General features: G+C 39.9%; 3 protein-coding genes across 6 annotated transcripts; 2 read left to right on the forward strand and 1 right to left on the reverse strand.

The window, feature by feature from the left end:
• The first annotated feature begins 5,235 nt into the window (after positions 1-5,235).
• On the forward strand, positions 5,236-18,241 carry LOC308103447 (uncharacterized protein). Its single transcript, XM_080453414.1, has 3 exons — positions 5,236-5,420; positions 13,669-14,213; positions 16,712-18,241. Exons 2-3 carry the CDS (start codon positions 13,675-13,677, stop codon positions 16,848-16,850), a joined length of 678 nt encoding a protein of 225 aa, XP_080309540.1. The 5' UTR covers positions 5,236-5,420; positions 13,669-13,674; the 3' UTR covers positions 16,851-18,241.
• Positions 18,242-21,169: 2,928 nt separating this feature from the next.
• Positions 21,170-29,626, forward strand: chrna2b (cholinergic receptor, nicotinic, alpha 2b (neuronal)). Its single transcript, XM_080452937.1, has 6 exons — positions 21,170-21,254; positions 24,937-25,088; positions 26,234-26,278; positions 26,667-26,776; positions 27,740-28,907; positions 29,298-29,626. The coding sequence occupies exons 1-6, from the start codon at positions 21,182-21,184 to the stop codon at positions 29,421-29,423; spliced, it is 1,674 nt and encodes a 557-aa protein (XP_080309063.1). The 5' UTR covers positions 21,170-21,181; the 3' UTR covers positions 29,424-29,626.
• Positions 29,627-32,501: 2,875 nt separating this feature from the next.
• Positions 32,502-60,315, reverse strand: ptk2bb (protein tyrosine kinase 2 beta, b). 4 transcript variants are annotated; one of them, XM_080452479.1, is made up of 31 exons: positions 60,137-60,313; positions 54,311-54,546; positions 53,753-53,931; positions 51,793-51,880; positions 51,175-51,254; positions 50,419-50,481; positions 50,235-50,289; positions 49,452-49,592; positions 48,056-48,130; positions 47,271-47,372; positions 46,763-46,880; positions 46,471-46,510; positions 44,877-44,917; positions 44,736-44,780; positions 44,553-44,647; positions 44,383-44,464; positions 44,079-44,179; positions 43,406-43,521; positions 41,414-41,514; positions 41,069-41,158; positions 39,224-39,428; positions 38,509-38,617; positions 37,877-37,936; positions 37,630-37,752; positions 36,478-36,630; positions 36,202-36,237; positions 35,904-35,928; positions 35,744-35,778; positions 34,407-34,541; positions 34,081-34,164; positions 32,502-33,546 (listed from the first exon to the last, which is right to left on the reverse strand). In XM_080452479.1, the coding sequence occupies exons 2-31, from the start codon at positions 54,506-54,508 to the stop codon at positions 33,325-33,327; spliced, it is 2,997 nt and encodes a 998-aa protein (XP_080308605.1). In that variant the 5' UTR covers positions 54,509-54,546; positions 60,137-60,313; the 3' UTR covers positions 32,502-33,324. The 4 variants fall into 4 exon arrangements, with proteins under 4 accessions (XP_080308605.1, XP_080308603.1, XP_080308606.1 ...); XM_080452477.1 differs by having other exon boundaries at positions 36,202-36,630; positions 60,137-60,315; XM_080452480.1 differs by lacking the exon at positions 35,904-35,928 and having other exon boundaries at positions 36,177-36,237.
• Between the last annotated feature and the right edge of the window lie 5,656 nt (positions 60,316-65,971).

The following is a 65,971-nucleotide window of genomic DNA, read 5'->3' on the forward strand; positions in this document are numbered from 1 at the left end:
ATGAGCGAGTCAGGACTTCTGTACTTGTATGGGTCTTGTCTTTAAGATACTCAGAGGATCAGTGCCCAGTTACCTGTCAAACTACTTGTGCCCAGTTACCCGTCAAACTACTTCTCTAAAGTGAGTGATGCCCATGGGCATACAGTAACACCAGAGGGAGCTCATCTTACCTCGTTTCCTCAAACATGGGGGGAAATGCATTCTATGCTGCCACAAAAACTTGGACTGCCAAAAGCCATTAAAGATATCGACTCCCTACCCAAACTCAAAACTAACCTAAAAGAATGGTTGATCTTAAAATACAATTGAGCTTAGTAGAACACGTTTGAACACCTCATTCTCTGCCCCCCGCCCCCACCCCTCTTTTTTCTGTAAATATACCTTTTGCTGCTACTTAACTTTTACTGACAAGTATTGCATTGTATGCATCATATGTATTGCATGTCTTACTGATGAATAGAGTACAATGGACCACAATGGAAAAATCCAGTGCAGATTGACTTTTGTTGAACATAGAGTTATACGATATATCTAGAGAGGTAACCGGAAATCCCCGCCCATTCACTTGTATGGAGTTGCTAACCCAGCGCATACCATTAAAGTTATATATCTAGAGGGCGGATGGCCCCGCCCCCACCTATTAATTTCAATGAACATTGCTCACCAGCGCATGAGGCACCCGGAAGAACACTACTTCCACATTTTTCTTGATTTGCAGCAAACGGAAATGTTTCTAACTGTGATTTAAAAAAAAAACGAGTTGCAGCAGACCTGCAGTTTTTGGAGAGTTTGTCCCAGATATGTGGTACAGTACATAAAAACTGAACGCTGCTTCTCCATGTTTAGTTCTGATTCTAAGAACATAAAGCAAAGCTGTCCCAGATGACCTCATGATATCAGACATTTATTTTGGCCTTAAACCATACAATGCTTTATAACAGTAGCATTTTGAAATCAGTTATTTTTACAAAAAGGGCGTCAGTGTAACGATCCAAGAACTGGAGCGATATGCTCCACTTTCTTGGCATTAATAAGGACTCGAGCAGCAGTATTCTGAATCTACTGAGGTCCTGTAGACCTGTAAAGACACTCTTACAGTAGTCAAGTCTACTAAAGATGAACGCTGCACGGACACGTTTTTCTAAATCCTGCTGAGACATCAGTCCTGTAATCTGTGATATATTCTTAAAGTGATACTATATGCCGTGATTACATGCACTGATACACACAGTTATATTGTCAATTTACAAGTCATAAATCCACTGCAAGTTTCTCGCAAAACGCCTTCTGGGTGGAAAAAATACAAGGTGAGCAAAGTGTTGAAATGTATTACACAGCAAAATCCTGACTGTTGACTTAACTCTTTCGTCCGTTTTTACACTTCAAGTGTGTAGAGGTGAGCAATGAGAAAGTCGTTGTCGGGCATCTCGTTACGTTTTTTTCATAAATCAATGCCCTATTTTATAAACGTTCTGAAGAATGTATAACTAGAACGTATAACTAGAAAAAGTTATAATAGGCCAATGTGAAAAGGGTGCCTTCCACGGCAATCGGACACTGCATTCATGATTTGAGGCATTTTGTTCCAAAAATGTGCTTAGCAAACATTGACCTGCTGGTGGCGCTATAACAGGCCAATGTGAAAAGGGTGGCATTTATTTCTCTGCCTAGTTGGAATGTGTGAACGCACGTTCATGATTTGAGGCATTTTGTTCAAAACGGACCAATCCTGCAAACTTTGGAAGCCAATGTTAGCCAATTAGGATGGAATATGAAATATCGGACAGATCCGCATTGATCACATGACTATGGAGATACTGTGTACTAATTAGCGTGATGTTTGGACAAAATCTGTAGGAGTAATATCCAAAAAATTGTAAAACAAAAAAGACAGACACACGGACGGACACGCAGACGGACGGACGCAAAACATAGTCTCGGCCATGCCTTCGGCCTGGCGGAGACTACATACCAAGATTGGGATGCCAGGTTGAAAATCTCTCTGTGGGTTTTAAGCAATGGAAAGAATTAATAAGAGCTTGTGACTAAATACTGTAAGAACTACATTGGATCCTTTGGAACACATTACACAGGTTCTTTTGTCGATATCTTGAAAAGTAATGGATAATGGGTTTTGGACATACAAGGTTTCCGCCCGACTAGCGTCGATAAACAACTTGCTGGGTTAGAAAGGGTTGCTCAGGGGCGGATAAACAGAGTTTATCAGCACCAGTACACCCTGACACTCATTACTTGTGTGCTACTGTGGATAAGAGGCTACAGAGAAGACTGTGACCTTGTCATTGGCCAATAACAGCCCTGAGGGTACGCAAGCCTCGGGTCAATAAAAAAAAAAGCTGGACTCTTTTCCAGTAAATAATATTTACTGAATATATTATATTCAGTCTAATCGGCTATGCAGTTTGTAAATATGCCATAGGTTTGCTGTATGAATTGATGTTTCCTTTTTTATTGAAAATGAGATTCAACTTAGAATTTACATTCAATTAATAATATATGTACAGCAATTGAATTAAAAATGCCAAATAACTGGCCCTGCGCAGTAACTCTCATCATTCCTACAGCTATTTCCAAACCCCTCTGCTGTAGAAGAGCCATCGCATTTCGTTGGCCACATCATAACATTCATTTAAGATGTCGTAGCCTACTTACGACACTGTTTACATTGAGAATGTAAAAAACTACAGTGTCCATATGCTCTCCTCCTGTCGTTTGGTGCTTGACGGACATGCCTGCACACCTAACATGGCTGAGAGCTCTCGCCACTGTCATGTTTGACACAGACCATCTGGCCCCTACTGTGTACAATAAAGACGGTGTGTTTAGACCAAGAGAAGGCATTTCCTTTCAAGAACTTTTCTGTAATGTAACTGCATTCAAGCAAGATGGTTGCTTTGTACCAAATGTAGCTTCAGATGGATGTGCTATAGCCTACTTCTGCTGTGTTTTACGTGTTATGAATTTAGAATTAAAGCTACTGTACTCTTCATAACTTTTTTTCTCCACTTGCCAAGATAAAAGCTTTTGTCACCCCTCCCCCATCAGCTAACCTATTAGCCACTGGCACTGTTATACAGCCATTCTCAATGTGCAGATTGGTTCAGAAGATTAAAATATAGGTTCAAAGCAAAAAAAACGATAGCAGTGATTCTGTGGGTGTTATTCAACACTGATGTTCCATTTTTGGAAGTAAAAAAACGAAATGTTGAACTTGCAGATTCTAAATCAGAGTAACAAGTCAGGCCTCTCACTAAAAATTATAATTTGTAAAATACTATATCGATAGAGTACACATGGCATGTTTTCCACAGGGCCCATAACAGCTCAAACAGAGTAGAGTATTTAGCTAGCTTAACTTCAACTCAACTTCAACATTATTGTCACTCACATCACAGTGGGTGAAATTATTTTCCGTACAGGCTCCTATCATTGGTAGTCAGGAAAGGGAAGAAGAATAAAGATAGAAAGAAAGAACAAGGAAAACAGGTCAGATATTCCTGATATATTAGATATCATACATAAGCTGGCTGTTTGGCTTTTCTCTTCAACAAGTGCATATGCCCCAGAAAGTGTACATTTATACCTCAAGGCTGAAGATATTTGTACCGTAGTAGTGTCTGATATTTAAAGCACTTAACTCCTTCAATGGACAAGTCAAACACACCGCTAACTTCAAGATCACACATACACGGACAAATACTCTCTCTCTCTCAGCATTATGATAATAGCACATTTTCCAAAATGGCTACAAATCAAACCACTTTATGTATTTTGGATAAAATAAAGTCATTTTAGTAGATTCCTCCATGATTCTATGTTTATATTGGAAAATGAGCACAAAAGTAGGTCAAAAGTATGCCTAAGCAGCAGAAATACTGTGGTTTGGTAACAAAGCTTTCTGTATGAAATGTATCTATAATAAGCAGCCTTCCTTTTTTACTTCTGCTAAGCAAACTTCAACTACCGTAAATGAGTTGAAGCAGAGGCCAATGTCACTTGTCACAAGCTACACGGTAAAATGCTCCATGTTAAAGGTGCAGTTAGTGATATTGTTTTGTTAAAACAAGTGTTAAATAGATCTATATTCTGATAGTAATAATTGCTATAGAGGTTGTTCAGTGACAGGGGTCTCCCTGTTTCTCCAGCTCTTCAGTAAACAGAAAATACTGTACGTTTTCAGGTTGGGAGAGAGAACCCATGCAGAATACAGGATAAACAAGTACACAAAGAAGTGAGCAGACAAAATTGGAACGGGTACACTATAAAATTTAACCTGATAAATGAGCACTCTCTCCTTATTGGCTGAAATTGGCAACCCACCTGAAACTGTATTTTCTGTTTATTAAAGAGCTGGAGAGACAGGGAGACCCCTGTTACTGAACAAACACACTATAGCAGGCCCGGACGGCTGGCTTAGCAGTCCGGGTGATGCATCCGGACTGCTGATGTTTGAATCCCGATCTCGACGACCTTTGCTGCGTGTCACTGCCCATCTCTCTCTCCCCATGAACCAACACTCAGGTCCGTCAGACTACTGTATACTATCTAAAAAAGCCCCAAAAATATCTTTTAAAAAATGAAAAAACATACTATAACAATGATTACTAAAGCTTTATATATTTATATTTTAACAATACACTTTTTTTTTTAACAAAAAAATATCACTTACATTACCTTTAATTTATCTACCGTATTCATAACTCTGAGAATAGGCACTTGAACCCAAGCGTCCCTATTCTGGGGAGAATGTTCGCCAAGAATAACATCTACGGGCTCAATCCGCAATTTGATATAGCAAAAGATCGAAAAAGAAGTACAATGTCACTCAGATCCGTTTTACTAAGTATAGAGGGTTTAAGTGGTTAAATTAACAAGATCCTACAGTGTAAAATGTGAGTCTCAAAAACAAGTTTCACCTCTCCATGTCTAAGAAAATAGGAAGTGGATATCCGGCAGTCATAAAAGGGTTTCCCCGGGCCTCACTCGGAACCCTCATACCTCATCTGTCCCCTGTCTGAGTGCACAGATGTGAACTAGATTACGCCCCTCTTGTTACCCCTCCTTATTCTACCCCTCTTTTCACCGCAAAGAAAGAAATCATTGAGTTTCAGCCCTTTCTCCCAACCTCCCCTCCTTTCCTCTACCCTCCCCTACAGACTGCAGAAGGGGCACACAGGCGATCCTGCTCTCCAGCCAACCCCTGATTCCCCTGCTCATGAGTATGCGTCTGTATTTATTATAAATCCGTTTCTCAGAAATGAAAACAGAGCAAGTATTTTTCTCAGCGAGACTGAATTGTGGCCCTCAACCTTTTTATTAATATATTATTTTTACTTGGTGAGAAAAAAAAACACGGAAAGTGGCTGAGGATTTTATTGTGAAAGCTTACTGGAGTTTAGGTAAGTGTGTACATTCTGTCTTGGCCTTAAGAGTGACTGGAGGCTGGTGCTCACTGATCATGGGTTGTATTTGTAAAAGCAGAAAATTGGTAATTATGGTTTATAAGATCTGGTTACATAATTCTAATGGGATCTACAATGCCATACAGTATTTTAACTGTAGTGGCAAAGTATTAAAAAGTTTGTTCCTAAGATTTTGCAGATGTTAATGCTTGCCATCACATAATAGAAAGCAGATCTTTCTGTTTTCTCCAAATTGTCTGTGTGTGTGTGTGTGTGTGTGTGTGTGTGTGTGTGTGTGTGTGTGTGTGTGTGTGTGTGTGTGTGTGTGTGTGTGCACTCGTGCGCGCGTGGCCGTGCGTGCGTGTGTGCTCGCAGTTGTGTTGAGCGAAATGGTTGAGTGACATGTGCCTATGCCTGTGGACACACACTTGTTGAGCCTTTGAAAAGAGTGACAGGACCCACATCTGCTCTGACTGAAAGCCTCAACATAAATCAATGTAGATCAATGTCACTTTTAACTGAGGGGCCGCAGACAGCAATCAGTGGGCCCTCCATGATTCACAGTGGAGAGCAAAGCAGGGTCTACAGCTCAAACCGCGTCAGTGCAAAAGAACAAAGATAAGCATGGTATGCAAGTCAGTTGACCCTTTTCACAGCAAACATTTTGTCAACATGTCATACAGTAGATGGTAAACACATTTGAATGTATTGTAATAACATTCATTCTGGGCATGTTTCATTTAGACGTTTCTGTGTGGCAGAAGGAAGTTCAGTGTACAGGAGTTGGCACATGCTGGCACACAGAAACACCTACAGTACAGTAAATCAAACAGACCCAGAAATGTCAAAATGTCCACTGTGAAAAAGGTCCATAACATGCACATGAGGCTGGATATTCCTCCTAGCTTAGTGCACCATGTCTGCAGACATGTTTTCGTTAGAGTGACATAATGGTCATCCAATTTTGGCCACCCTAAAGTTGAAGTAATTCCCCAAGACATTATGTCACTCTGCAATGTCACCTACATAATGTGAAAACTATTCATTCTTATTATAAGGGTCCAGAAATCCAATCCCCAAATTCACCACAACAATGCAAGTCTGCAAATGACTTTATTATGCATCTTTGGCTATCTCGGCAGCATGAGCCATTAACTGCAACAAGATAACCAATGGCAAAGCAATAACAACTTCTCTAGACACTTGTTGGTTATAATAAATAAAATATGGATACAAGTTCAAATCCTTCTGAAATAACAAAAGTATCGCTCTTATTTAGATGGATTTAATAGATTGCATAGCAATGAATAAATCTACTGTTTTTATGAAAATGAAGTTGTATATTATTATTGGTACAGGACCGGTGTTCCTACAGTACATGGACATGTCCTTCATATGGCAGTTTAATCATTAGATTGTGTGGTATTATTATTTATATAAAATTATTGAGGTTATTACTCAGATATTGTATAATGCCATCAACAGTAGCTTTAGTGCTCAGATATGCTCAGATTATACAGCCATCACTCCCTAAAGTCAAATAAATCAATCATTCATGATTTTCTCATTAAATACATTTTGGCTGCACACACATTTAAAGGACCCCAGTGAGCACAAACACGCGCGCACGCACAAAGTCACGAATGCACACACACACACACACACACACACACACACGTAACAGAAACAAAGTCACTTCCAAGTTTTCCACATCAGCTGTCCTGGAACCCAGTAGAGCTGTATACATACAGTAATGCATCTTAAGTATGAAAGCTACACATTTTTAAAGAAAAGGCTTTATGTCCTGAACTCATCTCAGGATAATACTGTAATACTTCCAAGACGAACAAAGAGGAGTGAAGGACTCTTCACTCGTTATATATAGTTCAGGGTCATCGAGTGCCCTTGTCATTTCTAGCAAAGCATCCTTCTCACAACTTTTGAACATAAATCTCCTAGTCTTTACTTACATTATTGTTAATATGCATTTGTTTCTGGATCACGTATATGGCTGAATACTAGTGGAATTTTTAATCAGTCAATATATGATAATGAACAAAAGTGCATGGTCTGCAAAACCTTTTCAATTCAATTCAAATGAGCTTTATTGGCATGAGAAAACATAAGTTTACATTGCCAAAGCAAGTGTCAAAGTGACAAAAACATAAACCCTATCATTCCTATTCTGGGGCAAACAGTTGGCGAAAAGAGTAGGTCTACAAGCTCACAACGCATCGCAACTCGTTGTGAACTTGTAGATCGGCTATTTTTGGTGAAAAGACTTGGTGTAGAGGGGAAAAAGGAGTGGACCAAGTATAGAGCCCTGGAGGACCACAGTCAACTATGGATATACTGTAGGGTATAAGTGGTAACACTACAGTACACAGAGATGTGAGTAAGCTCTATATTCTACAGACAACAAGACTTTGCTGTCAGTAGAGCCAACAACAAGGAGTAATTTATGGGTTGAGTTGTCCAACCTTAGACAAGAACTGGAACCTTCCCCTAATGATGTTCAATAGACAGCCTCCCTCCCTCAGACAAGCTACAGCTATTTTAAGCCAAGAGAAGTTTCAGCCTATAAAAGCAGCTACACAATGACAGAACCTTTACAACAAAGCCATAAAAGGTCAAACACAGGCCAGAGAGACTGAAACACATAGACCATTTCAAATAAACCACACAAAGCACTAAGCAGCATGGAAAATATGAAGACATTTTTCCAAAGACAAAGGCTATAGCTCCTGCCAATCTGTGACAGAGAGGGGCCATGCTCTGCTAGTTAGTGTGCCGCTTATAGACTAGAGTAATGTCACTAAACTGTCCTTTGACTTGTGCCTTTTAAGAGGGCAACTGAACACAGACAAAATACAATGTACCTTTAAGAGGAATTTGTTTTATTCTTTCATTTGGCATACGTTTTTGTTATTTTAAGGCGGTTTAGTTTAAAGTGGAGTGCAAGAAATTGCAGTAAAAGGTCATAAGCCCATAAGTCATAAGTTGTCTGTTTTGTTCTTCAGTCAGCACAGATCTACAGTACAGTACTCCAAGAAAGTAACTTAAGTCATACTGTAGTTTTGAAACATTCACTAAATGCACTTTTTTATGTTCATTGAAGGGGAATTTCAATGTAATTAAAATTCTTACGTAACCTTATCTCTAGAGACACTTTTCCAGATGTGTTTACACACTGGAAACTGTCAACTCGAAATTAATCAAAACCCAGGTCAGCAGTTAAGAGATTCACGGTTTTATTCCTAGACATTCATATTGCACACTGGTACCGTTTCTGAATACATTGGAGCAAACAAGCAGGAACAAGTAAATAGAAGTATAAGATTATGTAAAACAAATAGCTTTTACCAAGACAAAGCTATTACATTTTTTTCTGAGATATAAGCGCATGAAGTCTTGCATCATGGCTTGCCTCACCACAGTTAAGAATCATTAAGTCTGGGCGACCCAGCCAAGTGGTTAGGAGGCATATGGGCTCTAATGCTTGATAGCGAGTCCCTGGTTCGACTCCCGGACGGAAGGATCATTTGCCGCAGGTGACGGTCACTCCCCTACTCTCTCTGCATGTTTCCTGTCTCTCTCCATTCTACCTGTCAAATGAAGGCTCAGAAAGCCAAAATAATTATAATAAATAGAACCATCAAGTCTGTATCAGTCTAATCAATGCCAAATTGATGTACTCTATCGTACAATGGTGCCCGAAAATAGCCAATCTACAAGCTCACAATGACCAAGTATAAATCAGGCTTAATGGGTGACAGACAGCATCAGCTCATCTTCTGCAAGACACATGTTAATATATGGAGTGAGCAAAACTAGACCCGGACACTATGCAGACTGTTGGCATAATGTGGTTGCAATCTGGTCTGGTTTACAGGTCTTCGTTTACTACTGTTCCCCCAGCCTCCATAATGTTTGTGAGGTCACCGTTTAAAATAATCCAAAACAGGGCGAGGGAGAGTGCAGCCAACAGTTGTGGTTGTTTTATGTTTTATGACTTCAGGCTGCACTGCAGCTCATCTTTGAAAATAGTCAGTTTTACAGTGACAGCCGCAGCAGGCATACCTACCGTACAGCAAGGTGTTCACTGTCAACTAAAACACATATTATTCTACGTTTCTTAAAGATACGAAGCGTTTGGTGGATATGTAGCCTTTCAAATTTTCATTTCAGCCACAAAAATGTGAAGTCCACCACAAAAACAAACTGTACTGGGGTACAGCAGAAACCAAATGTGCATGGACAGCAGAAAAAAACCTCTGCATGTCTTCTAGCCCGCACATTCCTGGGTCGTGTTTCAAAAAGGATTCCAGATGCAGAGGAGTGTTGATGAGGATGCGCAGTTGGATGACAACGTGTGAAGTGATAAAGTGAAGCTTTGCGATGTGTTTTTGTTTGACTGCTCACTGTTACACAGGCAGAAGAGACGGACTGAGAAAACAAAACCTGATAAAAATCCTTTTATGTTGAGCAAACAGAAATTCAACAATAGCAGCTCCTTCCCTGTACCCTCATATGTTGACTAGAGATATGAGGTAAATAGGTGTTATAAAAGATCTTTGAAAAAGCCTCTAATCTTTGAAAAATAAACAAGAAATGACAGTCATATTAAACCGGCTGGCTGCAAGCTTTTTTTTGCCCCGATCAAATCTTTTTTTTGTATCTGCAGCACAAAATGTAATGTAAACAAAATATTAAATTCAAATGCGCGGCCACATACATGGACCGCGCGTGTGTGTGTGTGTGTTGGTGTTCGCTGGGGCTCCACGGCCGTAAAAATGATGATGATGATGATGATGAAGGTGTGTGTGTGTGTGTTTGAGAAACAACGCAACCAGCTGCTTATCTCTGTGACCGAGTGTGTGTGTTTGTGTTTGCTGGGGCTCCACGGCGTGTATGAGCGGCCACGCACGTGCGCAAGCACGTTGGGGAGGCACGTGTCAGAAAGTACATTATTTCAAGTATTTTCATGTTGCGAGACCGAGCCGCCCGGGACAAAATTATGATGATGATGAAGGTGTGTGTGTGTGTGTGTGTGTGTGTGGCTGAGAACAACGCAAGCAAAAACGATGATGATGATGAAGGTGTGTGTGTGTGTGTGTGTGTGTGTGTGTGTGTGTGTGTGTGTGTGTGTGTGTGTGTGTGTGTGTGTGTGTGTGTGTGTGTGTGTGTGTGTGTGTGTGAGAGAGAGAGATGAAAAGTGATGTCCTGGAACAAAAACACTCCACATATAGTACTGCATAATTCCAAACTCAAATGAATTATGTTGCGACAACTTGCGAGCAGTCACCAGGGCAGTCAGGCGTGTCTAGTAGGGTTATGATGCCATAGCATGGGAGGACGACCGCCGTTCAGAGTATGGGAAATCTCCCCATTGACTTAAAGGACAGCCAATGATGAAAAAGTCTTAAAGGTCTCGCATAGGTGTTGACTAGTTGCTCGGTCTGTTCGTAGACCAGCCGCTCTTCAAGCTAGCTGGTAAAAATAGATAGAAAAGCTAGATTAGGGCACGGTGGCACGGTGGTCCTCATAGTTACTACAGTAGGCTACAGGGGGTCCGCCAAATCTATTTGAGATTTTCTCTCTTTTTTGGGCGGTGAAACCACCCCTATATGTGAGGTTTGGATATTTGCACACCAAATCCTGCGCTGTGATTGGCCACCAGTGTACCCCCCTAACCCTGCACCGTGATTGGCCAATCACAGTCTATTCAGGACTGTGATTGGCTAGGGAAACATGACACATGTGCATAGCCCTATAAATAGGACTATGCACTTAAAAAAATCACACATTGTGGGTGGAAAGGATATATCACTCTTTATGACTTTCTTTATGACTTTCACTCTTTATGACTTTCATAAAGAGTGTTTCAATAAATGTATTTATTTTTTGTACATGATTGGTTGACTCCATTCAGTATTGTGATTAGCTAGCAAGACACCGCCCACTTCACACTGGGTGTGATTTTTTTATTATTCTTTTCTTTTTTTTCACTATAACCAGCATCCGGGGGGTACATTCACTGAGAATAGCCGATCTACAAGCTGACAACGCGTCATGCTGCGATCTGCTGTTTGTGGTAGGCTACAGTGCCTCCCCGAATCCACAGACAGCCAATCCGTGTCCCAAGAGAAACCACGCTGCTGATAGAGTAAATCAAATATAAACTGCTCACCCCAAGGCCACGGATGTTGCAATTATGTACGTTTCCTCAAAAGTACCCGTATATTCCGTATTGTTCAATAAAAAGCATTTGAATCCGATTGGTGGCCATTTTTCTCCATAAGCTTTCAACATCGCGACCTTATCGGTTGGAAGGTGAATTGCACTCCGATACGTTATAACTCCATGAGAAAATGGCCACCAATCGGATTAAAATGCTTTTTATTGAACAATAAGTTGAAGTTCATCCATGACGGTAACAGAGCTTGCTAAATGAGATTTCCGGAGGGAGGGGGGGTTTACCAGGCTAAGCAAAGACATGGCTAGCATGCAGAGTAAGACCGCATGGCTCATTTGCATATCCTCGTGAATTTTAAGTAGCCATGCGGTCTTCATTTACTTGTAACAGAGTATTTCTGTATTGCGGTATTGATACTTTTACTTAAGTAAAACGTTTGAGTACTTTTTCCACCACTGATTACTAGCAATAACTTGGATAACAATGACACGATTGCAAAATGTCGGCTATTTACCTACAGGAAAAGCAGGACCTCTCCAATCCACTCTGTCAGTAATCGCTTGCTTCAGAAAACAGTTTTCTTTTTTTACTCTTCAACTAAGCCCCATTCACTGCTCTTATATAGAATATCTGTCAGTTTCACTTTACCTCTTTCAAATCTAAACATATTTCCTGTTGTGCTTAGCTCAAGATGGATTGGTAGATGTTGAGGCTCAGAGCCAGAAGAACCTTAACTACTGCCTTCAAGACTCAAGGATTCGTAGCAGAATGAGAGGGTCCTTGACCAATTAGAGGCTTGTTAGTGCGTCATTGATTACTAGAGAGTCAGAGTAGTAATTGTCCTGTATTCAGTAGACCACCACAAACTAAAAAAGGAGCATGATTGGCATGGTCATCCTGAGGGAATTAGAGGTGGACTTGTGTTCATTCACCATGTGTGCCCGTAAATCTATCTTCAACCTGTGTATTACTTCTATAGTAATTTGTGAACCAGTGTCAAACACACACCAAAGGAAGATGTAGAGGGTAAAAAAGCTGATATAAAATAAAATGACAATATGTGGTGCGTGTGACACAGTGTTCCATTTTGGATAGACTATTGAAAGACCATTTTAAAAGGTATCTCTTTACATTATTACAGCACAGTCACACAACTGACCTTAAACATAACTTTAAAGTGTTCCTCCCTGATGAATCAGAGAGGTGAGTGAGTGGTGAAGCTCAGATTATAACTACTTCAACCCCTAGCATCCCTATTCTGGGCACGTTATAATAGGCGAACATTCAGTCAAAAGACAAATATTTGGCGACTAAAGCATATCTATAAGCTCACAGCTCGTCGCATCACGATGCGCTGTGAGTTTATAGATTGCCTATTTTCGGCGAAGGGATTTGGTGCAGACTATGGAAAAAAGGAGGGAGCCAAGTATAGACCCCTGGGGGACCCCGATCAACAAAGTATATAGGGTTTTTAAATGGTTAAGGCAATATTATTGGCTTCATGTTTCATGTACAGTATATCTTCTGCTATGCTCATGCATCTTTATGTATTACCTCAGGTACTTACCGCACTGGATAGATATCCGGTACTATGTGTAAATATGTAGATAATTTGTTTGTTTTTATTGATCCCTCTCCCTCTCTTCCCCGTTGCCCCCCTCCTCATCTTCCCTTTCTCTTATGGAAATAACAAAACCAATGGAGCTTGCACACAAAAAAAAAAAATCACCCAGTTTTACACCTGTAAACCTGTGATGTGACAATAAAGTTGATTCTGTTCTCTCTTTACTGACTTCTGTTATAGAGTGATATATTTAACCTTAGAAGCACCAACTACCACTTTTTACTGGGATAACCGTGTTGACAATCTGCCCTGACATGTATATCGAGACATTATTTCTGTACATATGTTCTTGCATTGTTGCAAATTACTGTCCTACTCTAACTAAAGACCATAAAGCCTGCATACTCATGAACCTCTATTCACCTCATCATCTGTCAGTTCGCTGAAGTCATTCAAGGTCACTCACCTCTTCCTCCTCTCTCCAGGTTACCATGTGGCGCTACTGGACTTTTTCCATCTTCCTCTGGGGATCAATGGCAGCCCTGACGCTCTGCCAAAGCGGGGATGATAACTGGGGTTCAGGCTTCCACATTTCCATAGCCACTTCAGCTGCCAACATGTCCCAGGCTGTCGGTGACGAACCTGTAAGATTGACAGAAAAACAAAAGCGGATGACACCTACGTCGACCTCGTCCCCAACCACACCAACACTACTCTATGAGCCCCAACCAGACAAGTGCTCGGTCCACTTCAACACCAATTCTGCTTCAGCTCGACGGCTTAAGGCCCAGAAAGAGGAGCTGGCGTACCTGAAAGCCATACAGCACGGAAACCAAGCAGTGATGGAGAACTTGGTCCAGTACGTTGGGGCGGAGCTGGGGGATCAGAGCTATGCAGATGTGATCCAGGAGAACATTGTTGGTATCAAGGTGGAGCACGTAAGCTGCCATGGGGTGGTAGAGAAGGTTATGGAGGATTTAGAAAAACAGCTGGGAGGAGACATCTCAGAGGCCCTTGGTTCACTGCACAAGTAGGTTGAATTAAAGGTGTAGTGAAATGAAAAACATGTTTTTCACACTTTTAGAGCATATCCGTGGTCATCATATGGGCATACCTAACAATAGATGCCAAAATATATATATTTTTTTTAAACAATTTGTGTAATTTTATATCAAAAGTCCCTAAAAGACAATCTTAATTACTTCCTGTAACCGAAAACGTGCTGCGTGATGACATAACGCAGCTTTCATGAATATAAATGAATCTTGATTACATGCACCTGTTTGATTCCCATAGCTGCACGTTCTTAAAACACAGCAGATTTTAATTACAGAGCTACTCCGTTTTGAATCTCATTCAAAATGACATCCAGACGGTGTACTACTAATTTTAAACTTAATCTGCACACTAAAATATGTATCTGAAAACATTATAGGTTAGCAATAAGCCACTTAGTAGCAAACATGCTTAACTGGTTTGGTCGTCTCTCTCTCACTTGTAAACAAACACTATCCCCCTTGCGCATGGCTGAAGTGATTGAGATTCCAACGTCCCATAGCCTGAAGGGATGGGACCTTCTGATTGGTTGAGACGACGTTTCAGACTGAATCTTCAAAGTAAAATGACCGAAAATGTCACTAGTCTGCACTGCATCTTTAAAGTAATTTAAAGCTAAAATGCACCAACAGATCTTGGGTGGTATGAGTGGCTTTTAACTGTTGCTAGCTGGTTTAGTGGCATGCTTCCAAATTAATGGCTGTAAGATTTGGGGATGGCTTAGAGCCTAAGCCATCCCGCAAATCTTACTGACAGATTGCCTTAGGCAATACAAGGCAGCCTACGCACATTCAAAGCTGTGCAAAAATCTTATTTCTTTTCATAGTAAGCTTTCAGTCATAGACCTTCTTTAGGCATGAAGCAATCAGTGAATGTGACAGTAGGTTCAGCTGTCATCACTTGATTGATCAATGTATCACACCTGTGCCAAACAAGTCAGTGACAACCCCAAGGGACTGGGAGTTGTAGTTCTACAATTAAGTGTACTACAAAAACATATCCATTGAGACAGCAAAAGCCAAAAAGATTATTTACGATATTATCTACAAACAGAAAAACAAATAACTTTAGATGAAATGCAACACAACGCAGACATCAGGCAGTAGCCATTATAAAGCAAAGAGCAAATATTGTGATTTTTTTATACACTCATGCGAAAATCCTCATTTAAACCTAGAGGTTGTAGACTTTCTAGGGTATGGATCCAGTGTAGGGATGGTGTAGGAAAATAATAACTGTTCAAATTACAATATTACAAACAGGAAATCTGTTCCCTTCCATTAGACAATTGGAAATCACTTACTTCTGTGTTTTCCAGTTTAAAAAGACCAGAGCTTACACAGTACAAATGGCTTGACTCTAAGAAAGTTTTGTTTATTATCTTTACAAGCTCCAAGATCAGGTAGAATCGTAGATCATTTGCAGATAATTTGTTATTGCACTTTCAGTTGATTTGAAAGACTGCCAGTAACACTGCAAAATGTTTATTTATTTATCCATTTATATATTTATTTATCAAATGTGCTGACATTTTTAAACATGATCTTTCACTCGTGCGTCAGAATCTAATCATTACCTATTTTATTCCCTCAACGTCATATATAATTTAACGTATTCCTTCCCTTCCTTGACTTTTGATTATTCTTGTGCATGACCATGTTTGTCCCCTACATATGCTTATCACTTATTATTATTATTATTACAGACCCTCACAGTTTCCTGCTGACTCTTACCATGTTCACTCTTTACTTCATTCCTATTCCTAACACTATTGACACCTAACTAATATACAGTAGGCCTATGCCATGTCCATGGTGCCTAAACGGTAACTGGAACGTTTAGGAATACCTGGTGGCGACCGTTCCGAGGTCGTCGGCATTTGACCCGGGGCGAGTGTGTTTTGGGGCGAGCGTTCTTGTATTCGTCTAAACCCCCGCTCAGTGGTGTAAAGTAACTAAGTATATTTACTCACGTACTGTACTTGAGTAAACTTTTATGGTACTTTTACTTTACTTGAGTATTTCCATTTTCTTGATCATTTCTACTTCTCCACTATATCAGGCAAATAATGTACTTTTTACTCCCCTACAATTATTTGAAAGCTTAATTACTAGTTACTTTTCAGATTTTGACTACTACTTCATCGGCTATTCGAAATCTACAAGCTTACAACGTGGTTGTGAGCTTGCAGATCTGCTATTTTCAAAAGACTTTGAAAATGTTTGAAAGATTTGAGTACTTCTACTTTGTAACTTTAAGTATATTTTGATGTCAATACTTTTGTACTTGTCTTTTACTCAAGTAAAATGTTGAATATAGGACTTTTACTTGTAACAGAGTTGTATTTCCTACATTGTGGTTTAACAATTATACTTCTTTCACCACTGCCCTCCTGCCCTGCTCTCTTCTACCTCTCGTCTGTTTCTTGCTCGCTCACACGTGCTGACTCCTAGTGTTTGTCTTCTTGATCAGAATCAGAGAAGAGTCCCTGGCCTTTGAAGGCATGCTACGTACAGCTGCTGACATCGCTGGCAGGCTGGAGAGCTCATCGGGCTCCCTGCATGCTGCATTCACCAAGAAACTGAAGAACACTCTCACCGTCCATCGCTAAAGCAGCAGGAGGTGTTGTTGAGCACATGTTGCACAATGCTCGGGATATACATGCCATCGAACACGTTACTTTGGTACCTTTGGAATCTTTTAGCAAGCCCTGTATCATTAATCATGATGAAAAATACGACCTCCTGCGTTGAATTGGAAGCCGGCTACCGTGTTTCCAACCGAGCAATTACAAATTCCAGTGTCTCTTTTTACAGTGCTTATTTTATGGAAATAAACTCAGTTCATGAAAAAAGACATTTCAGAAGAAAGAGGAAATCTATGCATTACTGTGAGCCGTTTTGCAAAACACCTGAGAGCTAACAAAGCGAAGGGTATATCATCTCCCATATCACCAATGCAGTGGGGAAGAGAAACCTGGAGGTCATGGGGATGTCATAATGCTTCTTCCTCTGTATAAGAATGACCATAATTATGCACCTTGGTAGTCGTGAACACTCGGGATTCTCACTGCCTGGTTTCCTGACTCTCTTCACTATCCTATCTAAATAAAGCATACAAAATAGAAAAGAGAAGAAAAAGAAAAGTATATTCCGACTCTGCATGCTTATAACATTTGACTGCATTAAGTGCTTAAAATAATATTTTCCTTCCAGACATTGTTTCCTGGAATGTGGTGAAGTCAATGATGGCAACAGTATGTGGAGCAAGAGGAAGTCAAGCTGTATATATTTATGCATTTTGTTCTATTGGTCATTAGGGAGCAAATACAGAATGTCTCTGGTAGTTTACTCTATAGGCAGCTACTCTTTGTCCATCTGGACTTCAGGGTAAGGACGGAGGCTGGGATATAGGCTTTGGGTCTTCTGTGTATTTTTCTACAAAGCAAAATCCTGTGTTAACTAAACACTGAGAGTAGTGTACAAACGTACGGGTCCATTTGGTTCTATTTGTACACTCTCTCAGAGTTACAAATTAAGCCTGAGGATTTTACTTTTTGAGATTTCCTTTTCTACTGTGAAAAGAAATCAAGCGAGAACACCTTCCATAAGAATAACACTTGAGGAACTAATGGGACTTTGTGAGAGGGGTCATAGGGGTTACAGGAAGGATATTGTCGCTGTCGGGCAGAAACCATAATAAATCAGTGCTATTGAACACCCTTTACGTCTGTGTGAGGGTTTTACAAATATTGAACCAATGAAAAGTATTAAAAAGCGCTTCTGACTAATCCTCCTAACTTTCTCCAACTTTTTCTCCAACTTTGGAGATAGTTGTTTTTCCATCATTGATTAGAATGACAAAGTCAAACCTCCACATTAATGGTCAAAAACCTCCTAACTCAACTTGAGCTGGATTTGGGTAAAGTGATGATAATATAAGGACACATTCAAGTATCTGACAATGTATAAAGTCACAATACCAACTTTGATGAGGCAGTATTGTGTTGTTCCATAGAAATAAATGGATGTTTCTATCAATCACAATGCTGTTTCCATGTCAACACACTTAAAAAGAACTCATCAACCCCTGGGGGACACTGTGACACTTAGTTTTTTTCTCCATGAAGATGTGGTCGGTTATGGTATCCATAGCAATAAGTGTCATCGGGTCCACCCGGCAAAGTACATCTCTGTTAACATAGAAGCTTATGTATGTTAATATTTAAACTATATCTATGGCATAAAGTATATTGACACTGTTCTTCTGTCTTCAGAACAGTGTCAATGGGAGTAAAGCTAATGTGAGATACTTAGTGCATATCGGGAGCTCTCTCTCTCTCTCTCTCTCGCTCGCTCGCTCGCACGCACGCACGCACGCACGCACGCACGCACGCACGCACGCACGCACGCACGCACGCACGCACGCACGCACGCACGCACGCACGCACGCACGCACGCACGCACGCACACACACACACACACACACACACACACACACACACACACACACACACAGACAGACAGACAGACAGACAGACAGACAGACAGACAGACAGACAGACAGACAGACAGACAGACAGACAGACAGACAGACAGACAGACAGACAGACAGACAGACAGACAGACAGACAGACAGACAGACACAGAGGGAAAACTTAATACTAAGTTTACAGGACAGGAGAACTAATGCATATAGACTTTGCACAAATTGTGTATACACACACACACACACACACACACACACACACACACACACAGTACACACACACACACACACACACACACACACACACACACACACACACACACACACACACACACACACACACACACACACACACACACACACACACACACACACACACACACACACACATATATATATATAATCCATATGATGGAACACATGGTGATGATTGATGAATGTGTTAAATGTACTTGCAGCCACATTTCCGACCAGATCTGATATGGTAGACTAGAGGAAGGAAACATGTTTGGGCCTACATGTTGGATTTATCACATTATCTGTATCAGAGCAAAGGGAGCTTCATTGATCGTCCCAATGCATTACTCTGTCTTGTTCTCCCAGTCAGGAGAAATATGGATTTAGTGTTTGCAGTCATAAAATGTATTTATTTATGGTCCTGCTGTCCTATATGTATGATGTAAGTTAGGCCTTATTCAGTAAAGGATATATCAGCACAAAAAAGTCAGCCTTATGTTTTTCTTTCAAAGCATGTTTTCAATATAATTTGCAGGTCACTCAATGTCACAATAGAAAATGCTATTTTAAGACCATTTTGTCATGACTGATTAGAAGCCAGCAGCGTCCATTCACCTACGCTGCCCTCTAGCGGTATAAACAAAAACACATAAACCTCTCTTCAACTGTGAGAATAATGCTACTTGTTGGTCATTATTTGACACATTATCAGCGGAATTGAATCTATCAGTGAAACTACATTTTTCCCCTTAGATGATTGATTAATTGATTATTTTATTTTCGTGTCCTGCACACAAAGTGCCCAACGCTCATTCATGGGTTTATAAAACAAGACACCATATTATATTATTTATTGATATATTCTCCATGATGACCTGAATGTGGCTTGTGTGTGTGTGTGTGTGTGTGTGTGTGTGTGTGTGTGTGTGTGTGTGTGTGTGTGTGTGTGTGTGTGTGTGTGTGTGTGTGTGTGTGTGAGGTGGGCAGGGTATAGGGTGGGGCGTGGGGGGTGGACTGTGGGGGGGGCATTGGACTGTGTGGGGGGGGGTATTGGACTGTGGGTTGGGGTGGGTGGACTGTGGGGTGGTGGTGGTACTGTGTGTGTGTGTGTGTGTGTGTGTGTGTGTGTGTGTGTGTGTGTGTGTGTGTGTGTGTGTGTGTGTGTGTGTGTGTGTGTGTGTGTGTGTGCATGCGTGCGTGCGTGCGTGCGTGTGAGTGGGAGGGGGGGTGGACTGGGATGGAGCCGAGATTGGTGACAGTGTTGATAAACGTGCAAACGTGGCGTGTACTCAAAGGAGCAGGTGGAGTTTTACGGCACTTCAGGAGCACGGAGCAGACTGACTGAACGGCTCAAGAACGATTAGCAATTATAGATCAGATATATTTACTGCAAGAATGGACTCTATGAAATCCTTATCCTTATGTTGCCAGAAATGCGTAAACTTTCGTGCGCAAGAAGGAGCGATTTGGAGCGCATGGTGAGTTTAAATTCGGCAGAACTATTTAAGAGTAACTAGTAATCATCAGCCAAACGATTTTTTTTCTCTTTCTTTTTTTTACTAACGTACAACAGTGTTGTTAAGTGTGGAGAGGTTTTTAAACCTGTCACTAATGCTGAGGAACAGAAAAAGGCACTGGACTGGTACTCACGGTTCCTCACTGTAATCGGAAGTCTCGCCCCAAAACACGCTCGCTCCCATTTCTTTCGAGGACCGCTCGCTCCCATAGGTTCTTGTATTTGTTTTACGGAGGATAAGGTCAGAAATAAGTTTAGGTTTTGGAACCGTTTTGCTGAGGTTACGTTTGGGAATAAGGTTAGGTTATAACTGCAAACACGTTAGGTTTAGCCGCTTTAGGCATAGTTTACTGTGAGGAATACCAGGTGGCGATCGTTCCGAGGTCGCCGGATTTGCCCCGGGGCGACTGTATTTTGGGGCGAGCGTTTTGGTATTCGTACTCACCAGTCTTCGTCCGCAGAGCGCAGATCTCCACTTCAGTCCTGTTAACAGCGTCATCCACTCTCCGCCCACAGTATAACAGGCGATCATCACAATAAACAGATGCTACTTTTCAAGTTGTCCTGAAATGCCGACTAGCTGTGAAGATGACACATTTTCCTCACGCGTCATCATGGATTCAACATAATAACGTTTTGATTAAAGTGGGCATCATAACGACCTCCAGTGAAGCTGACGCTCCTCGATCTCTGGGTCAAATATGGGATACGAATCCAACCACCTGTTCTCTCTGAGGACCACCAATGCCTGGCTGCTCTTCCTGTGCAGCTCAAGTAAGTTCTGATTATATTTTCATTCATTCAAATTCGTCTGGAAACCACACATGTTTAGTCTACTTTTCTGGCTAAAGTTTGAACAAAAGATTAAAAAATGTATACATATATATATATATTTTTTTACAAATGTGGCTGCAAATCTATTCTCTGGGCAACGCTTGTTCAATTCACTTTTTCTCTAAGACTGCACTTTTTTCCTGCATACTCACACTAAACAGCAATTTTAACAGCACTTCTAACCTCTGCTGCTGCGTCAACTGAAGTCCATGCATGCCAATCACAGTCTGATGTCAATGTCATCATGAATTACATTTCCCCATTTTCCCCTTCACTCAAGATCTTAAATTGCAGTCTGACAGCCAGCAGTAGCCTAGATGGTAGATACATATACCATATATACAGAATACCAATACCGGCGTTTTACACTCAAGTATTTATGGAACTGACATGGCACTATTGAAATCGATTTATAGTAAACTGTTAGATGTTGTGGTCTGTGAAGTTTTAAATACTGGACTGTCCAATTTTAACAAGAGCAGCTCTGGCCTGGAAAGTTGCTGACTCTCATCCAAACTGGCCAGTGGTCCATTTATACCTCGCCAAGCCGTTTGGCCAGTGTCCAAGAACCAAGCAAGCCCCAGTCAGTCCGGGATGTATAGGAGGTGTCATCTCATTGCAAATTTGCAGGAGGCTTTGATCCATTCAGCAGAGAGCTTTTTGTCACGCCCCACATCTGTTCCATCCCAGAAGGAAGAGAGCGGAGATGAACAGTCCTGAGTCTGACTGGAAGAGCGTGCGTAATTGAAGTCCCTTGAGCACGTTTCTTTGCCAGAATGCAACGACAACGTGTGCACTGTGCATGATGTCAGAGGAAGATATGTCATTGTGTATTTAGGCAAATGGGCTGCGAACCCACATCATGTTCACAGTTCACAGGAAACTCTACAAGTTATCACAGAACCATTCCCTCTGGCCTGTTAGGCGACCTCACTGTGTGTGTGTGTGTGTGTGTGTGTGTGTGTGTGTGTGTGTGTGTGTGTGTGTGTGTGTGTGTGTGTGTGTGTGTGTGTGTGTGTGTGTGTGTGTGTGTGTGGGGGGGGGGGGCATTGATTTTGAATAATCAAGCCACATTGGGACAAGTTCCTCAGCCAGTGAATTATCATCATGGACAAATAAATCACTTCATAGACTTTCAGGGTTGTCTTTAAACGGTACAACAATCCCATCTTAAGCTCTCACCTTGACTCTCCTCCACATCTATGAGTGACTTATCAGTGGCATCCTCAGAACTTGGACTCACCTATCATGGATAGACAACAGTATTGAAGCAAACATGTCTCCTGCCAGGTGCAGGTCATGCATTTCAAAGTCTCTATCATGACCCTTAATGATGGAACAGCCCATTGGGCAGCACAATATTAAAAAAAAGAGCTCTAAAGGGCAGTGAATGTGTTAATGGTGTGAATCCCATAATTCATTGGACTGGAATTGCAGTATTGATTTAGGGATTTGATTTAGGTGCAAGACATAGCCTAAGCTTATTATGTTTGCATTTCTCTCAGTGAATGCCAAATACAGTATAGAGGCAGACTGGAGATGTTACTGTTTCGGTGAAATTCAACTTTGTTGTTCTCATTACCAGGCATCCAGCATCACCTTTTAATATTATAGCAATTAGCTTATAGAATACAGAAAAATCCCCATACATAAGTACAGTATGATACTGTACTTGCATGGATGGCTACCTGACATGATAAGAGGGTAAAAGACTAATTTAATCACACCCCAATATATTGTTGCTGTCAGGTGGAAACCTCATACAGTATGTCCTAAACTGTTACTTTTCAGGATTCAAATTTGATGCAACGCAGTTTGAGGTTGTAGATCTGTTTTTTTTTGCTACTTTTATGTGACACTGTAGCATGATAGGGCATTAATTTACGGAAAAACATGAAAAGTTAAAATATGGAGATTTTTTTTTTGCCCGACAGCAACAATATCAATGTGAACTTGCTTCAGGTGAAAGATTATGTTAATTGTTTATGCCGTCAGTGTCTCTCACAGAGTGACAGACAGTTGTGGCAGCTCAACAATAAACTGTTTGCTTTTGAAGGGATTAGCTCACCTCTCCTTAGGAGCAGCAAGTAACGATGTGTGTAATTGAATCTGATTACATTGATGAGGAGTTGAACGTTAATCCCAGAGGGGAGGGATTCCTGTCTATTTTGGTTCTGTTCATTTAATAGAAACAGGCAGCAGCACACTTGTCCCCAAAGTTTGCCTAGACTGCACAGTGCACAATCAGTCAGTTAGATGAAGCAAGCTCTCCCTGTGAAGTGGGTGACACCGTATACATTCCAGCATATAAGATAATATAAGATAACAAAAGATAAGTAATATTTGATCATCGTTGGGATATTCAGGTGTCATAGCAATAACAGCAGTGTGAAAAACAAAATAGGTACAGTTAATTGTAGAGAGATACAAAATAGACAGAGTCTGACACTAGACATCTGCACTTGGTCTGACTGAGTTAACATTTAGGCTATGTTCTATCAATAAATATAAGTATAAACCATAAATGTACAGTGTATCACCAGTAAATGTATGCACGAATATACAGGCTACATCTATCGCCGATGAATATACAGTACTGTATGAATGGTTATATATTATGTACAGAAATGTTTTTGAGAATTACAGAAAAGTGTGGAGAGGCCACAAAAAGCTGTAAGCTGATACTTACATGCCTGTTCACATTGCACAATTTTAGTACTCATGCGGGGAGCTAAGATCAAAGGATTTGCTGAACATGTTGAAAACGTAAATGAAGAAAGCATTTAAGGCATGCAGTATATGCTCTGGTACCTATATGCAGTGCTCACATCACATCCATGCCCTTCAACCCTGTTATCCCTCTCTATCATGTTAGCCTGGCTTGCCATAGTGGATTAGTAACTATAAGGGTAATGGGTAGGCAGAGTGGAGAGATAAGACTCAATGCTATACATATTTCAAGTTCCAAATGTCTATCCTTGTCCTTCCACATGACTCAATTTCCATTCTATTCAATATCATTCTAACATATCCCTGTTAACCACCCTATTGCATAGTCTCTTTTCATGCTGCACCATCCAATTTCCTTCAACTAATTGCCAATGGGCTACTAAAGAAAGGCACGTTGGCTAAAACACAGCCCACATGACCTCAATGTCAAAATACCAGAGGACATTTGTTCAAACATTAATTACTTTTTTTTTCCATAACCATGTCATATTAACTGGGTGCGGTTTTGAGAAAATGGATTCCTTATTACGTTTAGTTCCAGGAATAGATGTGAATATGTTAAATTCTTTTTTAAACCAAAATGCAAATGATTTCACAGCAGAACAGAAACTCTGGTGCATATGGAATGTGGAAAATCTGTGGAAGACAAATAATAATACAATTATAAAACACTGACACATTCTGTTTAAGGAAATAGGTAGCTGATATATTGCACTTTTACCTTAGCGCTAGGTATACTCTTGGTTGCTTGTTTTTGCAGAAAATGCACTTAAGACTTCTAGTGATTAGTAGTTTTCGTTCCCTACCTATGTTGAATGCACAGTCGCTTTGGATAAAAGCGTCTGCTAAATGACTGTAATGTAATGTAATCTATGATCTTGTTCCCATACAGTTTTTTGTTATGAAAAGACCCACTCGCATGCTGAGGATGATCTGTTTAAGAAGTTGTTTCTGGGGTACAACAAGTGGTCAAGACCTGTGTCGAACATCTCGGATGTGGTCATTGTCAAGTTTGGACTGTCCATAGCACAGCTCATTGATGTGGTGAGTATCCATATACTGTATCCATGACTGAAATTAGAAATGCTCTCAGCTGAAGCGGTCTGATGTGTAGATGGCTATAGTCTCTCTCTCTCTCTCTCTCTCTCTCTCTCTCTCTCTCTCTCTCTCTCTCTCTCTCTCTCTCTCTCTCTCTCTCTCTCTCTCTCTCTCTCTCTCTCTCTCTCTCTCTCTCTCTCTCTCTCTCTCTCTCTCTCTCTGGCATAATTCAAATATTTACATTTGGGTTTAAATCTACAATACTGAGAAAATATCTTCTGGTATATTAGATACAATACATAGCATTTAGTAGCAATGAAAATGAATGGTGTCCGCTAGCCAGTAGAATGTAGAATCCTGAACCATGTTTCAGTGGAGAAATAGATATTTCCTACAGCATAATTTTATTTAAATGTGTTACTTTGATTGTACTTTTTCCACATGTACATCCTACATTTACTGAAAAAGTAAAAAGCTGGAGAACACGGATCCTCCTAAAAAGTTATATAATAGGTGTAAAAAAGAATTATTGAAGTTTCAAAAGCACAGTCATCTTCTTCAGAGGCTCAGAAGAAGACGGGCACCGGCTCTTATCCTTAAAGTGGGGGTTTAGCGTGTGAACTTTCTCAAATCCTACATTTACTGTGAAGGTAATCAGTATAGCCGAGTAGAATGCCTTTATGGTCCGATTGGTAAGAGTACGTGACTGCAGAGCTTCTCCATTGTAGAATAATTTAGTAGGGGATTAATTTTAATACCGCCCTCTTCCTACGGCTTGCTATACTTTTCAGAACTGAACTATACTTTTTGTTTTAGCCACTGCTGCTCAAAACATCTTTACCGTCCCCAGTGCCAGCACTATATTCATTATGGCATCTTTACATACAGCAGCAAAAATAACTTGTGAAAACTAGATTATAGGCTTTCAGCTCCCTCAAAGGAGCAACTATGGCAGACGGCCTCACATCCATCAAGATATTAAAGTGATGTTGCTGCTGACTATGTTTGGAGATGCCTTGAACGGGCTCCAAAACTCCAATATTCTCCTGGACTACACCCAGAGTTCACACCGTCTATATCACCCCTCTCTCTTTCTCTGTCTGTCTGTCTGTCTGTCTGTCTCTCCCTCTCCCCGTCTCTCTCTCTTTCAGGATGAAAAGAACCAAATGATGACAACTAATGTGTGGCTTAAACAGGTGGGCAGCAGAAATAGCAAAAATGTCATCCAGTGTTGCGTTGGAAAGCAGTGGTGCAGTGAGTGGCAAAGACAGAGTGGCTGGTTTCGATTCGGTGTGTATTCATGTCAGATTAGGCATGAAGGTATGAGCTCAGACAGGTTCATACTTCTAGGCTAGGGAGATGGACTGTTATACAACAGGCGTATCCGTATGATTGAATGTGGTATGAATTGATAAAGACAAAGGTAAATGTTTCTGTGAGAGTAGTTGGCAAAATATTACATTATGATGCCACTTTTATTTTAACACATGAATTAGGCAAATGTTCAATTTCAGTGTCTATTCTTACGAGATGAATGGCAACAAGTAGGATAAAAAGGCAGTTGTGTTGTTTGAATCTCCTCAGGAATGGAATGATTACAAACTTCGCTGGAGACCGTCTGACTATGATAACGTGACATCCATAAGAGTGCCATCGGAGCTCCTTTGGGTACCAGATATCGTCCTCTACAACAAGTAAGCAGGCTTAAATCAAAATAATGTACATAAGCATAAACAGAGAAAAATCTTTTTTTCCCGGCATGTTTTGTTTCAAAGGATTTGACATTCAAGCCCACAGTATTTGCCCTGTGCACAGAAAGGTTTGCCAAAATGTAATAGAAATTGCATGTACAGAACAACGTTCACAGCAAGGTCTACAGTGAAGCCTCTGAAACTGTTCAGAGCATTGTCTTCATACAATGGTAAATTGAGGTTGACGTTTGTCTTGACTTAACAGATTCTGATATGACAATACCACCATCTAGTGGACTCAATAAATCCATCTGCTGCTCTGCATTGCCTAGATGACTCATTGACATGTTGCAAAGAAAAAAATAATAAAATCATGCTATTATCACTATTCATACTTTCAGAAGTGAAAGCTGCTGTTTAATAGCATTTTCCTCCTCTGTACCGAAATTAACTTTTTGTAATAAACTTATCCCGTCCTCTGGGTTGATTTCAGGAGAGATTAGTGATTCTGAGAAGTGAGAGGTGTGCTGATGTAGTTCCACTTCAGCAAGCCTGTGTAATCACAATCTGTAAGTGAAATTAAAAAGGTGTGTGACAGATGTAATGATAAGGACTCATCATTATGTCTTCAGCAGCTGCTATTACCACAGTTTAAGGGATGAATCACTCCGCTTCATGTGGAGAGAGAAAAAAAAAATGAAATTATGCTGTAGAGCTGATTGATTGATTAGTGGAGCAGTTTATTCCTGTGAAACCATAACTCTTCTCCCCCGCAGGATTCTTTCCTCTATGTTTTCACACGGTACACAATGTGAAAACATCCCATGATGACTGAATGAAATCAATATGTGAATGATGATTTGTGTGACAACATAATATTACTATTGATTATATCATTCATTGCTTATCTACAGTAAAGTTCAATGTTCCATTGTAATTTTCTTCTTTTTTTCTCCCTCCCCCCAGTGCTGATGGCGAATTTGCTGTCACTCACATGACAAAAGCGCACCTTTTCCACACGGGTAAAATACGCTGGGTGCCTCCTGCCATCTACAAGAGCTCATGCAGCATCGATGTCACCTTCTTCCCTTTCGATCAGCAGAACTGTAAGATGAAATTTGGCTCCTGGACATACGACAAGGCCAAAATTGACCTTGAGCCGGTTGAAAACACAGTGGACCTCAATAATTACTGGGAGAGCGGCGAATGGGCCATCATCAATGCCATTGGCACGTACAACACGAAGAAATATGACTGCTGCCATGAAATCTACCCGGACATCACCTACTTCTTCATCATAAGAAGGCTGCCCTTGTTTTACACCATAAACCTCATTATTCCATGCCTCCTCATCTCCTGCCTGACCGTCCTTGTTTTCTATCTACCCTCGGACTGTGGCGAAAAGATCACTCTCTGCATCTCCGTGCTGCTCTCTCTCACCGTCTTCCTCCTGCTCATCACCGAGATCATCCCCTCCACGTCACTCGTCATCCCACTCATTGGCGAGTACCTCCTGTTCACCATGATTTTTGTCACGCTCTCTATAGTCATTACTGTCTTTGTGCTCAATGTGCACCACCGGTCGCCTGGAACACACCAGATGCCCCGTTGGGTTCACTCCATATTCCTGGACCTCATCCCGCGCTGGCTATTCATGCAGCGGCCTGCGCCTGATGTACGCCGCCGCAGGCTGCTGCTTCTCCAGCAGGAGGCAGCAGCGGTGCGACGGCAGGACCGCGCAGTGATGTACCACGGCGGGAACTACCTCAGCACCTCGGCCAACTGGCTACGGGACGACAGCAAGGCGGACGACCCGCAGGGCCGCTGCTACGAGGACTTGGAGCTGGGAACGCTGACGTCTTATTTCTCCTTCCGTCCTCCGTCGCCCAGGCCCCCTGGTTCCACTCCCCCGCCACAACAGAAGAACGTGCAAACCTTCCAGAATCGCCTAGAGGTGGCCGGAGGGCCCAACAGACAGCTGACGGGAAGCAGGATGAACAACAGTCCACGGGCAGCGAAAGTTGACAGCATGGTGTCGGAGTCGTCGTTACTTCTTTCACCAAGTGTTATACGCGCTCTAGAGGGGGTACAATACATTGCAGACCACCTGAGGGCAGAGGATGCTGATTTTAGTGTAAGTATTAATGGTACATTTTAAACTGCTTCTCCTAATGGAGTTACACTTTTAATACAAATGTGCCACTGCACCAGGGCATGACACTTTTTATCCTCAAAACTTTACTATAGTCACCATATAGGCTTTCCTTAACAGTAACAATTACATTGTATGTTGTATGTTGTAGTGTAGTCTACTGTGGATTTGTCCTGGTCTGTTTACATTGTACGTGAGTTCTGGTTGTCTCACACTGCTTATGTCAAGGCGAGGTGAATGTAATGAGGAAAGTAAGACACAAATGCTAATAATAAACTCATAAAACATATAACTTTCCAGCCCTTCAGGCCATGTCTTCACAAAAAAACGGAATGTTGTCCATAATTTCTTTTCATTTATCCCTCTCAAAAGGTAAAAGAAGATTGGAAGTATGTTGCCATGGTGATTGACCGCATTTTCCTGTGGATGTTCATCATTGTTTGTGGACTTGGTACTATTGGTCTCTTTCTACCCCCATGGCTCGCTGGCATGATCTAAAACTAGATCATAAGAAAAACTTTCTCACACACAAAAAAGCAACACTTGAAATGTGGTTAATCTACTATTTCAGGTTGGACTTGAACTCTACTCAAGACTGAGAGTCTTCTGGATGGTGGATAAAGCTCACAACACGTCACAGTGTGACGCATTCTAAGCTTGTAGATTGCCAATTTTCAGTATGTGACACCACATGCAACGAAGTACATCAAGCCCTTAAAGGTATCATGACATTCATTTTCACTTTTTTTATTTTCAATGTTTTATTTGGGGTTTTATGACCTCAATTACACCCCAAAAACCTGAACTTAGAACATTCAGTGGATTTTCTGTGGTCTGGGGTTTTCTGAATAATTAGGCTGAAAAGTAATCTGAGCTTGGCCCTTCGACAGTGAGGTCACAGTCGATTAATCCCGCCCACTCTCCTCCTCGCCCCTCCCCTCCCCTATCCTTTCCTTTGGGGGGGGCGGAGCAGAGGCGATGATTGACAGGCAAAATCCCTCACCAGCGACACCCGCAGGCAAAGATTTCTTTTTTCATTGCAGTTGAAAAGGCTTTAGAAATGTGAGAGAAAAACACCTGCCATGGATCACTGGAATGGAATTTTCACTTAAAACTTTTTGTACACTTTTGAAGGACCAGGACAAAGACTTTGAATGTGGTGTAAAAGTGAATGTCATTAAACCTTTAAAGGAGAGATCCGGACATTTTAAGTGTTATCTTTGATGTGTCGCTAATCACTCACCATCATTGAAATGGACGTTGAGTTATTCCAGAGAGTCCCCTGTCGTGCAGTCTGGCGACCCCCTCCGTGGCATAATGGGAGCCCGTGTAAGAGTGAAAATCGTCTATTTTAACCGATGCAAAGTTAGTTTTTTCTCTACTACTGCTCATCGTGGAGTCTCATGATACTCGAACATGCACTGAAAGTCGCGCACGAGCTATCGTTCGTGCAGAACGAGACGACGGTGGTTGCTTGTTTCTCTCACAGAACCTGGCGTCTGTGGAAGAAACAAGTAACCAGCGTCGTCTAGTCCGGATCTCTCCTTTAAGACACCAGAACGACGAGAGGTGGTGGAAACAAATAGCAAACAGAGGAACAATGAAAAGATGTTCTACTTCAGAGCGAAAGATTTGACCTGTGAAAATACTGTTTCTTGTTTATTGTCAAGTGACTGTCGAACACTTTGTCACTGGAGCGTAAATCAGGCTTGTTACCAACCCTGACATGCATTACTGGGAACCTGCAAAACACTGAAAAACACACAGCTGGGCCAGAACTGCAGTATATATAGCATTCGCCATTTTGGTAAGACTTTATATTAAGGTCGGGTCTATAATGCATAACCACATTTATAATGCACTTATAAGGCATTATAACACTTGTTATACATGTTTATAATTATACACAACAACTTATAACAAGGTTTATGAAGTATTATAATAATACTTATAAACGTATATATAATTTATAAGTGCTCGTCATCATAATGCATTATAAACTCAGTGGAACAGCACATTATAACTACCAGGTAAGACTTTGCTTAAAGGTCGAGTCTATAATGCATTATAATAACATCTATAATGCATCATAATGCATTATAATGTACTTATAATGCTTCATAACACTTGTTATAAATGTTTGTGTTATGAATATGTTATGCATAACAACTTATAACAAAGACACTTTATAACTAACTAAGTTAAGGTAGTTATAATGTGCTGTTCCACTGAGCTTATAATGCATCATGACCAACACTTATAATACATTATAAACATTGTTATAAGTTGGCACACATGATTACAAACATTTATTAGGTGTTATAATGCCTTATAAGCGCATTATAATGCATTATAAATGTGATTATAATGCATTATAGACCCGACCTTTAAGTGTTACAGCAATGTTTTTAAATAACTGAAACATCTTTATCCCTGGCCATGTTGCCATAGTGAAGCATATTTTTTGAATGACCGTGTACTATAATAAAAACCTTTGGCAAGCCAGTCCATATGGCATTTGTTGAACATTGTGAAGAGGCCGTTTGACTTCCCCAGGGCCTCAGGTTAAGTTGTTCCCGCAGCGCTCACCTTAAAAACCCTCCCTTAGTTTGAGTAATGTTTCAGAATCACATTATTCATGTTCACACATAGTACCTTTGCTTATGTGATGGAAGCAACACCTCACCTTGACAGCAGTGATTATTGTCATATATTGACTATGACAGCAAAAGGAGTGCTGAGGTCTTGGGAGGTTATCTGGACCATACCTGAATATGGGCATGAAATCAGTTTGTTTTTTATGTATTCATGTCATGCACAATTATAATACAGAATGGTGACATATTAAAGGACAAACCTGACTAAATGAGTGGAGAAACATGAATACAGCAATTACAAAGCAATTAACATCCTATCAGCCCAGCTGACCTCAATTTTCGACAAAGATGGTAAGAGATACATTCTAAGTAACTGGAAGAGGATTCATTATTGGGGCATGTTTGGCAGGAGCTTCAGTCACAAAGACTCCGCTCAATTGGCTAGTGTTTCAACAGTGACGTCTGCATTTCAATCTATGGCAAAGACATAAGTAAAAAGGGTCAGAAATTGTGGTTGAAAGCACACATTGGATGACTCATGATGATCCTCATGCATTAGTGTGATATATAAAATAGAAGTGGACTCTCTTTTCCCAGTGTTTCGGTAGTTTCTGTGACGTTAGGGTTAAGATTAGGGTTAGGCATAGTGTTTGTGAGGTTAGGGTTAGGGTTAAGATTGGGTTAGGCATAGTGTTTGTGAGGTTAGGGTTAGGGTTAAGATTAGGCATAGTTTTTGTGAGGATAAAGGTATCGTTAAAAACATCATTAATTTCAACTCTTACTGGAGGAACTGGCCTGAACTATGCCTAATAAGCTATTCATTATAAAGTACAAATTAGTGTGTTTTTAAGGCGCAGTAGCCCCAAAAGGATCTTTTACTAATGATGTTAGATGAATAATGACGGTGATGACAGCCTACAATATGAAATGCCTCGAGTAGTAAGCAATCTTCAATTATCCACTAAAGATGGCAAGTATGGACATTTAATTAACATACTCCATGGTATTATTTATTTGTCATTTTAGTGTTTTTGCCATATTTTACTAATGAGGGTACAGGCCTAAAATACCAAAAAATATTTTTAAAAAAAGGAACGGTCTTGCCATGTTTTCCATTTGAACAGATTATCTAGACACACTTTCCACGGCTGAAATGTAAGGCTCATGAAAACTTACATGGCTGGTGAAATAGGCCATTGTACATATTATTGAGTGAACCTCTGCTCAGCATCAAATGTATTTACATTTCCCATGAGCTACTGACATGTCTGAGAGATAAAAGCCTAATGTATGCTCCATCGCACGTCAGCGTTGCGCGGCAAAAATAGCAGACCTACAAGCTCACAACGCGTTGCATCCACGACGCATTGTGAGCTTGTAGGTCAGCTATTTTTGACGCGCGACACTGTCATGCAATGTAAGTATGACTCATCTGCTGTTTTTGGCTGTCTTTTGCAATAGTACAAGCCACTGTGCTTTCAGTTACATGAGGGAAAACTGCATTTACTGAAAAAAGCCAACATCACACAGTTTATAACACACCTAGAATAACAAACATGAGCCTTTTACATAAATTTAAATGTCTATGATAATGACAATTTACATGTATATGGTACCACACATTGAATATCCATTTTGTGTATACATGGTGCTTTGGTGAGCCCATGTATCCACTTATTTCCAAGTTGTTCAGGTCCCTTCAGTGGTATTACTCAATTTTAACACCAAGTCTTTGATTTCCACATTTCCATGTCCTTGTGGAGCTGGCTGTGTGAATTGACCTCAAAGGGAACGCAGTCCCCTCAGGATTCCAGTAGTTTTGGCTGCGCCAAGTTGGCTCTGACCCTGGCCTGGTCCACGGCATCCAACATGTTCTTGCCGTCTATGGCCAGGGTGTGTGCTGCTGCTAACATCTGTCTCTTACACTCCTCCTTCAGAGATGTAATGGCGTTCTGCTGGGCCAGACGCATCTTACTGATTAGCTCCGCCATGTCATTGTTCAGCAGCTTCTGAGTGCCCTCGATCTGACAGGAAGGAATGTCAATAACGTAATTTGAAACAGATAGTTTACCTCTCTCCACCAGGAAAGGGAGACCATTCTTTCCCTCTATTTAACAGTAGACAGATAAGAAATTTTGATTTAGAAATAGATAAATCATGACCCAGAGCACTTTAATATGCAAATTATGGTTTTAATTTCATCAGCTTGCTCTGGATCGCTATTTTTGTTGCACCTTGATAAACGGCTTAGTGACTTTATCGAAACAGGCATCTGACATAGTAAAAGGTATGGCTTTTATGGCCATGAGGAGGAACCATGAGAAAGGTTTAGCATCTCTTTATCCCACATGGTTTTCTATGACAGGACATCCGTCTCGTTTCCATCTGTGACAAATATATCAATGCATTAACGACTAACCCTCTTTTCTCATTTCTAATTTTAAATATAATAATACTAATCATTTTAATAAAGAAGGAAAAAAATGGGTTGTGGTTAAGGATTGAAGATTCAACAGATAAAGGAAGGAGATAAAAGTCACAGAGGGCCTGTAATGTACCTCTGTCTTCTTGGTGGAATCATGTAAGGTAGGTAGAATCTCATCCACACTCTGGATCAGATCTCGCAAGGACAGTCCAACAGACTGTAGTGCAGACAAAGACAAACGAGACATTATCAGATCACACTGAATTATGTACAATAAAACACCAGTTTGGCATGAGTTTAGACTAAATTCAGGAATTGGGTTTTAAAGTCCAGCTCAACTCTCACCCCCCAAAATTACCATCTCAATGATGTAATTACAAATCACACAATATCCCTGCTTGCCACTTCCAACATTCCTTGTCACATTTGACTGTATTGACAAGATTTGTCTTGCAGTACCTTAACAAGGGTGAAGTACTGTTCAGGCGGCAGTGTGTTGAGGTCATTTTTGAGTTGGACGACCACCTTGACCAGGTTCATGACTGATTGGTACACCTTGTCTTCAGAACGGTCTAGTTCAGCTGTAGGGGTAGACTAAGAAAAAGAAGGAATTAATTACTCTGACTGACCTTGATATAAGAAATACTTCACACAGATATTGGTTAATAAGGGAGATGGGACGATCAACTGAATGGTCTCCCTGGGACGTTGTTACTTTAAAGGGATATTTCACTTTAAAAAGATTGGGGTCATTTTATCGTCTACTCAGGCTTTTGTGAGCACCCCGGACAGTTTATTAGTTGCTTGATTCAGTATTTAGATATTTGTATTTTTATCAGACACACCCCCTTCCTATACAAACCCATTATAACTTCAAACTCTTGTGACTCACCCGGACCTCCTAATACGTGAGGGGGCCGTGTTTTTTCGATTACTTTTTTCATTTATTATTTTATTATTGTATTAATTGTTTTTCTTTTTCCAAAATAAATATTAAAAGTTTTTTTTAAATGTTTTTTTAAAAGTGAAATATCCCTTTAAAGGAGAATTTTGGACTAAAGTTTTCTTAACTTTTCTATGACGTTATGATATCTTAGGATGAATGGTACAGTAGAAAAATGTCATAACTCCACCCCTGAGCCGCCACAGCTTAAAAGGTGCGCGGATAGGCCTTAGGTTAGATCACATATTTTAATAGCTTTTTTTTATATTTTTTTTGATGAGATCTGACGTTCATAGTGACAGAACACTATGAAACCAAAAAAAAAAAAAAAAAAAAAAACAGAAGTCTCGCTAGACGAGATTGAAATCTCGAGATTTCAATCTCGTCTAGCGAGACTTCTGTTTTTTTTTTTTCTTTTTTTTTTTTTTGGGACAGTGTTCTGTCACTATGAACGTCAGATCTCACCAGAAAAAAAAGAAAAAAAAGCTATTAAAATATGTGATCTAACCTAAGGCCTATCCGCGCACCTTTTAAGCTGTGGCGGCTCAGGGGTGGAGTTATGAAATTTTTCTACTGTACCATTCATCCTAAGATATCATAACGTCATAGAAAAGGTAAGAAAACTTTAGTCCAAAATTCCCCTTTAAGTGTAAACCTACTAGGTTTACATTTAGCATTAGTGAGGTATACAGTAGTACTACACAGGTCTAATCAGTATTGAGAGTGGATCCAGAGCGGTTGTTTCTGAGATTTACTGTACTAATGAGCCTGCTACAGTTATATTTGGGTAAAGAAAGAAAAATAAAAAATATATATACTGCATTACTGCAAAATAGCAATCATTCATGGTTACCTGAGCAGTGAGGCGAGGGGGCTTATCTGGTGCTCCTGTAATACCAAAGGGTGAATAATACAGAGGTAGTGATGAGATGGAGGTTTACACACTATGAGTATTGACATTCAGCTGGAATAATTCTTTAGTCACGTGATAATCTTTCTTAAAGAGCACTCACCATATTCTGTCTCAGTTTCAGGGGACTAAAAACAAATAAGATAAAAAATAATTACACACAGAATAGACAATAACAGAAGGTCCTCTCTTGTAGTTGACAAAAATAGTTTAGTGTCAAAATAGCTCACCATATATACATGAATCAACAGTCTGACATAACTAAAAGATTTTCTAAACTAAAAGATTTTCTAAACTAAAAGAGTATTTACTTGATAAAGAAGCTCTCTGTAAGAAATACCAAGACAAAAACCAAGTTTAATCATTCTTTGAAGACCAGTAATGCACAGGTACACACGTACCACTGGGTTGGCAGGGTCCTCTGGTCCCATGGGGTCCTGCAAAAGAACAGGCAGATTCATTTCATAGAACAGGTATAAGCTACCTCGCTTAGGAATTGTTGCTAAGGACAGATTCAATTCGAGACTGGTGGTGCGTCGAGAATGAACGAATGGGTTGACAAGTTTTAAGGCTCCTCTGTTCCATGTAGCGGTCACAGGCACATTCATTTCAAGAGTACGGGGACACAGAGACACAGAGAGTGGCTTGACAAAGGTTAATGATGTCCTGTTTCCCACCAGCTGTCTCTCTTCCTTCTCCAGCCACTTCTCATCTTCGGCCATCTCCTGTTTCTGTTTGCGGAGCGTGTCCTGCATCCGATTTCGCTCCATCTGCCACAGACGCTGGGCATCCTCTTTGCTGTTTGCTTCCACCCGGGGAAACTCTCCTTCCTGGTAGAGTAGCAGGGGAATTAAATGACTGGGTTGGCAAAATATATGCATAGATTATCACATATCCAGCCTTTATTTGCCCTTGGGGAGGGGGGCGGGTGATAAAAGTACACAGAGATCAAAAAGCTTGCCAGAGATAAGCTTGCTGTATCAGCCCTAGGGCTGATACGGCGGCTGACCAATCATTTCAAGCTACAGTGTCGAAACACGCCAAGCACGAACGGTTCGGTTGATGTGATAGTATTCATGGCTGAGGAGACGATGGAGTTCTGGGCACAAAGGAGCCAAAATACAGAGTAGAAAACAGTGAAATTTGATAGTTCACAGAATGGCTGCATAATGGCAGGCAATCTGCTGTGTTTTCAGTTAACTCCCTCTGCACACTGTTTGGAAATCCCAACAGGGCAGTTCCTCACTGACAGAAATATAATCTATTCAATTAACCACATGAACCCTTGCGTCCCTATTCTGGGGGCAAACATTTGGCAAAAATATCAGATCTACATGCTCACAAAAAAGGCCTGGACGAAATATAGACCCCCTGAGGGACTCTGGTCAATGAAGTTTTTAGGTTTAAGTGGTTAAAATGTAATGTGGTTAAAAGTGCTATTTTTATGAATCATGAATAAATAAGGTTATGGGTATGTAATGAACAAATTATCGCCTGGCACTCTGCATTGCCCTTGTTATCCAACCTCAGCCATGTTTGCATTAGGCTGATATGCCTGCCCTCAGTTGGATAACTTTGTAGAACCACAAATGCCTGAGTGATGATCTGTACTACTGTATGTACATGGTGCATCAAGAGAGGAGGAACGACAACACAAGTTGGGAAACAACAAAATTGTTGCAGCTAAAGTTAAGGTGGGGAAAGGAGCATGGCACGGATTGGCACGCATGAGCATGAAAGGTGACAGACTTTAGCAACCATACGCATGCACGCGTGCACACACACAGATATAGAGACCCTCATAGACAACAAAGCCCTGTTTTTCTTACCCCCATGCTGCGAGGTCGAGGAGACATCCTTGGCAGTGCAAGTGAGTGCATTGAGTCAACAGGGGACTGATATTCACATGGGCTAGTCAGGTCAGGTGAGCTGACACACAGAGCCTCATTCAGCTGCACAGAGGGATACACACATACAAACACACACAATGCTCATAGTGCTTTCTGAAGGAAAACGTGCTACCTTGTATGTAAAAGTGGCCTGAGATAAAAAAAAAGTGATGTCACACTACAGTACCTGAATGTGCAGGCCAATGCTGAGCGTGTTCCCAAACCGCCCTGGTTTCTTTCTTGAAGGCTGGTGAAAAGTCAGCATGAGAACATGTTTATATACACGTTGCACGTAATGTACATGTTGTTGTTCTGTAGTTTGTAATGTGTTACTATGTAAGTAAAAGCAGCATCGTGTTCATGCAGGATATGGGTGGTAATTAGCTGTCAGTCTGCTGGTTGAATAATTGTGTGTAGTCACACATGCTGCTGCTGGGAAAGCTTTGCCTCCACCCCAGCCTCAACCTTTCTAGTTCAGTCTCGCAGGGCTCAAAAGTTAAACTGATAAAGTTAAAATGAAAGGTTTTGCATGGCTCTCAAGTTAAACTGAAATTCAATGATTTGCATGGCTCTGAAGTTACACTGAAATTCAACGTTTTGCATGGCTCTAAAGTTAAACTGAATTCAATGTCTTACTTTGGGCCTGCTGTTGTATACGCATGGAGGGTTTCTACATTGTATTTCTTGATTTAGCTTTGCATGCTGCTTTTCAGGGAACATGTTAAGAGCGGAGACATCAACACCAAGTGTAATTGTATTCCATTTGTTGCAATATGTGGTTAAATTTTGTTTTTGTTTTTGGATGTTCTCGCACTGCACCTTAGGAGGAGGTTCGTTGAAGTTAAACTTTGTGTCAAAGTATTTAGTGGTGCGTGCTCTGTCCCTCAGTCTCTCCACATCTTGTTCCTTCTCCATCTTGTGAACATCACTGGGGCAATTCAGAAAATAGTCCATAATATGTTATTACAGTATCATCATCATGTTCGCTATGAGATAAAATAAACATCTAGCCATTAGGTACATTAAAGCCCCCCAAGGCAATTTTACTTCCTGTTTTTCATTTTATCACAAAGCTGTGTACTGTTGTGGTTTGAAACTGCACTGTACAGTATGTCACACTGTTATGGCAAATATACTTTTCACGAAGGTGGTGTAAAGTGAACATGAAAGCAAAAAGGTGGAAGATTATTCTCCTCCAACTTTACCTATAAAATCAAATTAAATCCAAATCAGCAGAGCAAAGATTTGTCCCAGTGGGACTGTCCCTCCGGACGATGGGATCAGGATGTTCATACGTCACTTTTAGCCAAACTCCATTTCAAGAAGAGTTTAAAATATTGAACTTTGAAATATTGAACACTCGCAGCATCCATTAGCCAAAAATAGCAGATCTATAAGCTCACAACGCGGTGAGTTTGTAGATTGGCTATTTTTGGCAAAGACATTTGGTGTAGAGTCTGTAGACAGAAAAAATCTGTCCAGGTACAGCGACAACTCAGGTCCAGTTTACCTGCCTAGTGAAATTGTGAAGTACCTGATCTTGATCACCAGTTCAGTAAAGGTGGGTCTCTCTCTAGGGTCGTAGGACCAGCAGCGGGTCATGAGAGAGTAGATGGTCCCGGGACAGTCCTCTGGCTTGGGCAGCCTGATGCCTTGCTCCAGCTGGTTGATTACATCTCTGTTCTCAAGCCAGAAGAATGGCTGCTGCCCCCGGCTCATTATCTCCCACACACACACAGCTGAAGAGAAGAACACATAGAGAATAAGCATGGCCAAAAATGCACAAATGTGTTTTCCTACATTATGAAAGGCAGTAAAGAGGCTAACATTAAAAGATAACAGGACAACAATGCATTGTTCCCCAGGAGCACAGAGACAAATGCCTTTGGCCTGGAGCTCTGTTTGAGAAGCTATATAGTAGCACATATGTGCTATTATTAAAGCACATTCTTATGTAGCACATTATAGCCAATATTATGTAGCACATTTTATATGTGCTAAATAAGAAAAGAAAAAAAAGGAAAGAAAAAAAGCAAGAAGTCCCTTTTATGTACACAGCCCGTTCAAGGCACCATCATTCTGCCTGTCTTATGTACAGAGGTACCATCATTGCCATGCCGTCATTGAGCCAGCAGGCTCAGGTAGGTAAACACAGATCCAAATCCATGTCTGTGTAAAAGGGACAGCCAGTGGGTGGGACAGTAGTGTGACATTAACGTGTGCCTTTTATTGCTCCCTATTGTTCTTGTTAAGCACTTTTATGCTTACTGTATACAGGTAGGTATTTATAAAGAACTATTTCCATTTGGCCAAAGTACACGTAGACCGGCGTCACCAGTCACCACACTCGGACACGCACACAAACAGCACAAGTCGGTATAGTGCGGCTTTGACCCTGAATACCACATTGTTTGTGATTTTTTCACAATCTGCACAAATAGTGACTTACCCACTTAAACCCTCTATACTTTGTTGACAGGGGTTACCCAGGGCTCCATACTTGGCCCCCTCCTTTTTTCCCCTGTATACCAAATATCTTTGGCAAAAACTGCCAATCTACAAGCTCACAATGCATTGCAACACAACAGATTGTGATCTTGTAGATCTGCTATTTTTGCTGAGGGTTTGCCTATTATGGCATGCCCAGAATTGGGATGCTATGGTTGATGTGGTTAATCACAGACTCCTCCTTGTGATTGGTTGATCCTGAACCAAGTGTGTGCATTTAAGTAACTGTCAGACTGTTGTGTTATGCCTGAAGAAGATCATCTGTGACCGAAACGTTGCTGCTTAGCTTCTTGTAATAAAATTGAGCTCCTGTACCGTGCAGGTCGGGCAGTGTGCGGGTTTATATTTTTATTCTAAGTGTTCATGTGGATAAAATTGATAGCTAAAGATTGGACACGGATGCCATGCCGTTATTAGCTCTTGTTTTCAGTTGTCTTGATATGTTGCACAACATTGGAGGTGTCTTTCTCTTAGGGCAATCATGTAGGGCCAAAACAGAGGGTAGAATGCATTTCTTTGCTAGTTATCCCAAATAGTTTCAAATAAGTTACTTAAAAGCCCTCACTAACTCAAGGATTTTTGTATAACAAACTCACGTTGTCATGGCTTGGATTCAAAAGGAACCCTCTATCTCTTCGTGGTTAACCCATTTAGACCTGAGGCCGATTCTAAAAACGCCTTCTAAATCCTAACCTAAGTTTTCTGAAAAACTTCAAATATTTATTCAAAAATTACAACAAATGTATGTTGCTATATACTGTACATAGCAACAAGAACCCCAAAAGGGGTTCCCGTCCTGAAAGGTATAGTTACAAATAGGCAAATGCCCAAAATGTGTTTTTTGTCTCGAGAAAAAGAACAAGGAACTTACCAAACATCCAGACATCACTAGCTGATGTGAAACGTCTGAAGTTTATGGATTCAGGGGCCATCCATTTGATTGGCAATCGAGTAACTGATGCTGAAATAGAAAGATACTGTTATATTTTACTGGCTTGATCAATATTCTTCACATTCCTTATGTTAATATAAACTGGTTAAAAAATATTCAAATGTTAAAATAATTCTTTAAATTTGATGCACAAAACAATAATTGAGTGTGATGCATTTTCTACATCAATATTAAATACTGAAATAACCATATATCCATAGAATGAGTAATATACAAGAAAATACCAGATGTAACACTGTGTCTTAGAGGAATCATCGTCATTACCTTTATAATATTCTTCTTCCTCAATGTATCTAGAAAGACCAAAGTCTCCCAGCTTCACACAGTCAGGACTGGCAACCAAAACGTTCCGCACAGCAATGTCCCTGTCACAAGACAATGGTAGAGTAAATGTCTCTGTCATAGTTCAACAAGACAATGATCAAAGTCTCGGTCACAGTAATGTAGTTCGTTTTGGAAGGAGATCTTGTTTCTTGTGAGTACTTTAAGGTTTGCTTTTTCAGTTAACTAAGGCATATTTCTTAAGCATGAAAGTTAGCAGATTGCAGATAATTAGAATAATTTAAACCGCAGCCCACAGTTAGATTCCATGGTGATTCATTGTTGTCCTTCAAATACTTCCAAGCACTGAAAGCTCTGAACTGTATGGCTGCATTAAATCAGGTTTTTGCCACAATGATGCAGGCCCATTGCAGCTAAGGTTTCGAGAGATTTATAAATCTCAGAAAGGTAGAATGAATTATTCATCTGACAATATCATCTAACTACACAATCAAAAAGGGGTCAGTGATGGACAAATGCCAACATTTAAATCATCAGGTGGATTGGCTTTGGTCCCTGTGGGTGAGTGTGAGATAAACAATTGGATTTGCAAGAGAAAAGCTCTAGCAGGGCCACTTCTGAGAACGCACACATCCTGGACTTTTGCTGTCCTCTCCACCCTAGATAGGTAGACCTTTATTGATCCCGTGGGGGAAATTCAGTCGCAAGAGGCTTCAGTCGCAAGAGGCAGCACAGCAGTTAAGGTGCAGATACAGAGTAAGAGAAGTACTGTAAGATATACAGAAAGGTAAGACATACTATAAGAAAACACCATCAATAATGAATGATAGTATCCTGTACAACAGCATACAAAAAAATTATAATAATAATAATGTGTTGTTACAGGATCCCACCCTATGCTTACACACAAACGTAAGCACCCTATAAAATAGCCTGCACTATGCATAACAAAAAAACACAATAAACAATAAAAGTGCTAATACACTGGTGACGTACTGAGATGTACCCCCAGCAACCCTATGGAGCAACCCCAAGGGATCTTGTTTTGCTCCTTGATATATCCCTGCTCTCTGTGGGATATATCAAGGAGCTCGGACACTCTATGACACTTTGCTATGAAACTAGACATGAAGAAAGAGCAGGTGTCTTCTCCCATGATTCCCCCACTGGCTCAAGAAAATGTAACAAATGACAGGTCCAACCTTTCCTTTAGTGAAGAGGCTGACAAATGTCTTTAGAAGGAAAAGGTGATAATGATATTACACACATAATGTTGAATTTGCTATGTAACCAAAGCCCATTTTATTCTAAATAACGATTGTCTATAATTGGTGTAATGTTAAACGTTCCATTATGTTATTCTATCCATTATTTGCATTGGTACCTGGAAATAGTGGCTCTATCAAACTTCTAGAACTGATTCAGATAACCAGTGAATCCGCTAGTCAAGATTAAAATGAACATTAAAGTAAGGGACATTTTAGTTGTATTATAATTATTATTATAATTTTATTAAGATTTGGGGAAAAAAAATATTTGAGTACAAAGTCATTGAAGACATCTTAATCATTTATGGGGAAACTCAAGTCCCACCCTTTTGACTAGGTTTTACATACAACTTTTAGTACTATTCTAGTTATTATTATCAATATTGTCCTGGGTCAATAATTCACACAGGTTGTGTTATTAACAATATGCCATGTGATAGGAACCGCAAACTAATAGAGGTATTGTAATGATACTGTAGTAAACAGAATGCTCTTACACTAACATCGCCAGAAGGTGGCGCAAGAAGGTGATAAATGTATTTGGAACTGGACAGAATCCCATGCACTGTGAACTTACACAGTTCTCTTGTCTCTCTTGTTTTCTCGTCTCTATAACACTTCTCTCCTATTTCTCTTGATTGGTTTCAATGTCTGCCTTTACCTAGTGACCTGGCGATATAATAAATACAAAAGTTGGGTCCCTCACCTGTGCACCATGTTGACCCCCTCCAGGTAGACCAGGGCTTTGCAGATCTGCATGCTGAATAGGATTAGGGTAGTATTGGTCAGCTTTTGTTGATTATTTGTTAAGTAGTTGCCAAGCTGCAAACAGGAAAAGGCAGGATATACAAAGTTAAGTTTAAAATCAAAGGATGCTCAACAGGGCTTTTATAAAAAAATTAATAAAAAAAAGCCCTGTATGTAAGTCACAGTTACAGTAGTCATTTGGATTTAGAATTGTGTTGTTGTTCGCTAAATTAAACATAGTGTTTAGTTTCTGTTAATATAATGCAGCGTGACATCTCAAAGGTATAACCAGCTTAGGATTTGTCGTTGCATTTTGGAAACAACAGTTAAGAGTTGTCCCAGGCTCAACAAAACCAATAAGTAAGTAAATAAGTAGCCTTGGGAACCAATGGTTTCCGAGTCGTTGGCCCAACGAGACCAATAGCACACACATGACGCCCAGAAACATCTCAAACAAAAAAAGAAATGACAGGCTGAGGTCAGGGTCTCTGCAGATACAGTACATACACTGCCACAACTCTAGTAGGACATAAGTGATGATTGAGAGGAATTATTTTTGGATGATTCCACACATTGATTCTAGGAAAATCCTACTCGGTATACAAGCTGAAAATATGTAGATTTTCACCAACCTCCCCATGCTCGTAGAGCTCCATAACGATCCACACAGGATCCTCCTCTATGATTCCAATCAGTTTGACAATGTGTGGATGGTCCAGGTTCTTCATAATAACTAGCAAATACATCAGAAAAGATTATCATCATCATCATTATTATTAGTGGCAGTAGTAGTCGTAGTATTAAAAGTAGTAGTAATAGTAGTATTATACTGCAAAATACTGACCATTAATTTAACTAAGTCTGTAAAAATTGAAGAGTCCATATTAACATTCAGGATTTTGCAGTGCAATAGTAACAGTGGAGGCATTTGATCACCTGCTTCACTCATGAACTTCTCCATAACATCAGGTGAACAGTCTTTGCAGGTCTTGACTGCCACACAGGTTCTTTCTCCATTCTATTCAACAAATTCGAAAATATCAGCCAAGACCACACAGACACATAAATACATGGACAATGCCGTAGCGATGTGATAACATGCTCACTGGATTCCTGTAAACTCCATCGTAGACCTCCCCGAAAAATCCTGAACCGAGTATTCGCCCGAGAACGATGTCATTGCGGTCAATCCCATAATTGACTAGAAAAGAAAGTATAAAACATTGTCTCGGGCAAACGTTTATTCCCAAAGGTACTTTTGTTCAAGAGTAGACAGGCCTACTACCTACCTGATTTTGGCCTTTCATCCATGATGTCACAATAGATATCTGACCCTGGAAATAGAATCCAAAATGTATGATTTATGGGACACATAATTTGGCGAGACATTTCTTAAAGAAAAACAGTTTATAAATATTTGTTTTACTCACCCATACTGTATCTGAATGAGCCAGTAGTGTCCCTTTTGTTGCTGAGAGGAGAGAGAATATGAGATAGAGACTGGGACATAAATCTTGCTTGGCGTTATACTGTAGCTCCTTAGAGCACTGACAGTCGGATATACTGGTGATTCTCAAAGTGGCGTCCGGGGACTCCAAGGGTCCGAGGGGGGTGCCAAGCAAAATGTGGAATAGTTTAAACATGTAAGCCCTATAAAAAAAATTTGGCTACTTAAAAATATCCGATCTACAAGTTCAACAATTGCGGAATAATTGTGATTTTTCCCTAGCAGAAAATATTTTCATATAGGGGTCTATGGACAAAAACATTAATTATTTTTAATTAATTAATTAATTTGGAGGTGGTTGACAGGTTTGAGAACCATTGGTATATACACTACTCTCTGAATAAAGCTTGTCTTCAGTCTTAACTTTTCTATTATTACAATCAAAGTAACTGAGTACAGACTGGAATGTGCAGCATTTACTGCAACGGACACAAAGGACATTAAGATAGTGGTCCCCAAACACTGTCATGTCAAGGACCCCCAAATTGACCCACACAAAAAATAGCACATCTACAAGATCACAAAGCATCAAGCAAGGCAAAGCAAGTACAGTACATTTCAAACAGGGAAATTCAATGTGCTTTACATAAAACATCAAGCAAAATAAACACGTCTTTACAGGAAATTTGATTCAGTGTTGGGCGCTTGTAGATCTGCTATTTTCTAAAGCATAAAATAGGATTAGAGTGGTTAAATTGTTCCTCATTTTGCTGGGGACCAAAAACACAAAAAAAAGAAGGAAAAGTTCAAATTGTGTAGTCCCTTTAACTTCGGTCAATTATTTCTCCCCTTCAATAATACAATTTATCATTGATTAGTCACCTTTACAACAAGTTATAACTTGTATGGATCGTGCAATCGCGGAATGAGCAACACAGCTAAACGTGTGGGTAGCGCCCCCAGAAAATGTGCCAGTCACAGGTGTGTGACTGGCACCTGAGCATGGGTCCTACAACTTTGTTGAGTTTGTGTATGCTCCAAGCAGCAACACTGCACCCATGGAAAGATGCCACGTTTGTGCAATAGGGACAGTGGAAGCTGAAGTTCCGTTACGCAGAGTGGCAGCATCAGTTGGTGTCAGCCCTGGTACTATAACCCATTTTCCAAACTTAGGACCAAGTTCTGTGAGACTGGTGAAGTCACAGACAGACCGCGAAGTGGCCGTCCAACACCCCAAGAAGACCGGTTCATCACCCTTGCTTCACTGAGGAACAATAGGCTTTCTTCCAGAGATTTACAGGCAAGATACGGTACCACAGACAGATGTCAAAGTTGCAGTACCCATGTTCAGGTGCCAGTCACACACCTGTGACTCTGGCAGGTCGCAACAAAAGCATATAGGGGGATTTTGGCCAATTTTTAGCCCACAACATTTAGTTGTAAAGGTGATTAATCAACAATACAAATGATATAAAATACAATACCAATTTATATTATTGAAGGGGAGAAATAATCGACAAGTTAAGATTCAGAACTTTTTGTGAGGAATTTAGTAAGATTAATTAAAATACACTCACCCTGTAGGGATATCAGGCAGAGCTGTTTGTAGATTTCCGTCTATTAAGTCAAGAAAAGTAGAGAAAATAAGAAATTTAAAAAATTGTGTTAAATAACTTAGACAGCCCTTTTAATTACTTTAAAGGCAACTTCTCTGAAGATGAGCCTCTTTATCATGAGGTATTTCAATAGTAATGCTGCATCAATCAACAAATCCCTCAGAGCTGCTACCCATAATTATACTTTGTTATGATGAGCTGAGATTAGGCCCAGCAAACACATACTTTCATCCTTAATCTCCTGAGAACACACCTTTGTTTGGTCGGGAAATAAAAGATTCCTCTGTGCCATGCTCCATGCGGCAGTAACCATCCATAAGATCCACCATGTTCTCTGCCATGGAAAATGTGGCCACATTGATGGAAAGAGGCTGTCACAAAAGAGACAATCCATTTACAAGACACATGACATGCACCAGGTTACAATTTCTTGGCATATCATACTGTACTGTATATCGTTGCTGTTAGTCAGAAAAGGTGTTTGTCCATGTTTAATCTTTCTATGTTTTTTTCATAAATGAAAGCCCTATTTTATACTTAATCGTATGACAATGTCGCACAAAAGTCTAGAAGTTCACAACACGTCGCAATGCGACAATCAGTTACTGTCACTATTTCTGAAACGTTTGGGAAATTTGGACACACAAGGCTTCCGCACAACAGCGGCGATATGGTACTGTACATAAATGTACATTTTTAATTGTGGATTCTGAACCATGTACAAACAGTGTAAAGGTGCATAGTTTCATTCAGATGCTTACTTGTCTGGCTTTCTCTATTTCCACGTGTATGAGAGCCTTGCCATCACTCTGAGATAAGCATTTTATACTCTTGATCTGTTTGAAGTCAGCTAGAAACACAGGCTGGGAGGGGTAAAGTCATTAAAGTCTGAGACATAAAACTGTAACATTATTATGGTACTTACAAAGGTTACCGCATTGTGTTATGTATGTTAATGGATAACGTACTGCAGCACTTCTCAAACTTTATTTTTTCAAGGACCATAACTGAGAGTGTACAAATGGACCTGTAAGGATTCATTTGGTTCCATTTTACACTCTCAGAGTTACAGACCTGGAAGGGTCCATTTGGAACCCCCTCAAGGAAACCTGAGATTCCCTGGACCCCACTTTGAGAACCACTGACATACTGTAGAATCACTTGACAGAGATATGAGCCAGTCTTCTCAAAATATATATTTGTGCTATATTCATTCATGCACAGTATTTTACTTTTTTCGTGATTTTGTGTTATTTTTATACATGGCCATATTGCTGTGGTTGTTTTATGTCTGTAAAAAATCTTTTCAATACAGCACACTTGGTTGTAGTGACATAATTAACAGAATTAATTTGTCCCACCCGGACCCAATTGGAATAAAAAATATATAATTACCACAAATGATAGGATTCTTTTTTTAAATATAAGACAAGGTCAGTTTAGACTACAACAAGTCAAAGGAAAATAAAGTCATGTGTTCTGCAACAAGAACATGCTTATCATTCTGTCATGTACACAGTAACACGCAATATTCCACCAAGCTTACCGCTGCATCCTTCTGTGTGCGTTGGCGAATGCCTCTGGCGCCAACGACCAGTTCCACTGCCAAACTCCAGCCTTGCTGTTGACAAATAACAATGGTGTAATATCAAAACAAATATTAACCTGAGTAAATGTAGAAATATTTGTATATCACTGAAATCATATAAGCTAGACAAATAACAATATTTTCTCTTGGTGACTTTCTTTTTACCAGTGGCAGTTAGGGGTGTGCCGATATTGGGCTCACAACTTCGATACGATTTCGATACGATACGATACGCACTTTTTTATTATGAAAATATATGGGGGAGAAAAAAATCAAATGCAAACAAATAATTCTGTTTTTGCCTTATTCAGACATGCAAGCCGTTTTTAATCCAAATAGGGCAATAGTGTGACACCTGACCCGAAAAAAAACATGTTGTCATCCTTTTCACCTCGGGGCTGTTTGCATGCCTGATTATTATTATTGTAAAAAAAAAAAAATATATATATATATATATATATATATATATATTATTATTTTTTCTCCAAAACGATACATATCGTCACAAAAACGTATCGCGATATATCGCGGGACGATATATCGGCATACCCCTAGTGGCAGTGTATTGAAATGGGTCGTGTCTGTGTGTCTGAGTATCTTTCCATGAACAAAATGACTAAAATAAAGAACAGATGGGTGGATTTTCATGAAACTTGGTGGGATTGATCAATTATCTGCCCCAAACAGATGATTAATGGTTGGGTCAAAAAGGTCAAAGGACAAGATCACTATCAACATTAAAATCACATAATCCGTTATATATTTCAGGAGCGGAGTGCCCTAGAACAAGAGATATTGGTGCAGACGGGGTTTGCACTCCAGGTGTGTTTTTAATGAAACCTCTATGGGGACCTGCTACCACGGGTCACAGACAAAGTCAGAGAGAGAGGGATGAGGCTGGCAGGGCACTGCGTCAGGCACCCAGAACTAGAGGCAAGCAAACTGACACTATGGGAGCCAACCCTGGGCAAAGGCAGGAACGGCAAGAAGCGCACCACCTACGTAGATGCACTGTGGCGCGACAGCTTAGCTAACAACACTGTAGAGCTCAAGACCCCGATGTTAGAAAGGAGAGGGTGGAGGGCAGCGATCCAGGAGTCCAGAGTTGGTGTTGGCTAGACCACACTCTTGCATCGCGTCGCATCGATTAAGACTGTGTGTGGGTTTTAAAAATATTTAACCAATGAACATTTTTAACACGAGCTTGCTTGTGACTAAATAATAACTACATTGGATCCAGTGGAACACAGGTTGTTGTTTTTTTCCTGAAAAGTAACAGTTGTGGACATACAAGGTTTCCACCCGACAGCAACGATGTGCTTTACATTGTACTGAATGTCATCGTGTCACTCACCACCAGCTCACAGGGGTACGCCTCCTCATCATAGCTGACGAACTCTCTGAGGGTCTCAAAGAACTTGAGCACGCACTCCTCGTCCTTCAGTGTGGCGTACTGTTGGAACGTTTGCTGTATCAGCTTCCGGAGCTGTCTGGACTGAAACACATGGTAATATGCTATTTTAGGTCGTTTTTTTTGTTTTTGTTTAACCCATTCAATCCGGGGACGCATAAACAAATGTCTTCTAAATCCAACAGTTTTCTGAAAAGCGTATGTTGCTATATCAGTGGTGCTCAGACTTTTTCATGTCAAGGACCCCCAAAATTATTATTATTAAGTATTTGGCCGCCGACCCCATCTCAAAATATTTAGTTCCAGGGACCCCCCCAGAAGCAAAGATTTGAGTAACAAATGTTCGCTTTATATATATTATAAATATATATTCAAAGATTTGCACAAATCTTCACGATTTTTTCAAAAAACATTGCAGATCTACAAGCTCATAGTGCGGCACTCGATGCCGCGCTATGAGTTTGAATATCTGCTATTTTTTAATAGCCAAAGTATAAAATAATGGTTATAGCTCAAATCTAAAATGACATAGATGCGTTCCCGGATTGAATGAGTTAACAACTTGCTGAGGTTTAAAAAATGAAAAATAAAATCTCTATAATAAAATAAAGAGAATCATATGAAGGTCTACTTGATTTACAGCTCTGCAGTAAGTTATGAATTATGCAGGGCTGTCTTCTCTCTAACTCCGGGCAGATACAATATTGATAAAGGGCAAAAACATACCTTCATGCTGTCAATCAGCTCCTGGGGAAAGAACAGATTGAGGCCCACTTCCTTCCTTTAGTTTTCAACAACATTCAGGGAAAAAAAAGAGAACTTAAAGTCATGATCAGATAAACAGTATGTACATAAGCCAAAGTGGTGATATTTTGTGAAGAAACAAAGTCGGTAAAAAACAACAACTTACTCTAGCAGCTCAAAGTTAGACTTCTTCTCTAGACCTTTGGCGTTCATGTCTTTATAGAACCTCCTGTAAGGTGCACATGCACGATACAGATATTAGCAAGGGATAAATCATACAAAAGCATAGTCTGGCCTTCGCAAATAAATCTGACACCAATGATAATATACCCACCCAGAGTCAAATCCTAAGTGTTCATTTATCCATTTGAGTGTACATAATCACATATGTAACCGAATGGACCCGTAACACTGAGGATTACTTCTTTGTTGCACAATTTTACTGCTTACAAATTGGAATTGTGCAGCAAGAATATGCTTTATAATCATGAACTGATGAAGAATAGTCACTATTTAGGTCTTTTCATTTTTATTCAGTGGCAGAAATGGGCTTCCACAGTTTATCGAGGGAGGGGACATTTTCTTAACCACTTAAACCCAATATACTCATTTGTAAAGACAACATTTTATTTTTAAAAAATGTAATTAAAAAGAAATTGGACAATTATTTTAAATGTGCACCGAATAGGGACGGCAGGGTTAATTTGATTAACATACAATTTAAATTAACATCCTAAATTTACATTTTATCAAACATATCAGACAGTTTACATTTCCCAAAAGGAAATACATGTATTTAATTGCATCTGACCAGAAGCAGCCGGTGATAAAAATAAATAAATGTGAGTGGGGGATATCAGAAGCAGGGGCATGGATCCCCCCAGCAAATCAAACCCTGTCCACAGCTACAGTGAGGACTCACCTGATCTCCAAACAGCCAAGCTGCAGGGCCATCCCGTCACTGACCTTATTAGCATGATACTGCATGTAATCACTTCGTACCTGAGAAATCACAGCTATACATTAGTTATATGTTTCACCATCTTGACAGTACTGAGCTTACACAGTAAAATCAATTTGGTGACATTTGTTATATTAAAGGTAGGGTAAGTGACTTACTTTGGTTAAAATAAGTGTTAAATAGCTCTATATTCTGATAGTAGGCCTACTCATTGCTATTAGAGTGTTTGTTCAGTAAAAGGAGTCTCCATGTCTCTCCAGCTCTTCATTAAACAGAAAATGCATTTTCAGTACTCTCTCCTGATTGGCTTAAATGTTGTGACCTACCTGAAAATGTACATATATTCTGTTTACTAAAGAGCTGGAGAGACCCCTGTGACCGAACAAACGCTCTGTAGCAATGATTACTATCAAAATATAGTACTTTAACCTTTTAACAAAAACAAAAACAAATAACCAAAAAATATCACTTACCCTACCTTTAAAACTATAGATTTGACTGTGTAGTAAAATATCATTACATTTACAACAAATACAATCTGGGGATATTGATCCAAAATAATAGTATGACGTTTTTTACCTGGTGGTATAAATATAATAATGTGGTTCTATCTTCTTTGAACTTTTCCAGGAAATTAACAGGAATGTATCTCACGCGTAGGTCATATCTGTAGTCAAGAGAAAAACAAATATGTTTATAAAAGTATTATGATTTAATAAAGAGAGGAAGGAAGCCAAAAAAGTCCGGCAAAGTCGTGCAGTAATGCTGTTAGCGCAGACCCCTGAGAGCTGCCTATGCCTGCCTTCATTTACTAATAAGAAGACAGGGAACCTAAATTATGTTTATTTAATCCACAACCCATTTTGTTGTGTCAAAAATCTCACTCACAGCACCCTCCCAATGTGTGTAATGGCAGCATTTCCTTTATTTATTTATTTATTAGACCTGTGTTAGAAAATGGAACATTATGTTGGTAAATGTGTGTGTGTGTGTGTGTGTGTGTGTGTGTGTGTGTGTGTGTGTGTGTGTGTGTGTGTGTGTGTGTGTGTGTGTGTGTGTGTGTGTGTGTGTGTGTGTGTGTGTGTGTGTGTGTGTGTGTGTGTGAGAGAGAGAGAGAGAGAGATGTTAAACTTTAAGCAGATTGACAGTTACTGGCGACAGGTCCAGTTGTCACCGCACGTAATCAGAAACCAATGTCGCTTCACATTTAGTTGCAGAGGAGAGGCAGTCACAATCATTTATGTGAAAACATATTTCCTTTTTTCCTCTCTCCATCGTTTGCATCTCTCAATGGAAGGGACTGAGTCACAGCTTGTTAATTACTAATGAATCTAGAATTTCTCAATGAGGGTAGATGTGCTTCCAGCCTGTTTTCAGGTTATTTTCTTTTTATGCTGGAAACCATGTTAAATGATATATTGATTGGTAGTTTTTAGAGCAGAGTGACATTGAGGAAGAGTATAGTGCTACAGTTGTCTAGTGCTACAATAGACCGCCGAAGTCTGACGTCATTTACACATCCTTTGTTTGTCTACCTGGTTCGCAGTTTTCCACCCCCGTTCTGAATCCCATAGACGTATTTAATATCGCGTCAAATAAGAACTGTGTTCCAAAAATAAACAAATGACCCCGGCGTGTTGACTCTTATGGATATGAAGCATCAACTGACGGTGAGAAAACGCTAATGTTACTTCCGCCGAATTAGTTACATTTTCGCCAGAAACAGACTGTATCAAATATACGTGACTGACTATCATAAACGATACAGAACCCCCTCCCTGACAATAACGCCGACACGCGGTGTTTATTTTTGGACCACAATTCTTATATGAGACGATTCTAAGATGACCCAATGTTATTCTCCATAGAGAAATTACTTCCGCAAACCTGGGGATGAACGAGTCACGTCAGGACTTCGGTGCTCTATAGAGGTATAATATAACTAGAGGGCGGATTGCCCCGCCCCCAGCTATTCATTTCGACGCAATTGCTAAGTGGCGTTTTGAAGCACCCGGAAGTAAGAAATATTGGTTCCATATTGGTTCCATGGGTCCATTCCAATGGTTCCATGGGTCGTGACGCGTCGTGAGCATGCGCACAAACGGGAGATGCACGCGCAGAAGCATTTTAAGTGCATTCTCAGGTTTGACCACCAGGCTTGGCCGCTTCACTGTTCTACCGTGGTTCTGGGGGCTTGAGTGCTACTGTATAACTAGCAAATAGTAAATAATGTCATCTTTTACTTTCAAATTGAAGTTCCTTCCCAAACTCCTCCTCTCTTTAATAGTAGCTACTTCATTACCTCCTGAGAGCCCATTCTCCTCGCTGTATTATTTCGAAGAAATATCACGCAGACAATCACTCATACTGAAACATAATGCCTGATATACAGTATACTGTAATTGTTTGCCCACAGTGTCACAGGAAATAGCAGCTCTACAAGCTACAAGCTGCTAGCTTGCAGAATGGCTATTTTCGGTATGTGACACAACAAAGTATAAATAAACCTTAGTTCAGTCTCAATAATCCATTGATTCACCTCCACTCAGCTTCCACATGCTGGCTCTCATAACGTTGTTCCACCTCTCCCACAGTTAGGTCTGGATGAAGCCAGTGAACCTCCTCTGACTTGAGGTGCTTCAGTAGAAGACCATAGCAACCGTTATGTTGGATGTTTGGCCCCAAGCGACCGCTGATCAGGATCGACTGGATGATGGCCTGAAGGACACAGATAGATCAAAAGACCTCATTAATCTTTTATAGTGAATGATTTTTTGTTTATTTTTTTTACCACACTGTACCTATGTGGGGAAGATTTTCAAACATTTCAAAAATCATTCTATTCAAAATAAATAAATAGCAGATCTATCAGCTCACAATATTGTCACAATGCAACACATTGTGAGCTCGTAGATCGGCTATTTTCACTATTTGCTTAATGTATTAAAGCTTAAAGTATATAGATAGGGCTTAAGTGGTTAAGGAGGCAAATAAAATGGTCTGTAACACTATAAGCATTCAAGTAAGAGTCCTATTTCTAATATTTCTAATATTGGTCAACATATGCAAATAACTGTATAATTTATATCTCACTCACCCTGATTTGCCAGGAGCTGTCACATTTGACCAACTTGAAGTTCTTGCTCAAATTGTTGTTGGTGCAGAAGCACACCTTGAGGATCTTGACAGGCCCGTTCTCCCCAATGAATGATGATTCTGGGCTGGGCTCGGGGTCTTCGGGCCCTGGACTGGTGGCCTTCCAGGACAGGGTGTCACCAAACATCTCCTCATACATTCTCAAAGCAGGGCCAACACCATCATACCCACATCATTCTTTCAAAGACAAAAGAGAATTCTATTTAGAAACTGTGGGTCTACATTGTTATAAGCCCCATCCGTTAATTAGTGAACCTGTTGTTCAATCTGGACAGGGATAAGATACAATCAAGAACACAGTGAAGAGAAATATTTAAAAAAACATGGATTGGAACAAGATAATAGTGGGTTGCAACTATGTAATTTCTCTGAGGCCAGTATGGCATGTTCACATTCACAATGAACACTCACGGCACATGGCATGCTTCCGTTTCTGGATAATGATTTGGTTTAAATGCACATCCAAACACATTTTCCCTTGCATGTTGAGCTGAATACACATACAATACACAAATAGTGGTACACTATGTTACTGTGTTGTTCTATGAGCTGATAATGTCAGAGTATCAAGGTCATATTATTGTACAGTATGTTTCACATTCAATGAGCCTGTGTAATGTGGCAATGATTCACATCATTCAGTTCTGACTGAGATTTGCTGATTACATTCCTTGCAACCTACTAATTCAAGTGAGGGCCTGTGATTCACAAGGCAAAAATGGCGTTAATGTATCAACTTATATACTCTTGCATCTTCAGTAACACTGGAAAGACACTGAGATATCTTCTCTGATTGTAGTCCCCATTACCTTTACTCTTGTGCCACCATTTGGCCACAATACATCACAAAATCGAATGAACAGATTGCCATGAAAATCGGATTAAGGACTGCAAAAAATGAGAAAAATGTTTTGAATTAAACACCCTAAATCAGCAGATCTGAAACAATACCACAACGTAGGACAGAGTGGAGAACAGCAATCTAGTGTTTTCACAGCTCTGGGCAGTTATGCAAGCACAGTGCATTTGTTCTGCACACAAGGCTCTGTGCTTTGAAGCAAAGTACGCAAACTGTAATCTAGGAAGGAGGCAGTCATTATGTTTGTTCTAGCCATCTTAAGACATTGACCACTAAGAGGAAATATGTTCCGGAGATATGGGATTTTGCAACAAATCGCCTGGCTTCAACAAACATTACTCATGGCACTGTCATCAATGATCACAAATAGCACACAGAAGAGCAACAGTTGCCTTAATAATGTTCACTCTCACCAAGTGCTTGGTGTCAAATTGTAAAGCTGTCACAAAATAATCGTACAAATGCCCACACTTTATATTGAAAATCCCGCTAACTTGATGTATCAAAGAAATTACTTAACAAGAAAATGCATCCATCTATGCGCTAATAACTTGTCTATACCCGACTCCACATTCCTAGGATATTTAGATAGTTGATACTCAGTCTGATACTGTCAGTCTAGCAAAGAAGGCAGGTTGACCCTGCAAATATCACTACAGCTACAAGGAACAATAGAGACTTCTACTTCAGACTTTTACCCACCTTACTCACAGTACTGTCCATAAAAAATATATTTGACTGTCATAACATGTCTTCATAAATGAGTCCACATTCTGTTAGCCTGCTCCTCTGTTAAGATAGCTGAATTGTGTGTCTCTCTCACGGCTTTCACTGCTATTGCAGAGGGTACTGTTTTGTTAGCCTGAGGCCATGAATTCCTCAACTGGGCTGTGTGTGTGTGTGTGTGTGTGTGTGTGTGTGTGTGTGTGTGTGTGTGTGTGTGTGTGTGTGTGTGTGTGTGTGTGTGTGTGTGTGTGTGTGTGTGTGTGTGTGTGTGTGTGTGTGTGGGGGGGTGTATATAGTACCTTTATTGAAAAGATAACCCCTTGAGATGTATCATCTCGTTTTCAAGGGGGTCCTCACAACAAAAATGCAGAGAATAGACAGAACAATACAACAAATACATCCATGCATACATAAAACAAGGACAACTTGACAAAAACAAAAACAAAAGCTCTCCTGAAACTGGCCGCTCCAACTCCACCTGATCAGACTTCATGCATTAATGTACCCACGTAAAGCTAAATGAACAAAAACAAAAGCCAAAACTACAGAACGTTATATACATGCACATGCGGTAACACATGCATTAACATGCCCATACGAATACACACAATACAGTGTGTGTGTGTGTGTGTGTGTGTGTGGGGGGGGGGGGGGGTGTGTGCGTGTGCGTGTGCGTGTGCGTGTGTGTGCGTGTGCGTGTGTGTTGAAAGACAGAGATGGAAGGGAGAGAGATGCATGTGTCTGGCAGCACCTTGCAACACCACCTAGGTGTGGGAGGCATGAGGTAGGGTAGGAGGGAGAGGGCATAATAATAAAGTAGAATGTATATGTGAAATCTCATATATATATATATATATATATATATATATATATATATATATATATATATATATATATATATATATATATATATATATATATATATATAATTTTTTATATTTTTTTATTTGTGTATTTATATAGATTGCGTAAGTTTACTGTATCATAAAGCAGTGTGTTCATTTTATCTTTTATCTTTATATAATTCATTGAATTGAGATGAACGGAATTTAATAGCACTAAAATGAACAGTATTTACAATGTCTGGCATCATGACACAGTAAACATTCAATGCACAACACTTGTATACAGTGGATTCAGAATGAGGAATAACACCAACATATAAGTTATTTTGATTACTGTTTTAAAATAAAATAACTGTGTTTACTGTGTGTTCTATACAAAAATAAATTGTGAAATACATCATTAACCCAAACAATTTTGGCTGTGAGTAATTTGTGGCCATACAGTATTTCTATCTTTCTTTTCTTTGGAATGAGCAACATTTCTGTGACCTCAAGACTGGTTCAGATAACAAGTGTGTGAGACTTGATCTCTGTAGTTTTGACTTTGGCAGGCAAACACTAAAACCTAGAACAATTGGGCATAGATGGAGAGGGACTGGGTTTCACCTAAGGGAAAGCAAAAGCTTACTAGAAAAAATGTGAACACTTTCACAAGCTGTGTGTTGTTTTATTTGGAATGCCCTACACCACTAGTCCATGGCTTACAAAGGTCTTATCAAACAGAGTTCTCAGAGAGAATTACACTACATCAACACAACTCAACTACTGTGTACTATAGCATTACATGCACAAGGCACGTATTTAGTTGGCAAATAATGTATTTTATCTGGCTGTTTTTAATGATGCTGTAGTCCTCCTTTGTAGTGAAATGAAAGCTACTGTGAACTTTCCAGGCACACGTTTGATGTTTCTCACAGACACTGTCATGCCGGTACTTGAGTCGTTATGGTAACAACGGTTCCTGTGGGACATTTGATCATAATCACACGAGAACTACAGTAGGTGGTGTGAAGCAACACTTTCAACACAACAAGCCACAAGACCGGTCATGTGCAAGTATAGGACAATCATTTGGAATAGTGACTATACTCAATCCCTTAATGGTTAGTGTGTGACATACAGCACAATTGGCACCTCAAATGACAGAATCAAAAGAAGGCCGATTTCGGGGAAATCGCAATAGCACGTAGAGCTAGCTATTATCCCATCTCCTCATTTTTGGTATCAGAGAGATAAGTGAATGACAACTGTGAAGTGTGAACAGTTTCTGGGTGACAGATAATGACAGATGAGAGGGGATTCCACTGCAGGTTCCCAACTGCTGGAAAATAATTCAACAAGTTGAATCAGGAGTGTGATTGACAGAAAATACTGCTATTTGGGGTAATTCTAAGTCCACAGAAGAAAATAAATCCATATAAAGCACACAAATCAAAATGGATTGGCAGGGGAATATTACAGTATTATTTTTGTTCAATTTTTATTAAGATAGTAATAAGCAGGGAACCAGCCCATAGCCATCAAACCTACTGTACTACTACCATGATAATGTGTCATACAGTACATGTTGCAAGGTTACACTATCCATACAGTCAATAAAAAATACTTGTCTGGCAGGGTAGCACGCATCAATGGCTTGTTTTATAGCAATTTTGTGTCATGATGTGTTGTCATATTTGTTATATTACATCATCTTTCATTTATCTTCCGAATGGGTAATGGTTAACAAATTGGTATTGAGTTGACTTATAAACTGTAACTCACTGTAGCTGTTTAAACAGAGCTATTGTTACGCTATCATGCTATCTACTCTTAAGTAGTCTAATAATTCTAATGTTATAGTTCTTCTAATTCTAAGAGCTGCATCTACAGACCTTGTTAGGGTATTTGCGTTGCTAGGGAACAGCTTATATACTTATACTTGCTTGTCACTACTGACAGTGTTCACAAACACATTGCAACAGGAATTAAACTGTGAGCCAAGAAGGCTATGTTTAGTGTGAAAGGTCTATTGAAGTAGGCTATATGTGTGTGTGTGTGTGTGTGTGTGTGTGTACATACTGTAAGGCCAACTGTATATGTGACATGACTGAACATGTCATGACATCCAGTTGTACCGGAATTAATATCCACAATGAGCAACTATGGCCTATGGTGTAGTCTGAAGAACTTTTATGATAATAATAAAAAACTCGTTAGTAAGTCTATAAGATAATAAAACTGATTTTTAAAAGAGTTTTAGATGTAAATCTAGAGAGCCTGTAAGAACTTCTTGAGGGAGGAGAAGCAGTGTTTTTCTGAGGTTCTTGTTGCAACGTCATGTGTCCCCAGGCCTGTGGAATGTTGGGCAACTATTTCACCACCTGCACAGACTTGCTTTGATAAAGCAATGCATGCATCCGATCCGACAGTTATGGCAGTTAGGCTAAAATAATGGGCTATCTAGATTATGGTGTCATATTGATCTCATTGTCCTACAAATACAAATATTCAGTCATAGTGGCCACATTTAAAAGATGTTGCACAAAGCAATAGAAAATACTTAAATTCTTCCATTTACAAGAAGCAAGAGGCGTTTTCTTTAAACGGCGTTGTGGATACACAACTCTGTGAGTTAATTAATAACTTTGAGCAGCGCAGACATCAATTTTGCGCCTATTACAGCTATAAATACCAGTGGTGTAAAGTAACTACGTACATTTACTCAAGTACTGTAGCCTACTTAAGTACAATTCTGAGTATTTTATACTTTACTAGAGTATTTCCAGTTTTCAGTAGCCTAATTTTACTTCAACCCCACTACATCTCAGTGGAGGCAAATATTGTACTTTTACTCCACTACCATTATTAGAAAGCTTAAGTTATTTTGTAGATTTTTATTATAACAAAACATACATTAACCACTTCAGCCCTATTTAATCTTTGGCTATTTGAAAATAGGCGATCTACAAGCTCACAATGCAACACTCGTGAGCTTGTAGATCTGCTATTTTCAAGACTTGTGGAATGAGCCATTCTGCATAATCAGTAGGCCTACTTTTACTTTTGGTACTTTAAGTACATTTTGATGCCAATACTTTTGTACTTTTACCAAAGTAAATTTTGAATACCTTACTTTTACTTGTAACAGAGTATCTCGTATCTACATTGCAGTATTGATACTTTTACTTAAGTAACCAATGTGAGTACTTTTCCCACCACTGATACCTGCCAGTGCTGCTGCCACAGTTGCACTTTGGGCAGCCTAAGGTAGAATAACTGTGACATTCTCCAGGGGTTCGGCGCACCCTGCCAGTTTGTCTAAGTGAATATGCAGTGCCAGCCATTTTAGACTCACCTTTATGTAGATTGTTCTCGTCCAAGAATCAGAGACGAACAGCTTGTACAAAATGTAATTCCTTGCGGTGTTGTAGCCTACTACTGTAGGCCTGACAGTTCAGTAAAGTCTCACAGTTGTCGACCAAAAGGTGCAGAGAAGTGTTTAGTCTGTTTACAGAGCCACTCCCTCACCTCTACAGTTCACTGTTCACTGCAAGGGGGACGCGCTTCCTTATTTGATAGAGTATACCTACCTACCAAATAACATTACAGTGATGGAAGAAGTACTCACTTGTTTTACTTAAGTAAAAGTATCAATACTGCAATGTAGATGTACTCTGTTACAAGTAAAAGTCCTGCATTCAAAAATGTACTCGAGTAAAAGTACAAAAGTATTAGCATCAAAATATAATGAAAGTACCAAAAGTAAAAGTACTCATTATGCAGAATGTCCCGTTTTAAGGTAGGCTATCATATGTAGGCTAAATGTCTTAAAATCTTTTGAAAATAGCCAAAGTTTAAATAGGGCTGAAGTGGTTAATTCATAATAATTATAGGTGGAAAAGTGGAAAAGTTGTATTGTTTGAAAACCACACTATTGTCAACGTCGGATACAAACAAGTTTAAGCCACACCTGCTGGTCAATTCATTAACTGGCTGGTTAAGTGTAGGCTATTTAAGAATAAATGAGTAAAGATAATGGTGTACGTTGAAATAAAATGTATTTGCTGTTGTAGGACTGGGGGTTCTAGGCCTACTGCGCTCGTTAAATTGCAAAAGGTTCGGATAAAACTAGCCATGGTTCACATGACGCTTGTATGACAGTCATGTTTCAGGGCTAGGATAAAACAAAACTGCTAAGAAAAAAACAAAACTTTAAAATAGACCTAGCCTACTACACGTACGTACATACTTTACATTATAGGCTATATTCTACTATCGTTTCCAGTAGATACATCAATAAAATAACAATATATAATTGATGTAATAATGAAATTAAACAGCAGAGGGGGCCATAAGCTTTGAAAAGCCTGAAGTTGGATGTCAGGCCATCCCATTTACAGCACAACCCTTGTGGTTGTTATTGTTAGGCTATAATAAATAGGTTAATAGTAGCTAAATAATTGTTGCTATATATAAATCACTAAAACAAACAAACAATTGACCCTGCTTTATTGATCACCACTAAATTCAACTCAGTCAGCTTTGAATTTCCTTCATCATCATCATCATCATCATCATCATCATCATCATCATCATCATCGTCATCACAGCATCATGGTCTTGCTCGCTAGAAAGTCTTGAATAGTTGTGTGTTGATGATGATGACAGCTGTGAGTTCAAGTCTGGGGCAGGGCCGGGCAAGACCAGGCCACACCCACCTGCCATCACACCGCAGTGTCAAGGACAAGAATCTGCAACAGGTGCCACTGGTACACTGTTTCAGATAGGGCACTGACAGTAGTAGTAGACAGTGGTGACAAAGTGTACACTCAAGTAAACACGAATTTCCTTTTTAATAGTAATGCATTTAGAACATATATTTAATAATAATTAAATAAAAATCTGACGAACTGGCGAAAATAGAAGATCAGCTATATTCACTATAAGCCTATTTGAAATAGGGCTTAAGTGATTCAGTAATAATATATTTTTGGTGGGTCCCAAGAGTCCCTTCCTAGAAATGTAGTTAATATTTCTATTTAATGTATGGCAAAGTGAAACAAGTCATCAGCTTGGGAAAAAAATTACGAAATACTCTGCAAATGTACTTAAGTACAGTACTTAAGTAATAAATAAATAATATTCTTAGTTACTGTCCACCACTGGTTTCAGATAGGGCACTCATAGTAGTTAAAATCACATGATTTAACAGTTAATGGGAGAACTATTTCTCCCATTAACTAATGTATTTTTCAGCTTTTCATGAACTGATGCTATTTTTGTACCTATTGCTTTATTTAATACTGTTTATTAGTCAGATTTATTGTGTTTTATGTTCACAATTGCATTATTGTATCTGTTTTACTTAACTGAAAACACACTATAGCTTAGTGGGTGGAGAGGCCATCTGGTAAGCAGAAGGTCACCGGTTTGCGCCCTGCTCTATCTGTCGAAGTGCCATGATTATGATTATTACTATTATTGTTGTTGTTGAAGTAGTCGTTTTAAAGGAGTAGTTCACCCCCAAAAAATATGCACAGTATTTTCAATGAATTACACACCCCATGAAGCCTTGAATTCATGGAGATTGTTTTTTTTTTGTCGCATTCCTGAGCCAATAATTTGATGACCAGGTCATCGGTCAATAGGAGTAGGACACTCTTTTGAGTCTCCACCGGTCATCAAATTATTGGCTTAGGAATGCGACAACAACAAAAAAAAGTGTAATTGATAGAAAGTAATAGATTGTAATGGTAGTGGTAGTGCTTGGTCTTCATTGGAGTTAAAGTTAGTAGACCATGGGCCCTCCTGCCTCTTGAATGATTCCTGCCATTCCTGTTCTCACTGTGCCCTTGTTGGAGAGTGAGGAGGATACCAGGAGTGGTGCCAATCTCTGGGAAATACAAGCTCAGGGCACAGATAGTTGGCCTTCTGGCATTCTCCTTTTGCATATCTGTTTCACTCCTCTCCAGGGACATTCGCAAGCTGCCTGAGGTGTTGAGGGAAATGTACCATATACATTCTGACGGTGTAATGCCACATCAGGAGCTAATAATATTATGATTGACTGTGAGTGTGATCTGTAATGGTATGTCATTTTATCATCCATGACTTACATGCGCTGATAGAATAAAAAACGCTCTTGCAATGTAAGGCTTCAAAAATGGTAATGCGTGTGCGCATGTGCGTGCGCACAGGTCTAACTATACTTCTGCACACTTTTGTTTGATTTGTCTGCAGGAACATCTCTTTGTGTCAGGTGTTTCAGAGCAATTCTGGAACTCTGACATTAGATGAGTAATTTCTTCAATGAAATACAACACAACATTTTTAACAGTGGTCCTCATTACCATTTTTGACACATTTTGACCCGGTGTTATTTTTAGAGCCTGATTTTGGGATGAAGTATGACTAAAGCTCTTCAGACGACTCCCACTCCCATTAAACCACCCCACCCAATAACCAATGCCTCCACCCTTAAAGTTAAAGTCCCACTGAAAGCGCTGTGCAAATAGTTCACATGGAATGCTTTGATCTACACACCATTAAGTATTTAAGTCTACACACCCCATCCTACCTCTTTGCCCCATCTTTACTCTTTAGTAATGTCTAAAATATTTATCTTTCCCTTGATGGTCATTAAGTCCACATTCTTTCACCAATGGCCTCTTCTTTTTCAGCCGGGGCACAGTCACTGTTGACCAATGACATCACTTCCCTGCATAGTGGTTGGCTATATGTTTAGTCCATCTTTTTGTATTTGCTCACCTTTGACCCTTTATAATGGCCTCCTGGAAGACAAAGAGATAGGAGCCCGGGGCAATGGAGCAGAAACAGGATTTGTTTTATGTGGTCAGCATAGGGGGTAGGGCATGTGGGGAGCTGGTAGGTATGTGTGAATTGTGAGTAATCTGAATAAGCATGTACGTGCATACGTACATGTGTGTGTGTGTGTGTGTGTGTGTGTGTGTGTGTGTGTGTGTGTGTGTGTGTGTGTGTGTGTGTGTGTGTGTGTGTGTGTGTGCGTGCATGGCTGCATGCGTGCGGGCATGTGTAGGTAGCAATCCTCTGGGGGGTCATTTCATCCCATCAACACACAGCAGGAGCTCGTGGTGTTCATCAGGGTGTGAATTGGGAAGGGCAGTGCAGAGAACGGATTAGAGACCTGGCATTCCACTGCCTAGAAAACAACCCAAAACAACGCATATTCAATTTTAAAACATATACATTTTACTTAACAAGAAAAATAAGGTCACAGTGGTTAAAGGTGGCCCATAATAAAACAACAGGAAGTTAGGTTAGACTAGTCAATACATTCAAAAACATCTTCAATTAACTGAAAAATATAAAACCGTAATTTGAATAAAATGAATTAAAAACAGGATGGCCTTCATTTGAATCAAAAGTCTAAAAATAGAAACAGGTTGCAAGTCTTCTATTAACCTTCAAGTCATGTCATGTCTTTTTAGTTTTAAGTCTGTTTATTATTTTTTTATAACATTTTGATAGACATTGAACAAATAGAGGTACACATAGTAACACAAATCAATTGCAACGCTTTGCGCCAAGGTTTAATGGAGTTGGGACCACCGGTCAAAGTCCTTGATGTTGAGTTCAAGTCAAGTCATGTCTTTTGCGTGCTAATATTAAACTATATGACTTCAACTTATCTTAAATGTCAAGTGGAAGCTGTAACACTACTCCACTACAAAACTCGCTGTCACTCTCTCTGCTAGGAAAAACAAATACAAATATTCACTGGTGGTGGTATAATATCTTTATTTATTTATAGTTGCATAAAGGTGACTTGGTAACAATACCGTCACTCAAACCTTTATTTGTCTGTACAAACATTATTTCCTCAATATGTCCTCAATGAATAAGTGATTGCATTGTCAGGTTCTCCATCAGTAACATGGTTGTGCATATTTCAGATCTGACAAAGTGAAGCATAACATAGTTTTGCATGGAGATTAGATATTTACCAGTCGTACCCTTTGACACTGCGTAAATGAAATATTCACGGTATGTAACTCAGTGTTAATATTCCTGGATTGCTAGGACACAGACAAAGGGCAGTGATGGCATGGCCGGCATCATGGGTCGGCATGCTTGGATGGATTTTAGGGGCATCAGCTGCTGAGGGCATCAGCTGGTGTAAAAGAATGACAGAGGTCAATCCTGACAGTGTGATGGAGTTTACCCTAATGACTGCATGGGGAAAGTTATTAGGTGGGGTGTGCAAATATTCATCCCAAATGGGAGATGCGTTTTTGAACCATTAATATAGGGCACATTTTGTACCACAGAGGCTGACACTGATAGAACAACGTTATGACAATCCCTGACAATCCCTGACAATGAGATAACAGTATGATGATGATCATATGTCAAGTATGCTTGTTATTCAGTGCATGCTATACATTGCATACACAAATACTTTTGCAAATGTAAAAAAGTATAAATAACTCCTATAACCACCTCACAAACTTGCAAGCATGTTTTAAAAGCCAACATCCAGAAGAGCACATCAGTATAGGAGACAGCCTGTGTTGTGTGTACAATTGTCTGTTTCTCTGTCTTCTAGTGTCTAAAGAACACTTCATAAGAAACCTGTTGAGTGATAATTATAGTCAGCTAGAACTGTAGTCCCTGTATAGCCGGCCTGCAGGTTCAAGTCCCACGCCTTGCCAAGGTGCTCTATGTTTCTGTAGAGGTAAAATAAAGGGATTATGACAACAAAAGCCCCACCGAGCTGAAGTTTTCAGTGGAAGGGCCATGAAGAATTTTCTTGGCTCACAACAGATAAAATTGGTGGGCAGCCTAAGTTTTAACAATAGTTGCTGTACAGTTCTAGCTGACCATACCATTGCACCACAATACCTTTGGACACTCCACAGCTTTCTTCTAGTGCTTATGAAGTGAGCGGCAGGTCCGGTGCATCACAGCAGACAAAAGGAATGAACCAATGGAGCATCACGGACAATTAAATGCCTTTTATTTGGTGCTAGATAACCGTGACTAGCGTTTCGATGCCAAGTGCACCTTCATCAGAGTCATGACTTTAGTCGTCGTTATAGTCTTTAAAACATTGTTTGGAGTTAAGAGAGGATCTTGGCCTTCACAACATGCACTCCAGCTTATAACTGTGCAAGAACCTTTGCATTCATCGACCAAGATCCAGACCACT

This window comes from Gymnoscopelus braueri (assembly GCF_963280865.1).
Source record: "Gymnoscopelus braueri genome assembly, chromosome: 16".
Classification (NCBI taxonomy): Eukaryota; Metazoa; Chordata; class Actinopteri; order Myctophiformes; family Myctophidae; genus Gymnoscopelus; species Gymnoscopelus braueri.

Coding starts and splice junctions, on each gene's coding strand:
- LOC308103447 (XM_080453414.1), top strand. CDS start 13,675: ATGTGGCGCTACTGGACTTTTTCCATCTTCCTCTGGGGATCAATGGCA. Junction 14,214..16,711: donor GCCCTTGGTTCACTGCACAA/GTAGGTTGAATT, acceptor CTTCTTGATCAG/AATCAGAGAAGAGTCCCTGG.
- ptk2bb (XM_080452477.1), bottom strand. CDS start 54,508: ATGTATGAGGAGATGTTTGGTGACACCCTGTCCTGGAAGGCCACCAGT. Junction 51,881..53,752: donor CATGTGGAAGCTGAGTGGAG/GTGAATCAATGG, acceptor TCTTGACTACAG/ATATGACCTACGCGTGAGAT. Junction 44,918..46,470: donor CTGCCTGATATCCCTACAGG/GTGAGTGTATTT, acceptor CTCTCCTCTCAG/CAACAAAAGGGACACTACTG.
- chrna2b (XM_080452937.1), top strand. CDS start 21,182: ATGGGATACGAATCCAACCACCTGTTCTCTCTGAGGACCACCAATGCC. Junction 21,255..24,936: donor GCTCTTCCTGTGCAGCTCAA/GTAAGTTCTGAT, acceptor GTTCCCATACAG/TTTTTTGTTATGAAAAGACC. Junction 28,908..29,297: donor CAGAGGATGCTGATTTTAGT/GTAAGTATTAAT, acceptor CCCTCTCAAAAG/GTAAAAGAAGATTGGAAGTA.